Genomic DNA, 60,948 nt, shown 5'->3' with positions numbered 1-60,948 from the left:
AACCCGTCAGGAAGTTAGGGTTTTTTGACCATCAGTTGCCCACACTCCTTGTTTGGTGCCTACAATAAACCCTGCACATTCCTTCACACCTGCACACCACAACCTGGTGTCAGTAGATTGGCTTTACTGCACACAAGGCCAGAGGACCCAATATTGGTAACAACAGGGCAAAAACTACTTCAATCTTGACACCCCCTCCAGCTGCCTGCCCTAGGGAGAAACAAATTTCCTACTTGAAATAATAGCTAACAATTTTGAGGTGTTTGCCAAGCCAGACCTGCTCTAAGAGCTTTGCATAAACCACTCCCTTAGGGGCTTCCCTGGTGGCGCAGTGGTTGAGAATTTGCCTGCCAATGCAGGGGACACGGGTTCGAGCCCTGGTCTGGGAAGATCCCACATGCCGCGGAGCAACTAGGCCCGTTGAGCCACAACTACTGAGCCTGCACGTCTGGAGCCTGTGCTCTGCAACAAGAGAGGCCACGATAGTGAGAGGCCCGCGCACCGCGATGAAGAGTGGCCCCCGCTTGCCGCAACTAGAGAAAGCCCTCGCACAGAAACGAAGACCCAACACAGCCAAAAACAAATAAATAAATTAAAAAAAAAAAAAACCACTCCCTTAAACCACACAACAGCCCTAAAACCGGGTTCTATTACTAACCGTCCCCACCAGTGAGGACTTAGAATGGGAGATGAGGGAATTCCCTGGCAGTCCAGTGGTTAAGATTCAGCACTTTCAAAAAAAAAAAAAAAAAGATTCAAAGATTCAGCACTTTCACTGCCGAGGGCCCGGGTTCGATCCCTGGTCAGGGAACTAAGATCCCACAAGCCTCGGGGTATGGCAAAAAAAAAAAAAAAAAGCATGGGAGATGATAGGAAAGGTAACGGTGTATCCAGCATTTGAACCCAACCCCGTTTATGTCCACACCACACCAGAAAAACTCCTGATTTCCTACCCTCAAATTCCTAGTGCTCCTTTATTTCACTATGAATTACTTTTAGAAGCTTATCCTTTTAATAATGACCATGAAAATGTACAAATCAGAAATTTGAAAACTCCAGCTGACAGATCTTTTGTTACAGTGACATCAGTGAACTTCAAGATAATTAATAGGAATACAAAACATTCCAAATGAGTCTTAAAAGAAAGCTCAATGAATCTCCGACTTTGAAAACTCAATTCAGAAATAAGTTGTCTAATCGAATGAAGATGCAAGAGGCTAATTATTTCAGATCTCTAATCCTTGATGTTAAAGTCAAATAAAAATACTTTTAGATCTGACCTAATTTTTAACAGAATTTACTCTTTTTTTTTTAAACTTTATTGAGGTACAGTTCACAAATAAATTGTAAGATATTTAAAGTGTACATTGTGATGATTTGATATGTGTATACATTGTGAAAGGATGATTTGACATAATTTTAGTGATAAAAGTATGAGGTATTGGCTCCAAACTTTGCAGAGATCCTCACGGGATCTTATAATAAATGATACCAGATGCTATGTTTTGTTTATTTATATAATTTTATAGGTAAAATAAAATGAGAAATAAAGGCTGATTTTTATTCTTTTTTAATTTTTATTACTTATTTATATTTTTTATTTTCCTTATTTATATTATTTATTTATTTTTTTATTATTATAACAGTGGTGACCACCATAGTAGCAGTAGTGGGTAGAATATTGTCCCCCAAAAATTCATGTTCCCCCCTAAACCTCAGAATGTGATCTTATCTGGAAACAGGGTCTTTGCAGATGAAATTGGTTAAGGATCTTGAGATGAAATCATCCTGGATTTCAGGTGGGCCCTAAATCCAATAACTGATATCTTTATAAGAAGAGGAGAAAACACACAGAGAGACACAGAGAAAAACACTATGTGAAGACAGAGGCAGAGATTGGAGTGACGTGGCCACAAGCCAAGGAACACCAGGAGCCACCAGGAGATGGAAGAGACAGGAAGCATCCTCCCCAGGAGACTTCAGAGGGAACACGGCCATGCTGACACCTTGATTTTGGACTTCGGTCTCCAGACCCATGAGAGAATAAATTTCTGCTGTCTTAAGCCATCAGTTCTGTGGTAATTTGTTACAGCAGCCTTAGGAAACTCATACAGAGCAATAAAGGCCTATGTTAATATGTAGAGTGATGGAGGTGACCACCATAATTACTAAAAGGCAGTTCTTCAGCTTCGTACAGTAAGGGCCTCTCCCTCTTCCATAACACACAGACAGGAAAGAAGCACCTCTTTCCAAGGCAGAAACAAAGGCTATAGACTGGAAAGAGCTAGCAAAAAAGAGAGGGAGAGACAGTTCAGATGGGAAAGGACGTTCTGAGGAGCCTCCATCTTTCAGCTTCCTCCAGTCCTGAGGACCAGGGTTGGGATGTTCCCTTAATAATTAACAGCCACTTTTGGACTTCCCTGGTGGCGCAGTGGTTAAGAATCCGCCTGCCGATTCAGGGGACACAGGTTCAAGCCCTGGTCCGGGAAGATCCCACATGCTGCGGAGCAACTAAGCCCACGTGCCACACTACTGAGCCCACACACTACAACTACTGAAGCCCGCGCGCCTAGAGCCCGTGCTCCGCAACAAGAGAAGCCACCGCTATGAGAAGCCCACACACTGCAACGAAGAGTAGCCCCCGCTTGCTGCAACTAGAGAAAGTCCACGTGAAACGAAGACCCAACGCAGCCAAAAATAAATAATAAATACATAAACTTATTAAAAATAATCATAATAATAAACAGCCACTTTTGTTACTGTCTTGGGAGCACCAGCAGCAATGAACCAGCCATCTTTCCATGAATGACAAGTCTAGGGCAACACTTGTCTAATGTATGTCCACTTGGAGATGGTGCCCAGCTCACCCACAACAAAAACCACCACCCACCTTATATGAATAACTCACCACCCAAGGTTGTAGAAACACATAACGCACCAAAATTAAGAGTGGGCACTCTAACAGGATAGGGAGGAGCAGGTGGTGATGGGACAGGAAAGCCTTGTCCCGCACCAACCCCTAAAAAGCTAGAATTAAATGGGGTCAGCTTGAATCCTACTCCTGGGCATACACCCAGACAAAACTATAATTGGAAAAGATATATGCACCTCTATGTTCATAGCAGCACTGTTTACAATAGCCAAGACATGGAAGCAACCTAAGTGTCCATCGACAGATGAATGGATAAAGAAGATGTGGTACACATACAAAATGGAATATTACTCAGCCATAAAAAAGAATGAAATAATGCCATTTGCAGCAACATGGATGGACCTAGAGATTACCATACTAAGTGAAGTAAGTCAGAAAGAGAAAGACCAATACCATATGCTATCACTTATATGTGGAATCTAAAATAAGATACAAATCAACATACCTAGGAAACAAAAACAGACTCACAGATCTAGAGAACAGACTTGTGGTTGCCAAGTGGGAGGGGGGTAGGGGAAGGAAGGAATGGGAGTTTGGGATTAGCAGATGCAAACTATTATATATAGAATGGATAAACAACAAGGTCTTACTGTATAGCACAGGGAACTATGTTCAATATCCTTTGATAAGCCATAATGGAAAAGAATATGAAGAGGAATATATATATGTGTGTGTGTGTGTGTGTGTGTGTATATATATATATATATATATATATATATATATATATAACTGAGTCATTTTGCTGTACAGAAGAAATTAACACAACATTGTAAATCAACTATACTTCAATAAAATTAAAAAAAGAAAAAAACAGGGTCTGCTCGGAGATGCCCACTGCCCCCTATTACATAAAAACAAAATGAAAAAACCATAAAGGGAAACGTGATAAATTTGAGCTACACAAATACAAGATACACTATAAACAAAATTTAAAGGTAATTGACAAACTGCAGGAAATATCTGCAACATATACCATAGTCTGGGTTTTATAGAATGTCAAAAGTTCTAACAAATCAATTTTTACAAAGATGAACACCAACTGAAAAAGTAGGCAAAAGGCAAATCACAAAATAAGTACAAATGGTCACTGAAAGTACAACAAAAATGCCTATCCTTCCTAGTAATCAAAGTTGTGAAAAAATCAAAGTAAGGTGTCACTTTTTGACAATAACATGGGCATACTTTTTTTTAATTTTTAAAATTTATTTATTTTATTTATTTATTTTTGGCTGCATTGGGTCTTCATTGTTGCACACGGGCTTTCTCTAGTTGTGGCGAGCAGGGGTTACTCTTTGTTGCAGTGCGTGGACTTCTCATGGCGGTGGCTTCTCTTGTTGTGGAGCATGGGCTCTAGGTGTGTGGGCTTCAGTAGCTGTGGCACATGGGCTCAGTAGTTGTGGCGCATGGGCTTAGTTGCTCCGCGGCATGTGGGATCTTCCCCGACCAGGGCTTAAACCCGTGTCCCCTGAATTGGCAGGCAGATTCTTAACCACTGCTCCACCAGGGAAGCCGCTACATGGACATACATTTTTAAAAGATATAAGATTATCCGCAAATGTGGATTAAGGATTGGAGACATTTGCCTGGGAGGCAAACTTTCGTATACCTTCAGAAAGCCTCAAAGTGGGCCTATCCTTTGATCCTTCAACTTCACATGTAGGAATTTATCCTAAGAAAACAGTCGGGGTGACCCCTAGGATTCATCTACAAGGACATTCAACAGGGCGTTGATACAATGGGAGGGTGAGGAGGAGGAGGGAAGAGGAAGAAAAGAAATAATGTGAATGTTCGTTAAGTATGCCTACGCATCACTGAAAACTCCTATGCAATCAGTAAAAATCACCTATAATTTTTATAGGTGATTTTTACTTTTTCTTGGTACTTTCCTGTACATGGAAACTTCTCTACACCAAACATACATTGCTTTGTGATCAGATTTTCTTCCACCAAGAAATCCATCTTTATAAAGGTTAACAGAAGCGCTCTGCTCTTAGTCCACGGCCCTCCCAGGCTGGGAACCGGACATGTGCATCGGACTCAGATTCAAAACACCCGGTGCGCGGGCGACAGCGACCGGGCGCGGGGTCAGCTCGCTCGGCCCGGGTGCGGCCAGGGCACAGGCGGGATCACGGGCGCCGAGGAGGGGCGGCTGGAGGCTTGTTTGCGAAAGTCTATGCAGCCAGCTGAGTTCACCCTCACGGAAGAGTCAGGTGAGACAGGCCTCACAACCCGAACCTGCACACCTAGCCCGGGCCAGAGACGCGGTCCCGGGTGCGCGTGCGCGCAGGCCTCGCGGCCCGGCCTCTGGTTCCTCCCCTCCTGGCCGGCCAGTCCCATAAAGCCCCGCGCGCCGGTTTCCAGGGCGACGCGTCAGAGCCAGGAGGCCGCGGGGTTGGCGCTGCGGCGGCAGCCGCGCGGAGCAGGTAACAGACCCGCTGCCGCCGCGCCCCGCAGCCGGAGGTCTCTGCCCTGCCCCAGCCGAACCTCCTGCTAAACTTTCCGAGCCTTCCGGTGTCGCCCGGTCCCTCAGTCCTGGCCCCTGCCCAGCTCGGGCCTCGCTGCCTGGCTGTGGAGTTGGTAACGTACGTAGGCGGGCCGTCAGGCCGCTTCCTCCTGCAAAGCGCGGCCTGGTGAAGAGCGGCCCTCGGCGTCCTTCTTCCCAGTTCAGACACTGTGACTGAGCCCACGCAGCACACTCACAAGCCCACGCTGGCCCGGGGACCCGCGGACCTGCCCGCACGCGGACTGGCCGCTGGAGGCATTCGGGCAGGGGGAGGCCCCGAGCTGGCCCGGGTATGGCCCGGGGCGGGGCCCGGCCCCAGTCACATCACCCCGCCTTCCAGCCCCGCCTTCCGGCCCCGCCGCCTTCCAGCCCCGTCACGCTGGGGCCGATTTCACCCCTTCACCAACTTGCAGGCTTTCGCCGACATTTTTCTTTTATCTCTGAATCTGATACCTTAAATTTTGCATCTGCCTGCTTGCTTTGTTTTTTCCTTCTAACCTTAGCGCAGACATTTCCCTAATCCCCATCCCTGGGAAATCTGAATCCTTGGCAGTGTCTTCTGTGTTTTTGTCCCTCACTCGCTCAACTCAGCCTTGGAGCCCTCTGTCCACAATTTCCCGGTGGTGCTTTAACATTTCCTTGCCACACGTGTGCCAGCGGGTAAGTTTTCAGGCCAGTTTTTCACTGCCACACATGACCTTGACCTTTTTTTTTTTTTTAATCTACCCTCACTTCCTAGGTGAATTCATCCAGTCTCATAGGCTCAAAACCCATCTAAACGCGAGTGAACCCCACATGTGTATCTCCAGTCCTGACCCTCCTCTGAACTTCAGACGCATGTCTGCCTGCCCATATCTCTGCTTAGATGTCTAAGGCATCTCCAGCACAGCAAGTCCAGAACATTCCCGCAAACCTGCTCCTGCCGTGCTTTTACCCACCCCAGTTACTGGAAGCCATTCTCCCAAGTTGTCTGGGCATTAGTGTCCTCCTTGACTCCTGTTTTTCTCCCTCCCCACATTCAGTCTGTCAACACATCCTTCAGAACGTATCCAACGCCCACTGTCAGCACCCTGGTCCAGGCCTGGATTATTTCAGTAGCCTCCTAATTGGTCTCCCTGCCTTGAGTATAGACAGCCTTATGCTGTTTTCTTTTTCTGTGTTATTTCATGTAAGTTTTTTTTGAAGGATATGAATTTTATAGTTTCCATAGGTAAAAATACAACATTTTTAGTATGCATTTATGCGACTTTTAAACAAAGTAGACGAAGCTACGTAAGCACCTTACCATTAAGCTAAAAATTGAAAGATGCCCTTTAGCTTTCTGAGGTATATGACAGTGTCTCTGGATAGAACTATGGCAAGAACTTTAAAACTGACTTTACGGAAGAATGAAAGAATTCTGCCAAGTGAGAAAAGAAGTCACATAGGAATTTACGCTCTGTCTGTTCTGTATTCTTTCTTTTTTGGTTTTTTAGAGAAGCACCAAAAGAGGCAAATTGAAATGAAGACAAGTGAGCATTCCTACGCTGATCACTTTGATAGTAAGTACCTGGGCGCTGATACTCCAGTCAGGCACAGAGTGAGGCAGTGATTGATATGACAGGTCTCTGCCCTCAGGGAGCTAATGGCCCTAGACACCTGTCCCCTTGCCAGTCGCAAACCCTGGCCTCCATTGTCTCTTTTTCCATCTAGTGAAACCCTGACGGACCAAAGTATAACAGTAGGGCAGCTGCAACTTGCAGAGGGTCTATAGGATGTTCCGCTCTCCAGCCTCCCCTTGTGCTGTCACTTCGTAGAGGCTCTTAAAGCCACCTGAGGGGAATCTCCTCCGTCTTCAGCTGCCACAACTGCAACCCCCCTGTGCTTTGGATCTCACCCCCTCCCACTTGCTGTCACTCTCGGCTGTCCATTCTCTTACCTGTGTCATCACCTCTTCCATCTTGACTGGCGCTTTCCCTCGGCTTTTAAACATGTTCAAGACCTCCCATCACAAAAGAAACAGAAACGAACTCCCTTGACCTCAGTTCCCTTTCATTTTCCAGTTATTGCTCAATTTCTCATCCCCCTTGACAGGCAAACTTTGGTAAAGAATTGCCGTATTCAGTGTATCCATTCCCTGCCTCTCATTCCTCGACCCGCTCCAGTCTGCCCTCCACTCTCATCTCTGCACCAAAACCACTAATCGGACTTTCCCGGCCACGTCTTGTTCAGTCTCTCAGCAGCACATAGGTCTGACTCTGCTGCTCCCCTCCCACTCGCGAAGCACTGTCTTCCCTGGGCTTCTGCACCCTCAGCCACGCCCAGCCCTCTGCTCCTCCGGCTCCCATAGGCCCAGGTACTGGGCGGCAGTGCCTCTTGATACCTCTCGGACCCCTGCAACTCAACACGCACGAGACCTGGCAGTCTCCCACCACCCACCCACTGGGACCCCTTCCACCGGAAACCAGGATTCCTCCTTGACCTTTTCCCTCACCCCAGCATCCAGTGGGTCACCAAGCCCTGGTGACATTGTCCCCTGTGCATCTTTCACATCGTCACGGGCACTTTGGTCCAAGCTCCCGCCTTCCTTCGTCCCGCCTCCTGCATCCGCTGCTCTCTGACTCTGCCCTCTTCTGTTCTCCCCCGCCTGCAGCCAGTCACCTCTTCGGAAGGCAGCGCAGATCATCCCTTCCCCAGCCTCTCTCTCTTTTGCTTACTGCTAGCTGGCTGTTCCTCTTGGATGAAAGATCCAGACCATAAACATGCCTTCCAGTGACCCTGCAGCTGTTCACCCCACTGACCTCTGGAGCCCCATCTGGAACCGCTGGCCCTTGTCACGGGGCCCAGCCGCAGGGGCCTCCTCTACTCGCCAGCCCTGGCACTGCCTCCTCTCTCTGCGCTGTTCTTCCTTCCCACCCTCCATTCCTCTTTGCCCAGCCAATTCCCGCTGACCCTGCATATCTCAACTTAGAATGCACCGCTCTAGGGAAACTCCCAGGTCACTGTCTAGATCAGGCTTCTTTGCCATATATCCTCACAGAGTTGTAGCTCTTTCCTTTAAAACACTTAGAACAGTCACTGTTGTGATTATTTTATTACCGACGTATTAGCTTCACGAAAACAGACACGTTTCTGTGTTCATTATACCCTCCACACCTCACACGGTTGTAGCTCTTTCCTTTAAAACACTTAGAACAGTCACTGTTGTGATTATTTTATTACCGACGTATTAGCTTCACGAAAACAGACACGTTTCTGTGTTCATTATACCCTCCACACCTCACACAGCTCCTGGCACGTGGTAAGCACTCAAATGTGTGTTGAAAGAATGAATGAAATGGACATTCGAATGTGTAACATCAAATGTGGGATATTTTCGTAGAATTTTATTAAAATAGACAGAGTGAAAATTCTAGTAAAAAAGAATCAGGTCAACACTGTAAATTTTAAAAAAATGTGGCAGTGGCCGGGAGGGGGAGCTAAAAGTTTACGTGTCTGTGAATGTAGCCCTAGAGCGTGGACTCTTCCTGGAACCCATGCAGTAGCTGCATTTGCCGCCACCTGGTGGGAGTAGAGAGGCATAGCTTCTAACCCTGAAGGCTCTGCCTTGGGAAGCTGAGTCTGGTGATGAACTTGAGTTCTTTGTCAAAAATCAATTAAATATATAAAATTGTTAAATAACCAAAACCTACATAACTTGTCTATAACCATCCAAACCTTGAATGGCACAATTCCATGTTATCCAATAAAGCCTGAGATTTCTGATGTATATAGGTATATTTAATTGATGGACTTTCGTGCCGGACTAAACCTTAAACGTCATTGAAAACAGCAAATTTCGTACATTAAACCATTGAGGCCAGGCAGCTAGCTAGTACTGGCAGAGCTGGAATTATAACTCAGACGTCTTGCCACACAAGCCTTTTTCCTTCTGTAGCATACTTCCTCTCTTCTTAATTCCAGTGTTCATTCTTTTTTTTTTTTTTTTCGGCTGCATTGGGTCTTCGTTGCTGCGCGTGGGCTTTCCCTAGTTGCGGCGAGCGGGGACTACTCTTCGTTGCGGTGCGTGGGCTTCTCATTGCAGTGGCTTCTCTTGTTGCGGAGCACGGGCTCTAGGCACTCAGGCTTCAGTACTTATGGCACATGGGCTTCAGTAGTTGTGGCTCATGGGCTCTAGAGCACGGGCTCAGTAGTTATGGCGCACGGGCTTAGCTGCTCCACGGTACGTGGGATCTTCCCAGACCAGGGATCGAACCCGTGTCCCCTGCATTGGCAGGCAGATTCTTAACCACTGCGCCACCAGGGAAGTCCCCTAGTGTTCATTCTTAAGCTTCCTTTCTTCAATATTAGAGCAACCACATTTCTGAAGCCAAAAATTGGGACACATCATCTTAAAAGTGGACACAATGTTAGAAATCGTGTTCTTGAAAGCCTTGAGGTATGTGATCATCTTGCCTATTTTTATAACTATTCCTATAAGCTAAGGGAAGAGCTTTTCTGGTCATTTAACATTCTGCTGAACTTTAAGTCAAAGAGTTCAGGCCTTTTGTTCTGCAGGAAGACCCTCAACCTGGGTCTGGTCGGTGTCTCCCCCTGACCTGACTCAGGCCTGATCCTGGCAGGGAGACCACATGAATGACCCTGTGCTCTTCTCAGTTTCCGGGAGGCACATGAGGTCCACCTGTCCCACTGGTGGTGCAGGCCTTGCTGACCTGGTGACGGTCAAGACGTCTGCCAGGTTTCTCCACAAAGCCACCCTCTTTCCCTTTGTATTTGATTAGTATCATGCCAGATCCTGTTCCTTATCAGACTTACGTTCACTGGCCTTTAGCATCCACTGACAAGTCCTGCCTGTTTCCACTACCTCTCTGATAGCCATCAAACTGTCATCGTCCCCTTCAGCCATTCCTTGTACATTTATTAGCTGTCATTCTACCATAAGGAAGAGCTTTCTCTTCCTTTCTCTATTTATTTATTCATTTGTATTAGTATGGACTCATGGATTCCTATCTTATTTAATAGGTTGTCATCTTATTTCATCCTTATTTATTTTGATGCTCAAATTGTCCTAGATTTGATCAGTGAAAACTTCAAGTTGGCTTCTGTGTCCTTTTTCACATACCAGCCTTACCTTGTACTTTGCCTGCCCCAAGCCTGGAATCATCCATTTCTCTGAGGAACCCTGATTCCCTTTAGCAGAGGATGGTATTTAGTGGAGAATGATACTCAGTGTGCTCATGGTTACTGGGGTGTCATTGCTTCTAGGCCTTCAGCAGAGTTAGGAAACTTACCCACACACACACACACACACACACACACACACGCATGCACGCGCATACATGCACATAGATTGGTAACTAGCTATCCTCGTGTATATATATATAAAATATATATAAAATATGTGTGTGTGTATATATATATATATATATATATTAGCCCAATATTCCCTATTCTAATCGAACACCTCAGAGTTATTTCTAGACGTCCCCCTTTCTATGTAAGTAAAACCTTTCAGGCAGAAATAAACTTGTCTTCTATGATTCTAAATACATTTATTTATTTCCTCAATTATCTTGTTTGCTCAGTGTAATTAATTTCCTGATCGTGCTGCTACCTGTCACCTTTTGTCACCCATCCCCCCACATTTCTCCTCCCCACCCAGCCCTCTCAGCCTCCGGGCATGCCTCCACCGATGCCCCTGCGCAAGGGCCAGCCTTCTTGCTTTCTAAAATCCCCATCCTGAGTGCTTGATGAGAGAGTTTGCTCGTTTCTCCAGCTAGTTTTTACAAAACAATCCCACCAGCTCCCCGCAGTTGGTGATCTTTTTCCTAGCTGTAGTCCAGACAAGGTATAGCAAGACGGTGTTGAGAGCGTTAAGTTATTTCCCCAAAGCACGTGAAGTCATCCTCTTCATTGACTTCTTGAAGTTTAAAATAGTATGTTTCATTTACATTTTAATAGCCTGCTTTTAGTCTCATTTTGATTTATGATGTTTTTCAAGATAACTTCTATTAGTCTCCTGTTGCTGCTCTAACAAACACCACAAACTCTGGCTTAAAACAACACAGATTTATTCTCTTATAGTTCTGGAGGTCAGAAGTCTGAAGTGAGTCTCATAAGGCTAAAAATTAAGATATCAGCAGGGTTGGTCCCTTCCAGGGACTCCAGGGGAGAATCCATTCCCTTGCCTCTTAACAGCTTCTAGAAAAGCCAGTATTTGGCCTGTGACCCCCTTCCTCCATCCTCAAAGCCAGCAGGAAAACATCTGTCTCTGACTCTTCCTCCCTCATCACATTTCTATCTTCTGACTGACTCCCCCTGTGTACCTCTTATAAAGGTTTTTGTAATTGTATCAGGCCCACATGGATAAACCAGGATAATTCAGGATAATCTCCCCACCTCAATCAATAATCTTCAAGTGGTCATCTGCAAAGTTCCTTTTGCTCTATGCAGTTATCACATTCTGTTCACAGGTCCTGGGGATTAACAGTTTCTAGGGATTAAGATGTGGACATCCTTCGGGGCAGGGGGCAGTATTCAGCCTAACACAGTACCAAATATAAGTCTTAAATCTTAAAACTACGATTTTAGGGCTTCCCTGGTGGCACAGTGGTTGAGAATCTGCCTGCCAATGCAGGGGACGCGGGTTCGAGCCCTGGTCTGGGAATATCCCACATGCCGCAGAGCAACTAAGCCCGCGTGCCACAACTACTGAGCCTGCGCGTCTGGAGCCTGTGCTCCGCAACAAGAAAGGCCGCGACAGTGAGAGGCCCGTGCACCGCGATGAAGAGTGGCCCCCACCTGCCGCAACTAGAGAAAGCCCTCACACAGAAACAAAGACCCAACACAGCCAAAAATAAATAAATAAATAAATAAATAAATAAATAAATAAAACCTAGGATTTTAACCCCTTTCTTTATGGCAGGTGATGAGCAACATGTAGACAATGATTAGGAACATGACTTGGAGATCTTTGCATATCCACACATACAGAGATATATTTCAGTCTTTTATTTTTTAAACAACTATGCAGTATCAGCATTACTATTAATCATAGGTACAATAACAATGTTTCAACAGAAAGACAGACAAGATGAAAAGGCAGAGGGCTACACACCAGATGAAGGAACAAGATAAAACCCCAGGAAAACAACTAAATGAAGTGGAGACAGGCAACCTTCCAGAAAAAGAATTCAGAATAATGATAGTGAAGATGATCCAGGACCTCGGAATAAGAATGGAGGCAAAGGTCGAGAAGATGCAAGAAATGTTTAACAAAGACCTAGAAGAATTAAAGAACAAACAGAGATGAACAATACAATAACTGAAATGAAAACTACACTAGAAGGAATCAATAGCAGAATAACTGAGGCAGAAGAACGGATAAGTGACCTGGAAGACAGAATGGTGGAATTCACTGCTGCGGAACAGACTAAAGAAAAAAGAATGAAAAGAAATGAGGACAGCCTAAGAGACCTCTGGGACAACATTAAACGCAACAACATTCGCATTATAGGGGTCCCAGAAGGAGAAGAGAGAGAGAAAGGACCAGAGAAAATATTTGAAGAGATTATAATTGAAAACTTCCCTAACATGGGAAAGGAAATAGCCACCTAAGTCCAGGAAGCACAGCAGGTCCCATACAGGATAAACCCAAGGAGAAACACGCCGAGACACATAGTAATCAAATTGGCAAAAATTAAAGACAAAGAAAATTATTGAAAGCAACAAGGGAAAAATGACAAATAACATACAAGGGAACTCCCATAAGGTTAACAGCTGATTTCTCAGCAGAAACTCTACAAGCCAGAAGGAAGTGGCATGATATACTTAAAGTGATGAAAGAGAAGAACCTACAACCAAGATTACTCTAGCCGGCAAGGATCTCATTCAGATTTGATGGAGAAATCAAAAGCTTTACAGACAAGCAAAAGCTAAGAGAATTCAGCACCACCAAACCAGCTCTACAACAAATGCTAAAGGAACTTCTCTAAGTGGGAAACACAAGAGAAGAAAAGGACCTACAAAAACAAACCCAAAACAATTAAGGAAATGGTCATAGGAACATATATATCAATAATTGCCTTAAACATGAATGGATTAAACACTCCAACCAAAAGACACAGGCTTGCTGAATGGATACAAAGACAAGACCCATATATATGCTGTCTACAAGAGACCCACTTCAGACCTAGGGACACATACACACTGAAAGTGAGGGGATGGAAAAAGATATTCCATGCAAATGGAAATCAAAAGAAAGCTGGAGTAGCTATACTCATATCAGATAAAATAGACTTTAAAATAAAGAATGTTACAAGAGACAAGGAAGGACACTACATAATGATCAAGGGATCAATCCAAGAAGAAGATATAACAATTATAAATATATATGCACCCAACATAGGAGCACCTCAATACATAAGGCAACTGCCAACAGCTATAAAAGAGGAAATCGACAGTAACACAATAATAGTGGGAGACTTTAACACCTCACTTACACCAATGGACAGATCACCCAAAATGAAAATAAATAAGGAAACAGAAGCTTTAAATGACACAATAGACCAGATAGATTTAATTGATATTTATAGGACATTCCATCCAAAAACAGCAGATTACACTTTCTTCTCAAGTGCACACGGAACATTCTCCAGGATAGATCACATCTTGGGTCACAAATCAAGCCTCAGTAAATTTAAGAAAATCAAAATCATATCAAGCATCTTTTCTGACCACAACGCTATGAGATTAGAAATCAATTACAGGGAAAAAAAGTAAAAAACACAAACACATGGAGGCTAAACAATATGTTACTAAATAACCAAGAGATCACTGAAGAAATCAAAGAGGAAATCAAAAAATACCTAGAGACATATGACAATGAACACACGACGATCCAAAACCTATGGGATGCAGCAAAAGCAGTTCTAAGAGGGAAGTTTATAGCTATACAAGCCTACCTAAAGAAACAAGAAAAATCTCAAGTAAACAATCTAACCTTACACCTAAAAGAACTAGAGAAAGAAGAACAAACAAAACCCAAAGTTAGCAGAAGGAAAGAAATCATAAAGATCAGAGCGGAAATAAATGAAATAGAAACAAAGAAAACAATAGCAAAGATCAATAAAACTAAAAGCTGGTTCTTTGAGAAGATAAACAAAATTGATAAGCCATTAGCCAGACTCATCAAGAAAAAGTGGGAGAGGACTCAAATCAATAAAATTAGAGATGAAAAAGGTGAAGTTACAATAGACACCGCAGAAATACAAAACATCCTAAGAGACTACTACAAGCAACTCTATGCCAATAAAATGGACAACCTGGGAGAAATGGACAAATTCTTAGAAAAGCACAACCTTCTGAGACTGAACCAGGAAGAAATAGAAAATGTAAACAGACCAATCACAAGCACTGAAATTGAAACTGTGATTAAAAATCTTCCAAAAAACAAAAGTCCAGAACCAGATGGCTTCACAGGTGAATTCTATCAAACATTTAGAGGAGAGCTAACACCCATCCTTCCCAAACTCTTCCAAAAAATTGCAGAGGAAGGAACACTCCCAAACTCATTCTATGAGGCCATCATCACCCTGGTACCAAAACCAGACAAAGATACTACAAAAAAAGAAAATTACAGACCAATATCACTGATGAATATAGATGCAAAAATCCTCAACAAAATACTGGCAAACAGAATCCAACAACACATTAAAAGGATCATACACCACGATCAAGTGGGATTTATCCCAGGGATGCAAGGATTCTTCAGTATACGCAAATCAATCAATGTGATACACCATATTAACAAATTGAAGAATAAAAACCATATGATCATCTCAATAGATGCAGAAAAAGCTTTTGACAAAATTCAACACCCATTTATGATAAAAACTCTCCAGAAAGTGGGCATAGAGGGAACTTTCCTCAACATAACAAAGGCCATATACGACAAACCCACAGCAAACATCATTCTCAATAGTGAAAAACTGGAAGCATTTCCTCTAAGATCAGGATCGAGACAAGGATGTCCACTCTCACCACTATTATTCAACATAGTGTTGGAAGTCCTAACCACAGCAATCGGACAAGAAAAAGAAATAAAAGGAATTCAAATTGGAAAGGAAGCAGTAAAACTGTCACTGTTTGCAGATGACATGATACTATACATAGAAAATCCTAAAGACACCACCAAAAAACTCCTGGAACTCATCGATCAATAAAGTTGAAGGATACAAAATTAATATACAGAAATCTGTTGCATTTCTATACACTAACAACAAGCTATCAGAAAGAGAAATTAAGGAAACAGTCCCATTTACCATCACATTAAAAAGAATAAAATACCTAGGAATAAACCTACCTAAGGAGGTAGAAGACCTGTACTTGGAAAACTATAAGACACCAATTAAATATACTGAAGACGACACAAACAGATGGAAAGATATACTGTGTTCATGGATTGGAAGAATTAATATTGTCAAAATGACCATCCTACCAAAGACAATCTACAGATTCAATGCAATCCCTAGCAAAATACCAAGGACACTTTTCAGAGAACTAGAACAAATAATTTTAAAATTTGTATGGAGGCACAAAAGACCCCAAATACCCAAAACAATCTTGAGAAAGAAAAGAGCTGGTGGTATCACACTCCCTGACTTCAGACTATACTGCAAAGCTACATTAATCAAAACAGTATAGTACTGGCACAAAAACAGCCACATAGATCACTGGAACAGAATAGAGAGCCCAGAAATAAAACCATGCACTTACGGTCAACTAATCTAAGACAAAGGAGGCAAGAATATACCATGGAGAAAAGACAGCCTCTTCAATAAGTAGTGCTGGGAAAATTGGACTGCTACATGTAAAAGAATGAAATTAGAATGTTATTCTAATGTTATTCTAATGTTATTCTAGATGTTATTCTAACATCATATACAAGAATAAACTCAAGGGTACACTAATATGTGTAAAACAGATAAGTAATAAGAAACTGCTATATAAAAAAATAAATTAAATTTTTAAAATAAATAAATGAATAAACTCAAGGGACTTCCCTGGTGGTCCAGTGGTAAAGAATCTGCCTTCCAATGCAGAGGACGTGGGTTCAATCCCTGGTTAGGGAACTAAGATCCCACATGCTGTGGGACAACTAAGCCCAGGCACCACAACTACTGAGCCCACGCAACTCAACTAGAGAAACTGCGTGCCACAAACTACAGAGCCCACGTGCTCTGGAGCCTGCGCACCACAACTAAAGAAGAGAAAACCCGCATGCCACACCTAGAGAGAAGCCTGTATGCTGCAACAAAAGATCCTGCATGCCTCGATGAAGATCTCGTGTGCCGCAAATAAGACCCAACACAGCCAAATAAATAAATAAATAACAAATAAATCTTTAAAAAAATAATAAAAATAAACTCAAAATGGATTAAAGACCTAAATGCAAGACTGGAAACCATAAAACTCCTAGAAGAAAACATAGGTGGGATGTTTTTCTTTTTTTGGCCGCACCATACAGCATGTGGGATCTTAGTTCCCCGACCAGGGATCGAATCTATGCCCCGCCTGTAGGAAGTGTGGAGTCTTAACTACTGGACCACCAAGGAAGTCCAGGTGGGACACTCTGACATAAATTGTAGCAATTTTTTTTTGATCTGTCTCCTAAGGCAAAGGAAACCAAAACAAGAATAAACAAGTGGGACCTAATTAAACTTAAAAGCTTATGCACAGCCAGGGAAGCCACTGACAAAACAAAAAGACAACCTACGGACTGGGAGAAAATATATGCAAATGACATAACCTATAAGGGGTTAATATCTAAAATATATAAACAGCTCATACAACTCAATGTCAGAAAAACAAACAACCCCATTAAAAAATGGGCAAAAGATCTGAATAGACATTTCTTCAAAGGAGATATACAAATGGCCAAAAGGCACATGAAAAGATGCTCAGCATCATTAATCATCTGAGAAATGCAAATCGAAACCACAATGAGATATCACCTCATGCCTGTTAGAATGGCTATGATCAAAAAGACCATAAACAACAAATGTTGGGGAGGATGTGGAGAAAAGGGAGCCCTTGTGCACTGCTGATAAAAATGCAGGTTGGTGCAGCCACTGTGGAAAACAGTATGGAATTTCCTCAAAAAACAAAAAATAGAACTACCATATGACCCAGCAATTCTACTCCTGGCTATATATCTGAAGAGAATGAAAACATCAATTCAAAAACATCTATGCACCCCAATGTTCATAGCAGCATTATGTACAATAGCCAAGATTTGGATGCAACTTAAGTGTCCATTACCAAATGAATGGATAAAGAAGATGTGGTATATATGTGTGTGTATACACACACACACACATACATATACATATACATGGAATACTACTCAGTCCTAAAAAAGAATGAAATATTGCCATTTGCAACAACATGGATGGACTTGGAGGTTATTATGCTAAGTAAAATTAGACAGAGAAAGACGAATATTGTATGGTATCACTTATACGTGGAATCTAAAAAATAAAATAAACTAGTAAATATAACAAAAAAGAAACAGACTCACAGATATAGAGAACAAACTAGTGGTTATCAGTGAGGAGAGGGAGTGGAGAAGGGACAAGAGAGGGGTAGGTGATAAGTACAAATTATCATGTATAAAATAAATAAGCTACAACGCTATATTGTACAGCACAGGGAATATAGCCAAAAATTTATAATAACTATAAATGGAGTATAACCTTTAAAAATTGTGAGAATCACTATGTTGTACACATGAAACATATAATATTGTAAATCAACTATACCTGAATAAAAAAACTTTTTAAAAATTTTATGCAGCCATTTTTACTAATTGTTTCCTTTGTGGTTTGTGAGATTTCTTACCACACTCCATGTTTTCTTTTAAGATTTGTTTTTAATATTTACATTTTAATTCATCTAATATTTAAGTGTAAGAAATGTAGTAAGAATTCACTTTTGTTCTGATTTCCAGACAGATGTCTAGCCTGTTGCCCCACACCATCATTTCTTGAATGTCTGCTTTTCTCCACCTTTATCTTATACTAGGTTTCCATATGTATTTGTTTCTGTTTCTGAACTCTTTATTTCATTATATTGTTCCGTCTATTCAAGCACTATTATCAGGCTCTTTTAATGACTATAGCTTTATATCACAATATCTGATAGAGGTAGTCCCTTCTCATCATTTTTTTAAAATCCTTTTGTTCTCATGTATTTTTCATATTCATAATTATATGAATTTAGTATGATCTTGTCAAATTTCCAAAAAACATTACTCTTGACATTTTTACTAGGAATACTGTGATTATGTACATTAAATTAGGGAGAATTTACATCTCTATCACCTTGGTCCTTCTTATATAAGAATACTATATGTCTGTCCACTTACATAAATCTTTTATTTCTTTCAGTAGTTTTAAAGATTTTTTCATATTATTTGTATTAAACCTGTATCAGATGTTTTAAATTTTTAGCTGATATATAGTTAGTGGGATCTTTTCATCTATTTTCCAAGTCATTTCAGTTAACATATAGAAAAGATTGATTTTTATATCCATTTAATAGCCAATAGTTTTATTGAATTCCCTTTATTTTATACTGTTGTATGGGGTTTTATAAGTTTAAAATCATGTTACCTGCACATAATAAATGATTTGCCCTTTCTTTTCTGATATGTATACGTGTTATTTCTTTCTCATGTCTAATTTCATTGGCTAGTACCTCCAGAGCAATATTAATTAGCAGAAGTGATCGTTGGCATCTTTATCTAAATCCTTACAGCAATGTAAATTAATGTTCCACTGTTAAGCATGAGATTAGCTTTTAGTTTGAGATATGTATTAATATTTCTTTATCATATTGGGAAAGCATTCATTTAGGGCATTTTGAGTTGGGTCAGCACTAGTGAGAAGTTTCTCAGGAGTAATGGATATGGAGAAAGGACTTAAGAAGCATAGAGGCACCCTGAACATTCATTTATTTAGTCAGTCTTTATTGAACACATTATTTCCCAGGAACTCCTCTAGGCACAGGAGATACAGCAGTAGACAAAACAGTCAAAAATACTGCCATTATGAAGCATACAATTTAATTGAGAAGTCGGGCAACAAATCAGATGAATAAGTAAAACATGTATGAAATTAGACTAGTGATATGTTCTAAGAGGAAATATAAAGTGGGAAAGAGAATAGGAAGTGTTGAAAATGGGTGAGAAAAGAGGGGAAACTTGTAAGTCAAACTACCATTTCCCACGAAGCAGGACTGAGAATACAGTTAAGAATACAGTTACCTACCCACACAGTAATTTGGGTTGGGAAACATAGCCGTAACCATGTGAAAACTAAATGGTCCCTATGAATTAATTATAACTTCACTACAGAATATTTACCTTTAAGAATTAGGATTTTCTGGTTGTAATAAAAGCCAAGAATCTGACAATTTGTGAGACAGACTGTTGAGTCAGAAGGATACATTTCAGTACATAATACTAAAGTCTATCAATATCAGTGCTTCTAAGATAAGATCCAGTGCCCACCGGTAGTACCTGTTGCTTTCAGGCAAGTAACACATAATCCAAAAAGTTTCATTATTCATGTTCAAGTTTTCATTAGAAAGAAAGAACAGGCAGGTGGGCCACACGATCTTTTGTTTTGTGCCCCAAATTTTGAGATGCACTGCTCTGCTGTGGCCCCTTCACATCTTATTTCAGCAGGACTGTTTGATAACTACAACCAAGAATTTCCCAATCAACTGCCAATAACTGATTCACTTTGATAGAGAGAAAGCCTTATAGTGTGTGAAGTATAAAGCAATCCATATGCAAATGAATATATATAAATTAATACTGGTTCAAAACTTTTAACTTCCTATTATATAAATGTTTACTGATGAGCTCTTAACATTTGCCTTTTGTAATATCATTCTAGGTTTTTTGAAATGTATTGTTTTCTTTTTTTTAATATAAATTTATTTATTTATCTGTTTATTTATTTAATTTTGGCTGCATTGGGTCTTCGTTGCTGCACGCGGGCTTTCTCTAGTTGCGGCGAGCGGGGGCTACTCTTCGTTGCGGTGCGCAGGCTTCTCATTGCGGTGGCTTCTCTTGTTGCAGAGCACGGGCTCTAGGCATGTGGGCTTCGGTAGCTGTGGCTCGCAGGCTCAGTAGTTGCGGCTCGCAGGCTCTAGAGCGCAGGCTCAGTAGTTGTGGCACACTGGGCTTAGTTGCTCCATGGCATGTGGGATCTTCCCAGACGAGGGCTTGAACCCGTGTCCCCTGCACTGGCAGGCGGATTCTTAACCCACTGAGCCACCAGGGAAGTCCCTGAAATATATTATTTTCCTAAAAAGAGACCAAAGAATGTCAGAAAACACTACCCTGGAAACTTCATAAATACTACAGTGTGAAGAACCCTCCGCTCAGGACATAAAGTTGATTTTTCATACATCTTAGAAACATTTGGTAAAGAACGGCAGGTACACATTAATTCATTTTAAAACATTTTTGCATGTGTTTAGTTTTTGGTCCGCCTTGTAAAAGCAGAATTGAAGGCAACTACACAACATTGTAGTATTCAGAATTATTCAGATGTATATCTCGATCTTGAACATTCTCATTTCTCATTCTATAATTAAATGAATGTGATACACAAACTTATTGTATTTATAAGCAGCCACCCCTTTTCACCATGGTGGATTCCAGAAAAAACATATCATCAACAGGGTCACATTTTTCCATTAGGTTTTTAATTGTGGGTTGTATTCCTGAGTCATACACAACAGCAAAGAAACTATTATAAACCCTATAATGATAGCAATATAGTGAAATCATGCTTCAAGTGCAATAAAATGGGCACCGTTGTACTGTAAACACTAATTGTTTAAAATATAAGTGGTGTCAAAAATCTGAACTATACACTATCATAAATTTGATATCAAAAACTGGTATGCTAACTATATAGTGAGCATTAATTACATAATTACTAACTTTATTTTCAAATCCTTGAAGGCAGAGTTTGCCTTTTTCCTAACCCCAGTGCCTAGCAGACACTAAATGAATGACTTTTGACTGAACATTTTATTTTATTTTATTTTATTTTTAAAGAAATTCACGTTCTTTTATTTATTTATTTATGACTGTGTTGAGTCTTCGTTTCTGTGTGAGGGCTTTCTCTAGTTGCGGCAAGTGGGGACCACTCTTCATCACGGTGCGTGGGCCTCTCACCATCGCGGCCTCTCTTGTTGCAGAGCACAGGCTCCAGACGCGCAGGCTCAGTAATTGTGGCTCACGGGCCCAGTTGCTCCGTGGCATGTGGGATCTTCCCAGACCAGGGCTCGAACCCGTGTCCCCTGCATTGGCAGGCAGGTTCTCAACCACTGTGCCACCAGGGAAGCCCTGAACATTTTAAATTAATTAATTAATCAATTAATTAAAAAGAACATTAGATGGTTGGCTTAAAGCCTAGACTTTTAAATAATATACCACATAATCAGAAATCCATGTATGTGGAGCCTGCTTACATTTTTTTATTGATAACAATGTGGTGTAGCCTACTTATATTAATACAAATATACTCTAAAACAATTTAATCAACTTAAAGGTAGTTACAGGCCTGATACTAGTCCTCTTACCAGTTTTCAACAGATCAATGAGAAAACTACCATTTAACAGATTGAATATTTCAGAGAGCTGCTTGATATATGCTTTCAAGGTACATGCTGACTAGGAATAGCCAAAAATCAAACTTGGTTTTACCTTGCTGATGACTGTCAGATTCAGTTTCATGAATTAGAATGGAATTCTCACAGGTGAACCCAAACAAACCCATATTCTGGTTACATAGGTAGAAATTTTAGAACAGTTCTGGGTCCTGGGACTTTCAGAATTCTAAAAATGTTCTCTCTTGGGGGACTTCCCTGGTGGTCCAGTGGTTAAGAATCTGCCTTTCAATGCATGGGACGCAGGTTCGATCCCTGGCCTGGGAACTAAGATCCCACATGCCTCTGGGCAACTAAGCCTGTGAGCCGCAACTAAGACCTGACACAGCCAAATAAATTAAAAAAAAAAAAAAATTAAAATGTTCTCTCCCTCTGGTGGGTATAATTTGTGTTTAGCCCAAGTAACTCTTTTGGAAACTGAACCACCCTGGGAAGATACATCTGAGTGTATGAGTGACCTACACCTGTGTAACAAATCACCCCAAAACTTAACAGCTTAAAACAACAGTGTGGTCGGCCACCGCTCCAAAAAACTACTTTGATAAGATCATGATCTGATTAAAATTAATGGATTAGAGATAGAGAAAATATGGCATTATATAGATTTTTTTCAAAATTAAGTAAATACACATTCTAGAAAGCATCTATTAATCTAAATAAACTAAGTTGTTTAGCATAAAATCCCGTTCTTCCATTTTTCTGCAAGATCACTGTTGGTTTCATAACCTCCTGGGGTCGATTCACACGGAAGTTTGCAGTTTTATAAGTCTGTCTCCCGTTCTCAAATGAACACCTACTGGCTGGAAAAACAACAACGAATGTTTTTTATCCAGTGGGTCAGGAATCCGGGCACAGCTGGGTCCTTTGGCTCAGGATGTCTCGCAAGGCTGCTTCAGCATGTCGGCTGGGGCTGCAGTTACCTCCAGACTCGGGGGGAAGTTCCAAGCTCACCCGAATGGTTGGTGGTAGGATTCCTCTCCCGCAGCCCGCTCGACAGAGGGCCTCAGGTCCTCCCTGGCTGTGGGCCTGAGGCCTCAGTTTCCTGCCGTGTGTGCTTCCCCGTGGGTCAGCTTACAACAGGGCAATTGGCTTCCATCAATGTGAGCAAATGAGAGAAAAAGCGAAGGTGATTAAGAAGGAAGTCAGAATCCTTTAGTTACCTTACCTTGGAAGCGACACCTGAGTCACACTCGAGAGGACAGGATTATACCAGGAAGTGGGGGTCAGCGGAGGCCCTTAGAAGCTGCTCCCCACACTGTGTGCGTTCCAAAGACAGCCTCAGAAAGGTGCATGATATCTCCCTTCTTTATCACTCTTCAGGGAAGGAAAAGTGACTGACTACACATGGAGGAATCACCTGGTTGTTTTCCCAGCTGAATGAACGCCTGCACTTAGGTGACCCTCGGCATCCGGTAGACAACAGTGAGGTGCTACTTCTGCCTCTTGATAAACAGTGGAGAGGCCTTGGTATCTTCCAGACAATGCCTGATCACCCTTTCCCAAAGCCAAACACACTTCAGACTGAGTCTAAGGAAGCTCAAAGTGGTTCCTACAGAAAGATTAGGGAATAGAACTGGTTTGGGAACTTAACGCATTCTTTTTTTGTTCTAGCATGTATATATATATATATATGTATGTATGACTGAATCACTTTGCTGTACACCTGAAACTAACACAACATTGTAAGTCAACTATACTTCAATTAAAAAAAAACAGTCAGTCTTAGAGAATGAGACTGTAATTCACTAACTTTTAAATTGTTGTCATTGTTGTTACCTGATGTGAACTTTATATTTCCTGTGAATATAATCTCCCCAAAGTCCAGTCTCAGGAGTCTTACATTTTAGGTAGAAAAAAATATAAAAACCAAACTGAAAATTTTTCCAGAAAATACTTCAAAATAATGTGTGGTTTGGTATTCCTAATTATGCATTTATAGTTAAATATATTAAAGCACAGGTTCATTTCAATGTCAGTAGCTATAAATCTACAAATACTTTTCTTCTATTAGGTTGTTTACTATGTCATTGGCTGATCTAACAGAAACAAATCTAGATGGACACTTCCCCAGTGTGGCCTTAGAAAACGGCAGGAGGTCTGCAAAATGCCAGAGCAGCAGCCCAGGTTTTCCCAGGAACAGCAACGATTCCGACAAGAGTGTTGATTACAGCAGATCTCAGTGTTCCTGCAGAAGTTCAAGTTCTCACTACGATTATTCAGAAGACTTTCTCTCTGAATGTTCAGAAACCACGGCTAAAAAGAATTATTTAGAGAAGCCTGTAGTAAAAGAAAAAAAGGAGAAGAAAAAGTATAATGTTTATAAAATCTCCCAACCTAAAGGTAAGACGCAAAATTTCCCAACCAAGACCAAATTTCTGGTTATAATGACATTATTATTTAATGCACTACTATCTGAAGTGGTCCATATTCAGTTTTATTGTTTTTCCAGATTGTAAATTATAAACATTATAAGTGAATTTTTATAGAAGGAATGGGAAATAGAGAAATTAAGGATAATTACAAAATAACAGAAAGCTAGGCTTAAAACATAAAGCCTAGCCCTCTTGCACGGCTTACCCTCCTGGAACCCCCTAGTGAGGTTAGTTCCGTTTTTAGTTAACAGGTGGACTTGTTACAGAATACCACAGTACTTGGAACTCACTGGCCTCTTACCTTTCATCTCAGCTGAAGAATCAAGGTTTCAGTCACCAGTGAAATGTAAATATCTGTCTCAGCACCCCAGGAAGATGGTCTTCGCGTCCGGTGAGGCATATTGGCAAAGATACTCTTTAGAAACAAGGATGGTTCAAAAGGCTGTTAATAATGTCATTTCCTTGTGGATTTTAAAAGTACTCCATCAGCTCCTAACTAGCCAAATTGGGATTAGCTTTGCAACACCCTAGACCTCCTAACTCCCTGCCCCCTGCCCAGGCAGTGATTATTCCCAGGCAGGCAATCCTAGGCTTATAAATATTCCCTATGTAGAAATAGCTGGAACTCTTTTCCCGCTGTGACCGTCAGAACTGCCCAGTCAGTAGCTGGAAAATAGTTAAGAGCCTACTCTCACTGGAGCACATGTAGTGTCACATTTACCCAGTACCTGCCTCCCATCCCCAGCCTGCCATGACCAGCTGTGCCCGGGACCCCCAGTGAAGATCTAGAATCTTCGATTGCCCTTCTTCCCAGCTATAGAGCAGGGATTCTTCATCTAAGACCCACATCTGCAAACCCCAGGGAATCCCTTGCATTTTTGTGTGTATTTATTTGCGTTTGTGAACTTTCTAGGGAGAAGGACCCATAGTTTTCATCCAGATTCTCGAAAGGTTAACAGCCCTTTCTCTGGAGAGGTGGGAGGTCCGCACATCCTGGCAAGGCCCAGGGCAGAAGACTCTGTCATGGGAAGTCTGTTTGGGCATTTGTAGAGATAATCACGACAGCACATACATCATGGACAGGCTCTACAGTCATACTCCCTCGGCCACACTTGAAATTTACGAAACTCTGAAAACCAAACGATTTTTCTATCTTTGGCACCAACACTGATTTGGCAACAAAAACCTGATTTGAACTGACATGAGACTGATCTTTATTTATTTCACTTTGCGAGAAATATAATCATATAAATTTCACTACAAAAATATTCACTACAAAAACAAAGCGTGATGTCCCCAGCCCTACTGGGCGTACTTTGGAAAATACTATATATGCATCACAAAGAATAAACCCCCCAAAATTCAGAAACAGTTTGGCCCCAGGGGTTTATGACAAGGAATCCTCAAACGATATACTACAGCTTACATGGAGTCTGGGCTTTTGTGGGACTGCGTGAGAATGCAGTTAGCATTTATAAAACCATTTCTACAAGAAACGAACTGTATTTTGAGTTCTAAGCACCTTATAATTTGACTTTTAAAAACTGATTCCTCATTTATTTATGCCACAAATATTTATTGTGTCCTTTATGCAAGATACCTGTTCATAAATTGGGAGCAGCCTAAATGAAGTCACTTCACAGTGGACTAGAGCCTAAATTCCATGATCCGAGTGAGGGCTTGCTCTCCCTTGGGTACGCTTTCGTGTATGAATACTCTGAAATTATTTTAAGTAAATCTTGGCTGCATCATTGACCCAAATTATATGTCCCTGAGGATCCTCGTACCGGTGTCTGATGACCTTAAAACACTCATTGTAACATCAAGCTTTGTCACAGAATGATGAAAGTGTCTCTTGGTTTATTCTTTTATTCTTTTGTTCTCTCCCAGCTCATGTTTTACAAGTGGTTGCCAAAAAAATTTAATCGGCAAGTAATTGATGAATTAATGCTGGGGTAATGTAATTCTAACCCAAAGCAAAAAGGCGTTACGTTTTAGCCGGTGCAGTCCGTTCTCCAGTGAAGGTTCAATTTCTGTTCAGCTTTCTTATATATAAAAGTAGACCTCTGACCCTCAGGGGCTGGTAACACTGGATCAGGAACCACCACTACAGACCCAGAATTCACTCAAGAATAATAACATCAGAGATTATTTTCAATTCCCATCTTAGAAAAGCAAGTTTTATAGCAGAAAAACATTTCATAGAGAAAAATTATAGGGATAAAAAGAGGACTTCAATATGATAGGATATTTGCTCTGGTCAGATATTGGAGATTTACTTAAATCAATGTAAATAGCGAGCAATATATTTCTATAATTTGATTTTCAAAACATGGTTCTTTCTTTCTTTTGTAGAAAAATGTACTTTCAGAATTCCTTCAATTATATATCCTTCTGTGATGTGTTTTGTGTTTAACACAATGCTAAAATATGTGATAGTCATTCAAAAACTGGTATACAAAAAAGAAGTTATTTTACTGCATTCAATTGTTCTGGACAGCTTTTGCCCTGTTGTCTTTAGTCGGGGGAAGGTGGAAGCCCTACGGTGGGGTTGAGGAGATGCCCTCTCCACTAATGCCAGGGCTCTGGAGAACAGGAAGGGGAAAGGCCTGCCTTTGAACCTCTTCTTACCCTGGTCCTTGAAGGAAGTGAGCTACGTCTTTTAAGGTGACCTGGAAGAGAGCGAGAACCCGGCAGAGGGCAGAGCCAGCGCCAGCAGGGACATGGCTCAGGCTAAGTTCCAGAACCAGATTGAGGGTGTGGATGACTTCAGGAACGGAACGGGACCGAGGGACCAAAGAGGAAAGTGGCCAGGAGACGGGCCTACGACGGGGCCAGGGAAAATGGGGGAAGAGACAGCATGGGTACAGCAGTGAGACAGGAGGACAATCGTGCTTTTAAGAGGAGGGGCTGAGGGTGAGGACACACCTGGGGAAACGGACGGGCTGGAGCCAGTGAAGAGGCGAGTGCGGGGCTGTCCTTAGGTCTGTTCAAAAGAGCACAGTTCACTCGTAGTGGGAAGCACACCTGCTCTTAAGCAATGAGAAGAGTCCCTTTTTGGCTAACATGGACTTAAATGTATACGTTTTTGGTGAATTAAGTGTTTTAGCTTAGTGGTTTAACAATTAGTTATCTTAAGAGTAGCTTAATCATTCAGCTAAATCTGCCTTATTTTGTGAAATGGGACAGAAATTGTAAGCTTTACCATTCTTATGTATAGGTTAGGATAATGAGATATAAATCTTTAAGGATTAAACCCTATTTCAAGTTTCCTAACCTTTATTATTATACAAGTATGCATGACATATATGGTATGAATTTATTCTACATCACTCAAATGCAAGTGGGATGTTTACCTTTCTGAAGCAAAACAATCTGGTTCTTGCTCTCACACGCACCCTCTAGGGTAGATAAGACATTGGATCTCAGTCATGTTTGGGGAATGAAGGGAGTATGGGGGGACTTACACAGACAAGGACATTTGGGGAAGGGTCTCTGGCCCTTCCATCTTCACCACGTCTGTGTTTCTTGTCCAGGCCCATGTGATTTTTTTTTTTTTAATAAATTTATTTATTTATTTATTTATTTATTTATTTTTGGCTGTGTTGGGTCTTTGTTGCTGCACGCGGGCTTTCTCTAGTTGCAGTGAGCGGGGGCTACTGTTCGTTGCGGTGCACAGGCTTCTCACTGTCATGGCTTCTCTTGTTGCACGGGCTCTAGGTGCGCAGGCTTCAGTAGTTGTGGCATGTGGGCTCAGTAGTTGTGGCTCGCGGGCTCTAGAGCACAGGCTCAGTAGTTGTGGCGCACGGTCTTAGTTGCTCTGCGGCATGTGGGATCTTCCCGGGCCAGGGCTTGAACCCATGTCCCTTGCATTGGCAGGCGAATTCTTAACCACTGCGCCACCAGGGAAGCCCAGCCCATGTGATCTTTAAAAGGCCGACACCTCCTGTTTTCGAAGCGCCCAGGCCCTCGGTGCACATCTCGACCTGGGGCCTTGGCCAGTGCCCCGTGCCCGTGGGGTTTAGTCCCCACTCATGCTGACTCTGCCCTCCCATCACTCGAGTCCAGTGTGAGGTGGGGACACAAGCCTCCAGTGCCCATGGAACCCACCACCCCTCATCCCTCCAGGCTCAGGAAAATCTCTTTCTCCTCCACGGTCACACCACCCAAGAGCTGGAAGGCATTACAAGTTGGGGTCAAGTTCAATCATGCTGGACATGGTGTGGAGCCTGAGAGCCCTCACCCACCCCTGTTTTCATCCAGCCTGATCCACACTGCCTGGGTCTAGAACTCCCCCAGCCAGTGCCCAAGGTACTAGAGTGTCCAGCCTGATACAACCACAGACACCTCTTCTCTGGCCTTCTAGTAGGTGTCTTAGAGTCTGACCTCTGCTTCCCAGTTTTCAGTGTGCTCAAAAGTCTATTCCAAGATACTCAAATATTCAACCAGAGCCCCTACTACATTGTTCCCAGTGGGAAAATAAAAACCTCTGGAGGCATAGTTGTAAAGACAGTCCATTGGTTATTGATTTGATACCGATCCTATGATCATTGTGAAATCTGTGTGGTCTGTCATGCTCAAGATTCACATGCTTTATCCTCAGAAAGCATCTTCTGTTTCTCTTGACTCATTGTTTCCACCACAGTTAGAACTGCCTTTCCCACCACCTAGACCAAACACGCTAAGCCATGTCTCAGATGATGTGTGCACACTTGGCCAATAGCTTAGGGTTAGGACTCCAGTGACATTGGCCACTAAGAGCCTTTCTCTCTCCAGGAAGAGGACCATTTTTTTTTAGATTCTAGAATCCAGTTTCAATCTCTCTTTCTCAGAGTATAGATATACTAATATGTGCACATGCACACACACATATATTTACATACACAGATGCACATATGAATATCATACAGATACACATACAATACATATGGGGCAGTGACAAAGGCACATAGACGTGGGTCTGTCTCACCACTTACCAGCTGTGTGCCCACTGATAAGTGACATCACTCAGCACAGTTTTTTCATCTTTAAAATGGGATAATAATACAATGAGGTTACACATACATTTGACATACTCAAATTCAGTTACATAAGCTTCATGTAATATCATTTAGACTCCCAAATACAAACCATCTAACTAGTTAATTTAGTGCTCACCCAAAAGTAACAGAGGAAAAATTGGTTGTGTTGGGTTTATTGAGAGATGGAATCCTTATATGAATATTCTAAGCAGTTTAATGGCTTTTTAAGGTTCTTTTTAAATATATGAGATCATCATATATATAACATTAGGCTCTAATATTACACTCTAATTGCCTTGTAACATTTTGTTGGAAGAATTACATCAGATAATCTACATAAAGCCTTTAATTCAATGCTTCACATATGGTAAACCCTTAGTAAATGTTATCGATTATTATGGTTTTTAGTATACCTTTTATGATAGAAATAAGTACAGGTTTTAGAGTCAGAGAAGACCTGGTTTTCAGTTCATTTTATGTCACTTTGTGGTTATGTAACCTTGGACAAATGACTTAAAATCTCCAGCTATAAAATAGACTACTACTGACCTTAAAGGATTGTATTAAATGAGATACCTAAACATAAAGTACCTAGCCTAAAGCATGGGTATTCATTCAGTGTTAGTTCCTTCCCCTTCTAGTTTGTGTGTGTGTGTATGTATATGTGTGAGGGCAGGGGGCAGGGGGTATTACACACGCCTGCATATTTACATATCTACATATCTATATACACATTACTAGTAACAAACTGGATTATCTGCTTACACAGGCCAGAAGGAAATCTCGGGGGAGAAAAAGCACAACTGGAATGCACCATTTTTAAATTCTCAGATCAGCGTGGCGGCCCAGAGACGAGATGCCATGGCTCACCGCATACTCTCAGCGAGGCTTCATAAGATTAAAGAACTGAAAAATGAAGTAGCTGATCTACACCGCAAACTGGAGGCCACAGTCATAGAAAACCAATTTCTGAAACAACTCCAGCTTAAGCACCTGAAAGCTATAGGAAAATATGAGAATTCACAAAATAATCTACCTCAAATTATGGTTAAACATCAGAACGAAGTAAAAAATTTAAGGCAGCTACTCAGGAAATCCCAGGAAAAGGAAAGAGCCGTGTCTGGGAAACTTAGAGAAACAGATAGCGAGCTGTTGAAGACTAAAGACGCCTTGCAGGCACTGCAGAAACTTTCTGAAGACAAAAATCTTGCAGAGAGGGATGAGCTTACTCAAAGATTGTCTGTTCTTACAACAAAAATGGAGGGAAATGACAAACAAATACAGGTCTGTATTTCAGAGGTCTAGAAACATTAAGTTTCCAAAGTTAATAGAGAGAGGGTACGCATTCATCATATATGCCTGTGGAATGAAGCACTACCAGCTGCTGTGCTGAGCAAGAACTCACAGATGGTGGTGTCTGATGGGGAGGGGGCGGGGAAGGGGAGGGCCACAGGAGAGAGAGAAACAGCGCCTTCTGTCGTGCACTGAGCGAGAGGTTCTGTGGCTGTGTTACCCAACCTAACTCGGGTCCGCTTGCCCGCGCACAGTAAAGCCAATCTACTGACACCGGGTTGTAGTGAAGGAAGGTGTTTATTGCAGAGCACCAAGCAAGGAGTCCAGGCAGCTAGTGCTCAAAAGGCCCAAACTCCCTGATGGCTTTCAGGGAAAGGTTTTTAAAGACAGGGTGAGGGAGGGGAGACGTGGGCTGTGTGATCACCTCGTGGACATTCTTCTGATTGGTTGGTGGTGAGGTAATCGGGAGTCAGCATCATCAACCTTCTGGTTCCAACCCGACTGCAGTCTCCATGCTGATGGGCAGCATGCAGTTAACTTCTTCCACCTGATGGGGTTTCAGTATCTACAGAACAGCTCACAGGACATGGCTCAGAATATTAACTGTAGCCCCTGAGGAGGGACTAAAGGTCCTTGACTTTGTTTAATGACTAAACTGTTATTATTTTGTCTTTCTTGACTATTTGCCTTTCTTTCTGCATTTTCTCATTTCTCTGATTAAATTTACTCTTTGGAACTCAGGAAAGGCCTAAGAGGATAAAATTTTTCTACAGACCAGAGGCAGGCGGAGGACATTGCAGGGGGTGGGGTGAGGGGTTCTGTCCCGGGAAGGCCCCGTGCGGTTCTGCTCAGCTACAGCTGGGCTCATTTATGTGGAAATGACCATTCTCTCAGGCAGTCCAGCTACTGAGGTCAGGGGAGTTTGTTCACATGCTGAAGGGGGTTGTGCTGTGCTGTGTTGTGGGAAACCTCTCCTAGAAAGCAAGCCTCTACTCCAAACTGCCTTCTTAAAAGGCTACTTCCCTAAACCCTGAGTGCATCTCCTCGCCACCCCCCTCCTTGTTCTCTCCCTCATCAGTCTGTCGAGACATTTCTAATGTCCTAGAAATAGAAAATTTCCCCAGGTAATATTCCTGGGGACAGATAGGGAAAAGGAATTTAAATAATTTTAGAAATGAATAGATAGATATTCCTCAAGGGTGCATGGTGGTCAAAAGCCTGGGGATTACATTGCAAGGGATGATTTGGGAGAACACTCTGATCATATTGAGAATTCTGCCTATTTTACATTAGGTAGTTTTGGTCTCTATGGACATAAACACACATGGAAGTAATTTACTGTTTAATTCCCTAATGGTGAGAGACAAGTATTTTCAATGATCTTGAAATAATAATAAGATGTGAAGTTCATTTCAGCCACTTTTTTTTCTGTTATTTCTTTTTTGGTAAAACCCTCCTCTATTTTCAAAGAGAATTTTCTCACATAAAATGGATATGGGAGCTACAGGAAATAATGAGCCACCTCATTTTTCATTCATGTAAATAGTGTACCAAACTTCTAACGTTTGGCCTTTCAGGTAGGATTGGATCCATCTTAGCATCTGTCTGTCATGTGAAAGTAAATGTATTTGTATCTCATCTACATATTTTTTACACAAACATGTTTAAGTAGCTCATGTTTTTATACTACAACCAAAACCAAAAAGAATTTGAGAACTAATCAGCTATTCTCTTATCGGAGGCACTTGGTTGTATGGGAAATTTCATTTGGTTGTAGGGCATTTGGTGGGAGAAAAAGTTTGTGGGCCAAAACATGTCGGTATTTTTTTTAATGTTAATATGTTAGGAAATGGGATTTTTAGCGATTATTTAGTCCTATTAGCTTACCATATTTTCCACTTTAATGAGAAAGTATTAATGTTGTAATGAGGGAAACCACACTTTATGGAAAAGAAGGAAAGAAAAGGCCTTTTGGCCAAGCTCCTGTCAAAGTCTCGCTCAAACGGTTCTCCAGTAAAACAGTTCTTGTTCCACAGAGAAGGCGAATATGCAACAGTGAGTCCTTCGTATTTATAGATGGTTACTGTGCTAAGTCAGTCGTTTCATTGGCTTATAATCCATCCACGTGGTGTGGCTCTGTGAGACCCCATCATAACTTCCCGTCTCAGTTATCTGAGAATCATAGTCCGAGCGTGATGGTCTGCACTGACGCTGGTCAACTCTTTGGCAAGAGAGACTTGAAAGGTTTTCATGGAGTGCACCATGCCAAGTTAGCGGTATACTTCATTTCAACAGAACTGCTTAGGTTTAGTTGTAAAGTATAACGTTGATTTTATTTATTGATTTTTCAGGATCTGTTCCAAAATTTTTTTTTACCAAATTCCAGAGTGTAAAAAACATTAGGCTGGAAACATGATATTTATTCCCTAGAGTTGGGATCTGGAATTTTTTGGCTTTTTGTGTGTGTGGTAATATTTAGTTCTAATATGTGTCCTCTAGATAAGCCATCCACTAAAATTGTATTAAAATTTTGCACTTTTCATAACTGTAATTAGTTCCATTACAGTCGAAGTTTTTTATGATACTACACTGGTTCCAGAGAGTTGAAATATATACTATTTTCAGAGCTTGGAGAAACAACTGAGGCTGAACAATAAAACCTTTACTCAGCAGTTGGCCTTTGAGAACCGGAAGACCTCAGCAGCTCAAGCAGCTACAAAGACTCTGCAAATGGAAGTAAAACACCTTCAACAAAAACTTAAGGTACTTCTTTTAAAGCAAAATGTAACAAAATTTGTGAAATGCTGCTTCCCAAAATATCAGAGCTATTTATGCCTAATATATCTTTAAATTACTTAACTTCAAGTATAGCTTTCTCAAATTAACTTTTTTCCCTACAACCATATGAACAGAGGATCTGAAATTATGAGAATCAGTTAACAGCCTGGTGAATATGTAATTAGAAAAATTAAAACTCTTGTCTATTCATTCACAAGACTTCTTATTATCATTTTTATCTCATCACATGAAGTAATATTGTACTTTGTTAACATTTTAGTGGAACCCAAAATAAGTTTTTCTATTTAAAAAATTCACTTATAACATTAAAATATTTAGAGTAATTTTTGTGGCCCATAAATTCATTTTTTCATTTTTTTTATTGAAGTATAGTTGATTTACAATATTGTGTTAGTTTCGGATATACAGCAAAGTGATGCAGTTATATTTTTTTCAGGTTATTTTCCATTATCGTTTATTACAAGATATTGAATATTGTTCTCTGTGTTGTACAGTAAATCCTTGTTGCTTATCTACTTTATATATACATAAATTCATTTTAAAGCCTCACTTGCAAATATGCTTACAAAACTGTCTTTTAAAATGTGCCCGGGCTTCCCTGGTAGCGCAGCGGTTGAGAATCTGCCTGCCAGTGCAGGGGACACGGGTTCGAGCCTTGGTCTGGGAAGATCCCACATGCCGCGGAGCAACTAAGCCCGTGCGCCACAACTACTGAGCCTGCGCGTCTGGAGCCTGTGCTCCGCAACAAGAGAGGCCACGATAGTGAGAGGCCACGATAGTGAGAGGCCCGCGCACCGCAATGAAGAGTGGCTCCCGCTTGCCGCAACTAGAGAAAGCCCTCGCACAGAAACGAAGACCCAACACAGCCATAAATTAATTAATTAATTAATTAATTAATTAATTTTAAAAAAAGTGCCCTCACTTGGAGAGTATTATGCTAAGTGAAACAAGTCAGACAGAGAAAGACAAATACTCTATGATATCACTTATTTGTGGAATCTAAAAAATACAACAAACTAGTGAATATAACAAAAAAGAAGCAGACTCACAGAACAAACTAGTGGTTACCAGTGTGGAGAGGGAAGGGGTAGGGGCATTATAGGGGTAGGGGAGTAAGAGGTTCAAATTATTAGGTATAAAATAAGCTACAAGGATGTATTGTACAACACAGGGAATATACCCAATATTTTATAATAACTATAAATGGAGTTTAACCCTTAAAAATTGTGAATCACTATACTGTACACCTGTAACATATAATATTGTACAGCAACTACACTTCAATTTTTTAAAAATCTGCCCTAAAAATGAGAATTAAAAATATTTTCTTTGGGGAGTTCCCTGGCGGTCCAGTGGTTCCATCCCTGGTTGGGGAACTAAGATCCCATAAGCTGTGCAGCTCGGCCAAAAGAAAAAAAAAACATTAAAAAAAATTTACTTTTCAGACTTTTGTTCTTTCTGCCTTCAAGATTTCTAAAATGCGCAACAAGTTGGAAAAGCTAGATAAAATACTTAGGAAATATAGGTCGTTCAAGCCTCAGTTAGTAAATCTTAAGCATGATTCTTTAAGACAAGAATCTTTAACTTTTATGATAAACAGGAAATACAGGTTTCCCGGGAGCCTTCAGAGCACTCAGAGACAGGGAAGAAAGTTGGATGTAAACTCTCCCTTTGTAAAGCAGGGAAAAGAGTTCTGTTTCATTCTTCTCTGGAGCCTCAGGAAACTTCAGAGAAAAGAATATGCCAGAAAATGGGCGTGGCTATAGGAACTACCTTAGAAGTCTAACAGAAGAGGCTTCAAGATCCACTGGTCAAAGCAAACACACACACACATATGTAGACACAATCAGGGAATTTTAAAATAAAGTTTGTGCTTTCATATGCAGCCATGTGCACATATATACTATACAGTCATTAAAAAACAATTTTGACAGGAGAAAAGCTTAATAATTAATGAAATGCTTAATGAAAAGAAGGATACAAAATTCTATATACAGTAAGATCCAAATTTATTTTTAAAAAGAAAAGTAAATATACACAATGGATTTCTGTGCATCTGTAAAATGGAATGAGGGTTCTTTATATTGTAATATGGAGCAATCGCCAGGATATATTGATAAGTGAAAATAGGAAGGCAGAGGGAAGTGTGTAGTATGCCATCATGTAAGAAAAGGAGACAATACAAATATATCTACAAATTTGCTTATATTTTGAAAAAAGCATAGTAGGATAATAGTGGAAATGGGGAGAAAATAGAGTAGAAGGGACAGCTATAGAACCTAGATTCCCTTGAATATCTTTTTGGTAGATTTGACTTTGGAAATATGTAAATATTTTGTGTAATTATGAAGCAGAATGAAATGTAAAAAAAAAAAAAAAAAAATCAAAAAACATTCCCTAAAAATCCAGAGTAAAATGAAAAAAAAAAAATGAGCCCACTGTGTATTCCGGTGTAGGCATAATGTCACAGAGAGACACCATTCCAAGAGACTTAAAACACATCAATTTCACTGCATATGCCTAGTGAAATACACTCTTGATGACAGAGTTGGTACGGTTGAGACTGTTGTATATATCTTATGGGATAAAGCACATAATGAACTATGTTGGTGTCATTGAGAACTGGGATTTGGGGGATGGAAGAAAGAAAATACAGAAGTAAGATAAGGTCAAATAAAAATCCTGTAGTCCTGACTGTGAAGTGAAGTGAAAGTATGATTTTATGACACATTTTATCTTTAAAAATAAATACATATTTCCTAATGTGACCCACTCACTAACAATGAATACCCCTAATGACATACTATGGTCTTCAAAATCCATAACCCACTAAAAAGAACTAAGGCACCATAAAAAAATTCTAGGTCTGGAGCATGAACTATACTATGTGAGCCTGGGACATATAGAGAAGCAAGGAAAGCAAAGTTTACAAAGCAAGGTTTACAAAGAACCATTAGGGTACTGTCAAAGAGATTCAGGAGCCAAAGATGGTTCTTACTGGCCAAAGATGGGGCAATTTAGGATCAGTAAAGATAACTGTGTGGACTGAAACTTAGCAAATATACAGAAATCAGAAAGTTCATAAGGATATTTACAAAACGAAACACCTCGGTGATTACTCAGTCACCTTTAGAGGATACTAGGGAACCAGCACTCTATTTCAAAAACTGGTAAATAAAGGAAAAGAAACAATTACTTTTACCTTTCCTATACTCAGAGTAACCAAATAATTTGTGAGAAGGGAAGACCTTCCATGTAAAGGCATTCCCATCGATAATGAAGAAGGAATGAAAGGATGAGAATATCACTATTTTGGAACTTCTAATGAAATAGTGGATCTGAGCAATGATCGTCACAAAGGGAAACCATCTGATGCTATGCACTTGCTGACAGACATACACACCTCCACCTAGGGAGTACTATTGCCAGAAAAAACATACGTAGATCTGATTAAACATTTAGCTCTAACAACCAATTTAAGAGAAATATGGTAGCAGGGGAACATGATAAGCAACACCTCAGGGATGCAATCAGCAACATCAGACTGTGGCAAACTCTACAGCACAAACTACCCAGTTTCCACAACAAATAAATATCAAAGTGAAACAAATAAAAGAGATGAGGGTGGGAACTTATAGATTAACAGAGACTGTGAGGAAAAACTCAACAACCAAAAAACAAATAACCCAACTCAAAAATGGGGCTTCCCTGGTGGCTCAGTGGTTAAGAATCTGCCTGCCAATGCAGGGGACATGGGTTAGAACTCTGGTCCGGGAAGATCCCACATGCCGCAGAGCAACTAAGCCCGTGCGCCACAACTACTGAGCCTGCACTCTAGAGCCCGCGAGCCACAACTACTGAGCCCACGTGCCACAACTACTGAAGCCCTTGCGCCTAGAGCCTGTGCTCCACAACAAGAGAAGCCACCGCAATGAGAAGCCTGCACACCACAACGAAGAGTAGACTCCGCTCGCCGCAACTAGAGAAAGCCCATGGGCAGCAATGAAGACCCAACGCAGCCAAAAATTAATTAATTAATTAATTAATTAATTAATTTTAAAATATATAGTCCACGTCACAATGGTTTGTTACTCTGTTAAAAAGCTAGTGCTTTTTTTTTTTTTTTTTTTTCCTGAAGCTAGTGCTTTTGGATGTCGGGAATGATATATAATGATCTGGCCCATTTCTGTTTCTGCTGGAACCTATAGATTTTATTCAAAGAACACTGAGCTCACTTTAAATTGTTTTTTTACAAGAAATCAAGGTTGATAAAAGCAAACAATTATAGAAATATTGGTATTGTGGTTCTCTTTAGGAGAAGGGTCGAGAGCTGGAAATTAGAAACATCTATACTAACCAGATACTTAGAAATTTACGTGACAAAGAAGATTATCCAAAAGGTAAAGTATGTTTTAATTATTTTTGCTCGAAATCTATTTTGAAGTATCTGGTCAGATTTTCTAACTTATATCACCAAGATAACAGACATTTAAAAAAATTGTTTTGTTAGGCATTGAGACACATTTTGTGATTCTAGAATAACAAAACTGTGACATAGTTGAAACAGCTAGAAGAGAATAGAGAGGCTTTCCCGTGTTCCCATCCTCCACTCGGGCTTTTATGTCCTTACTCGGGTGAATGAGAGGGTAACTTTCAACTTGATGCAAAATGTCTGCCAAATACTGGACTTTCTAGGTATATCTGTTGGCCACTGTGTATATTTTTAAGGTTAACTTTATTTAGGTACAGTTTACCCCAATACGATGCACCCGTTTTAAGCGTGCAATTCCATGGGTTTTGACAAGTGCTTATACCCATGTAACCGCCACCTCCCTCAAGATTTAGAACACCCGCCCATCTCCTCAGGAGGTGCCCCTCATGCCCCTGGCAGTCAGGGGTCCCCCAGCCCCAGCCCAAGACAACCTCGGATTTCCTCAGTCACAATAGCTCAGTTTGCCTGTTCTAGAATTTCATGAGTGGGATCATACAGCAGGTCCTCTTTGGTGTCTGGCTTCTCTTGGCCAGCATGTTTTTGAGACTCATCTATGCTGTGCTACTATCATTAGTTTGTACCTTTTTATTGCTGAGTAGTATCTTTTCCTTCAAGACAGGATGTACTTATTCCCTCCCCCCCAAGATCTCCCAGCATAAGATTCTGCTCAGAAGAGGCACAATAGGAACACTTGCCTCTCATTTTGCTACAAGTAACTATGTGTTTACTTTTCAAGGCAACAACCTCAGATTTCCTTGCCTGCCTTTGTTTGCCTTTGGTTTATAATCCAGAACAACAGCCAGCAGAGAAGATGATAAAATCAAACATGGGGTCATTTAAATGGGATAACACTTCAAGGAAAGTGGCTGCTGGGCTTAGCGTTCATGCCCTTTAGCGTGGGCAATCCAACCATCGATAACCAAGAGCTCTGACACAGGAGACACGACGGCGCACCCTCTCACAACTGCGCGGCTAGGTTTTGAATCCCTTCTGCCAGCAGGGACAGCCGTGTCCTCCAATGGCAATGCCGACCCTCCTAACGCCTGCTTCTTTGGTACTTTACCACTGTGATAGCCATAACCTCTGGGGCCCCAAATAAGGCAAAACAGGCGAGATGCTAGGGGAAAAAGTGCAACTGGCAAATGTTATATATTTACTGAAAATCTTTAGAAAACATCTACTATACTTTGTTTTATGATTACATTACAAACTTCAGTTGTCATTTTTATATTTAAAGTCAATATTGCTTCCAAATGTAAACTATGTTTCTTACATATAATATACCTGTTCTGTAGTTTCTTCAACAAAGTCAGTACAAGCAGACAGGAAAAGTGTTTCATTTACAAGTATGCGACACCAGGAAACCCAAAAATCGGAAGATGTTCCATCTTGGACAACTAAGGTACAGCAAATTTGAATTCTTGCAGTGTCTAATTAAACATATCTTTACAAAAATAAGCTTTACTCACTTGTTCTATACAAAAAGTATTTGTATTCATTAAATAAAACACAATTTAAAATTACTTCTACTGCCAAAAATATGTTTTTGCCACTTTTCTAAATTATAGGGTAAAAAGACAAGAGGAAACATTGGTCATAAAGAAAAATCGATTGAAATAATCCGTGCAATTCCTCACTGTATCAGTAAACTACCAAACCAAGAGGACTCCAAGAGAAAATATGAAGGTAATTTTAACAACTTTCAAAAGTCTCCTTTACTTTTTTTTTTTTTTTTTTTTTTTTTGGCTGCATTGGGTCTTCGTTGCTGTGCGCGGGCTTTTCTCTAGTTGCGGCAAGCAGGGGCTACTCTTCGTTGCGGTGCGCGGGCTTCTCATTGCAGTGGCGTCTCTTGTTGCAGAGCACAGGCTCTAGGCGCGAGGGCTTCAGTGGTTGTGGCACGTGGACTCTAGGCGTGCGGGCTCTAGAGCGCAGGCTCAGTAGTTGTGGCGCACAGGCTTAGTTGCTCCGCGGCATGTGGGATCTTCCAGGACCAGGGCTCAAACCCGTGCCCCCTGCATTGGCAGGCAGATTCTTAACCACTGCGCCACCAGGGAAGCCCCATTTTGGTAATTCTTACTGTCCTAGAAAGTTTCCTCATTCACTTGACAAATATTTTCTGCGCATATACTGTGTCAGGCACTGCTCCGGGCCCTGGGGACAAAATGCCCCGCCCTCGGGAGCCTGTGCCCTTGGGGAAGACCTGTGGGGCTGCCAGAGGGCGGTGGGTGCTGGAAAGAAGGTCCCCTCCGAGGAGGGGGCAGTGAAGGGGCTGAGGGTGAGCTGACAGCAGCTCAGGAGACTAGAAGGAAGTGATCCACGCGGAACCCTGAGAAGAGAAGGTCCCACGGACGCTGGGCCCAGAGGAGGGGTCGCACAGGGGGCGACAAAGTAGGAGGTGGCGTATCGGAGGGGGCGGTGGGCAGGGCGCTTCGGCCACGGTGAGGACCGTAGAGCCGGGAAGGAGCTGGAGCGGAGGAGGGACCAGACCCGCTCCTGGGCGGCAGCGGGGAGGCCAGGCGGGGCTGGGGAGGTCGTGGAAGGTAAGTACTTTCCCCCATGTTCTCAAATGCTAACATTCTCATCAGGTATTACAGGGCAGAACATTAACAGCTATTTAGAGTTAATTGTACGTTTGACTGGCTTCCAGGCTCAGCATTAATTCTTTTTTTTATCTACTTTTTTTTTAACTTTTTATTTTATATTGGAGTACACCATTCTTGAAACATACTTCTTTCTCCTGCTAGTATTATTTTCATTTTCCTAGAGTATAAGTGAATAATTTTATTCCAGAATGTAGTCACATGAGGAAATGTTCCAACTCTTTGCACACCGGATATTGTCGCCATCCTCCCTCGCAAATGATGGCCTCACTGAGCAGTTCGCTGTTAGCGAAGCTGTTTGCTCAGAACCCGCGAGGGTCTGGTCCTCTGAGGAGGGGAGAGCTGCACACAGGGCTTCCTCGGTGCCTGCGGAAGGATCTGCAGGGGAAGGGACATCTTTCCATACAACAGTATTCTGCGATCATCTCCTCCTGGCAGTGCATGCTCACCTCCTCATTCAGTAACTCAAGTTTCCACAGTCCCACGCGCTCTAATCCATTTAACCAGGAATCCTTGAACAGATGTTCAGGATGTTTCACTCTTACTAAACCAGGCTACAGGACTTCACTGGTGGTGCAGTGGTTAAGAATCTGCCTGCCAACGCCAGGGGACATGGCTTTGAGCCCTGGTCCAGGAAGATCCCACATGCCGTGGAGCAACTAAGCTGGTGTGCCACCACTACTGAGCCTGCGAGCCACAACTACTGAGCCTTTGTGCTGCAACTACTGAAGCCTGCGTGCCTAGAACCCATGCTCCACAACGAGAAGCCACTGCACTGAGAAGCCCGCGCACAACAACAAAGAGTAGCCCCCGCTCGCCACAACTAGAGAAAGCCCACGCGCAGCAACGAAGACCCAATGCGTCAAAAATTAAATAAATAAATAAATTTATTGGGGGAGAAAAAAACAACAGGCTGCAGTGAACATCTTTAGACGCATCTTTGTGTATTTCTGTAGGGTTTGGTTCTACAAGTGAAGTTGCTGGGTCTAAGACCATGTTCACTTAAAATTTTTATAGATACTACCAAATTGCCATCCAAACTACATACCAGCTTACAAAGCCACCAATGCGGAACAAAAGTTCCAACTTCCCCATATTCTCTCCAACTCTGGAAATTATTTGCCAATTGGATGAGTAAAACATATTCTCTTGTTTTAACGGGCACTACATCTAGCTGGTGGTGTTGAACATCTATTAATAACATATTGGCAAAGTTTATGAATATCATTGTCTTTTGGTTTCATAATTCTCATTTATCTGGTATGTTCTAGGAAAGTATAACATTTCAAGCTTGTTAATAGCACCTTTCCCTGTATTTTCTTTCCTTTTTGTCAGTAGGTGTAAATAACTGTGCTCAACATGCCATCTTGAAATAGAAATCCATTAATTTTAAACATCAGTAAATTAACTATTTTTCTACTACAGATTTATCAAAGGAAGAGGAACATTTGGAAGCACAGCCATCTCTGGAGAATATTGGACGACAGAGAGAGAGAACAGAAGATCAAGAAAAGAAAACCACTTTAGTGAAAGAAGAACAGGAACTACCACCAAAAAGAATTCAAGTAATCCATCCCGAAGGGGAAAGTGGTCAGGAAGACGATACAGTAAATGAAAAGTCTAAAAGAAGTCCAGAAATAAGTGAAATGGGCGAAATGCCAGCTAAAAATGCTGCTCCAAATATCAAAATACCCTTCAGACAAAGAAAGCATTATTCATTCACAGAAGCGGTCGAAAACTTGCATCATGGGCTTCCTGCCTCAGGCGGGCTGGCCAATGCAGGCAGCACGAGGTGCACTCATAGCACAGGCAAGCACCACAGCCACGGGGAAGAACTGAGGCTGGAGCATCCTACTGTCACCTATGAACCCTCTTTTGGTAAATCTTCCAGAACAAAAGCAAAAGACACAACTTTCAGAGAGAAGAAAAGCAGTCTAATGGAAGAACTCTTTGGATCAGGCTATGTCTTAAAAAATAACCAAACAAGCACTGCTGTTATGAAGGGGCCTGAGGAGACTTTGCAGAGTAAGATGATGCATCATTTACCCCCTAGTCAGGCCTCCACCAGCAATGCTTTTGGAGATTCTAAAGTAACTGTGGTAAATTCTATTAAGTCATCTTCACCTACAGAAGGAAAGAGAAAAATAATTATTTAAATACATTCCAATATCCTAATCCACTCTGGTTTGATATTCTGGTTTTATGTGCCTTTAATCTCGTAGTTTTAATGTGTGTGTGTGTGTGTGTGTGTGTGTGTGTGTGTGTTTTCAGTAAAGTGACTTTGAATAATTAAGGTTTTGTTTTATTGCTCATCTAATTTTTAAAAGTTCATTGTATATTAGCCAATGACAACATTTCAAATACAAAATTACATCTTTTTTCTTCTACAACTGAAACATGTCCATTATCTTTTGGAAGACTGATTTATTACATGGCTTCAATATACTAAGGGATTCCATAGCTAGTAAGTGTAAGTTAGTCAACCTAAGACATACACATATCATGCATGTAAGAACCTTATCAGGAATCAAATTACACTGTAACTTAAAAACATGGAAGCAGCTCTGAAAGGAAACAATATAAGAAGCCTCTCTTTATTTAAAAAAAAAAAGCACAGCAATTACCAAACTTGGTTTTATGAAAATTACTTTTGAGCATTCTCTTATTCAGCTAAACTGGGCATCTAATATCCTGCCCTTGTGGGTGACACCTTCCTCATATACACCCAAGACTCAGTATTTTTTATCTGTTGCACACCCTGTATGCTGACCCTTTTTCTGTTAATCTTGCTCTTTAAAAAGAGCACATTGGTATAATCAGCGTCCACGCAAGTTAGCTGCTCAGTACTAATGAATATATTCATTATACTTAGAATATTTTATATTAGGACTATACAGAGGAGGCTGTACTCCCAATGTTAGTCAATTAACTTACTTTCATTTATTTATAAGGGCAACTTATTTGCAATGTAGACCATACTATTTCCAAATATGTTTATGGGTTGGTGTGTAATACTGTCAATGAAAAAAATTAATCAATAGTTGATCTAAGAAAGATATGGAAAATTTTATTCAAGCCAACCTAAGGATTATAACCTGGCAGTCCTTCAGAAAGTTCTGAGAACTGTTGCGCCCATTAGAGGTCGAAGTGCAGTTATATGTAAGTTTTTGAGGCAGAGGGCTATATATCAAATGATGTATTATTGACAGTTTACACAATCCAGATCTACAAGTACAAAGCGAGTAGTGTGAATCATCATGGCCCCTTATAAGATTAAGAAGGAAGGTTATCTCCTAAATTGTGACCCTTCCTGAGATTAAGAAGGAATGTTATCTCCTAAGGAGGTCTGGTTAATGCAGATGCACAACGCACACTAAAGGGGAGAGAGAAGGCCCAAATGGGCAGAGAAAATTTTTATGTTTAAAGTTTTGCCATAAAATGTGAATTTTATTTCATTAATATCAACACACTTTTGAAAATTGAGAATAGTAAACTTTCAAAAGGGAATGAAAGTCATGGTGGGAAAAAATTGTATTTAAAACCAAAGATGAGATAAATACTACAATTGGCATAAGCTTTGATCTTTATGAAAATCACAGTGGAAAAAAAAAAAAAAAAAGTAAAGGGGAGAGAGGGAGGGAGGAGAGTTAGAATTCGCAGAGGCTTACATGGGGAGATACACAAATACACATGAAATGACACAACTGCCAAGCTCAAAATTCTAGAGAAATGTACTAAAAGGATTCTTAGAAATGGTGTACAGAGTAATATTATAATATTGCAATGCCTACTCCTGCTTTATAGCAGATGGAGGATTCTTCAAGGGATCTTTTCTTATGCCTACTCACAACAGAAGCACAAATGATAACATGAAATCAGAGCAGTCCAGAAGTGCTTCTGGGGAATTCCCTGGCAGTCTAGTGGTTATGACTCCACACTTATCACTGACGAAGGCCCGGGTTCAATCCCTGGTCAGGGAACTAAGATCCCACAAGCCATGAGGGGCACGGCCAAAAAAAATAAAAAATTAAAATAATAAAAGTGCTTCTGTACAGAATAACTTAATTAAAATATAATCTAAGCCTGTTACCTTCTGGTCATCTTGTTTAAAAAATTATATGCAGGGCTTCCCTGGTGGCGCAGTGGTTGAGATCTGCCTGCCAATGCAGGAGACACGGGTTCGAGCCCTGGTCTGGGAGGATCCCACATGCCGTGGAGCAACTGGGCCCGTGAGCCACAATTACTGAGCCTGCGCGTCTGGAGCCTGTGCTCCCCAACAAGAGAGGCCGCGACAGTGAAAGGCCTGCGCATCGCGATGAAGAGTGGTCCCCACTTGGCGCAACTAGAGAAAGCCCTCGCACAGAAACGAAGACCTAACACAGCCATAAATTAAATAAATAAATAATTAATTAATTTTAAAAAAAATTATATGCATAGGAAGTTGCAGGGTAATAAATTAAAATGCTAACTTTTTATCTCTGAGGAATGAGACTGTGGCCAATTTTTAAATTTATTCTTGGTTTTTTTTTTTACTATGATTTTCTATAATGAACATAACCTTGTAATCAGGAGGAAAAAAGGTTTCAAAATAAAAACAAGAGATCCATTTCCTGTAGTTTGGTAGACAAGGTACTCTGGCACTACTGCTGTAAAAAAGCTAAAAATGCCATATTAACTATACAAACATGTTTTTTAATCAGTTGTTCAGCTGGTAAACACTCAGGAAAGTGGGCATCAGGGAGGCAGGTAAACAGAGCTCTGAAGTCAGCTCACCTAATGGGCTGTCAACTGAAAAAGAAAAAAAAAAATGAACAAACTAAAAATTGAGCGTTATGTTTTATTCGGCGGACAAAATTGAAGACCTAAGCCCAGGACACAGCATCTCACATGGCTCTGAGGGACTGCTCTGAAGAGGCAAAGGGGGGGCCAGGATATACACGAGTTTTTGCAGCAAAGACCAGGTAGTAGGAACATCAAAAGATTACTGTTAATTAAAGAAAACCAGACATCTCAAGTTAAGGAATTTAGTACTTTTCTGTATACGGGAAGATGCAAGTCTCGGCTCACTGAAATCATTCCCTTGATGTGCACCTGTTCTGTCTGGAGCCAATAGCCTGTGTTTTCCCATCCTGAGTCTCCTCAGGAAATGTACTGAGGGTGTAATGCACCCTGTGGGGGGCCGGGGGGGGGCTGCAGTGGCTGACAGCTTGATGGTGGGCATCCTGTTTCCATCCTGAGTTCCCTCAGGGCTCACCTTCAGGGAGGCTGTATTGTGATGGCGTGATGGCTGCAACATTCTTTGTTTACTGATATGGCAGGCGACATTTTTAGTTCACAGGGCATTTGCTGAGCATCCAAAAAGCCTCCAGGACAAAACCCAGGGAACAAAATCAGCCTAAGTAGCAGCCTAAGAGGAGGTCCCTCCCACAAACTGGGACATCCAACCTGAGTGAGCTACCAAACTTAAACTCTGTAACCATAATTAGCCCTCATCCTATTGGAGAGCCTGAAATTGGGTTACCCGGTCTCTGTAACTTAAAGTTTAAAGCGATTTAGGCTGGTAGTACCCCCAGGGCAGTGGAGATGCAAACCGTCTCCGGAAGAAACTACCTTTAATCCAGGCCTCAAGAAATTCCCCTAGAGAGGTCAGAGAAAGACACAAGAAAACAAGGTGCTATGAGAACCAACAGAAACAACAGATATCTGGGTCAGATCTACAAAGACTTCACATATTAGCGTTATTACACTGTGGACAAAGAATGCGCCTGACGTTTCAGTAAACGAAGGATGCTGTGGCCAGAAGACCAGCTGCCCCTGACTGCTGAGGGGATTCAGGATGGAGGAAAACAGGACACAGGCCCTAGATAGTAAAGATGCATATCAAAGGAATAATTTCAATAAGCCCAGACACCTCAGGATATGGCTGCATTACAATAAAATAAACACACTTCAGCCTATAGGCCAAGTCCAGCTGCTGCCTGCAAATAGTGGTTTGTTAACCCTGTTCTAACAGATAAACTTCAAGCAGGAGGAAAGTGATTTGAGATAAAAGGTCTCGTACGCAAGAGACTGGTAATTCTAAGAGAACATTACCGTTTTATACAATTGATCCCTCGTGGGGTTACAAAAAAGTAAGATATAGCTAAAGTATCATGTATCTATCACATAGGTTTATGACAAGAGTAGCATATACATCGGGAGGGAAAGACCAGAGTTAAACTGTTTTGAGTCTTACACTGCTGATGAGGAGAGTAAAATATTAACTTTAAGCACTGATAAATTTTCTAGTATAAGCAGTAAAGCAAAAAGCAAATAACTTCAAAACGTATGGGCGAGAGGGATGTGAAAAACAAAAAGGTAACTGTGAGAGAACAGAGTGTATGCATTGGTCTCTGCCCCAGTTCCTGGCACAGGGCTCCTGAAACCTGGTAACTCCTGAGTGATGAGACCACCAGGAGCATCTTTTGTTCTAGTATTTCATCCTTGACCCCAGGTCCTGACACAGAGCTCCTAAAACCCTTGTCATTTCCTGGGTGATAGTAGTGTCTTTTGTCCTAAGAACACGACTCTGGGTGGGCTCCTGAATGGCTCCTGGATGGGGGCTGATCATGGCAAAGAACAAGCCATGGTTAGAAGCTTAGACTGTAGCTCTGCACCCCGTTGTCTTGAGAGGGAGAGAGGCTGAAAATGGAGTTAATGATCAAACATGCCTACGTGATGGAGCCTCCATAAAATCCCAAAAGTACAGGGTTGGGGAGCTTCCGGGTTGGTGACCCCATGAAGATCTGGGGAGACCAGCGCACCCAGAGAGGGCACGGAAGCTCCTGCCCTGCCCCACATACCTTGCCCTACGCTTCTCTTCCTCCGGATGTGCATCTGTGTCCTTTATCCTATCCTTCATAATGAACTGGTAAACAGTAAGTAAATGGTTTCCCTGAGTTCTGTGAGCTGCTCTAGCAAATTAACTGAACCTGAGGAGGGGGTCGTGGGAACCTCTGAGTTCTAGCTGGTCGGTCAGAAGCACAGGTGACAACCTGGACTTGGGGTTGGTATCTGAAGTGGGGGGGGAGGTCAGTCTTGTGGGACTGAGCCCTCAACCTGTGGGATCTGATGCCATCTCCAGGTAAAGAGTATCAGAACTGAGTTAAACTGTTGGACACCCAGCTGGTGTCCCAGAGAACTGCTTGTTACGGGGTAAAACCCACACGCATTTGGTTATCAGAAGTGTCAGGAGTGAAGTATTCTGTGTGCGTCGTAAAGGGGACAGAGAAGAAATGCAGGAGGAGGAAAGAACTATAGGTTCTCCTAAAACAACAAATAAGGAGGAAAAAGAAAAGTGGAACGAATACAAACAAAAATAAAAGTACAAAATAATATGACATAAATCCAAATATATCAGTAATTTCAATAAGTGTAAATGGGCTATATGTTCCAATTAAATGACAATATAGATTGGATTTTTAAAATACAGCCATGTGCTCTTTATACACATATCTAAGCCACTGAGATACAAGAAGTCAAAGGGTGAGAAAAGGTCTGCCAGGCAAATACCATCCAAATGAAAGTTGGTGTAAAAAAAAAAAGACCTGAAGGCAAAAATTATTGCTAGAGATAACACAGGTTACTATAACACAACAAAGAGTTCAATCCACCAGGAAGCTGTATGAGTTCTAAACATGCATACATTTAATAATAACTTAAAAGCATAAAGCAAAATTGACATAACTACAAGTCTGCATCATAATGGCAGACTTTTATATACCTTTCTCAGTAATGGACAGCTCAGGAAATAAAAGAACAGCAGTAAAGATAAAGATTTGAATAAGACAACTGGTAAGTCTGACCTAATGGACATATACAGAAGCCATACCCCAAAGCTTTAAAACTTGCATTTTCCACCACCTACAGAGTATTTACAAAAATTCTATCCCAATATATTTGAAAGTTGAAAAGAAATGGATAAATCCCTACCCTATATGACTCAAGAAGAAAAATAAAACTGAATAACCCCAGAATCACTATTAAGACATTGAAATCAGTAGTTTAAAATCTTCCAATAAATATAAGAGAAAACCCAAGCAAGTTTTTACGAGCAAGTTCATCATATATTCAAAGAATAAATAATTCAGATCTTAAGCAATCTAGTCCCGAATATAGAAAAAGGAGGAACACTCTCCAACCCATTCTTATGAGGCTTGCAGAACCTTGATACCAAACCAGATGAGGAAAAAGGCAGTAAGTCCACACTCACCATTTCTACTCAGCATCATACCAAACACCCCAGCCAGAGCAATTAGGCAAAAAAGAAACAAAAGGCATTAATTGGAAAGGAAGAAGTAAAACTACCTATATTCACAGATTACATGATTTTTACATGGAAAATCCTAAGGAATCCACTAAAAAACTGTTGAATTGCTAAATGAGTTCTGAAGGTTACATAAAACAAGATCAATGTACAAAAATCAATTTCTGTACGCTTGTAACCATCTGAAATGAAATTTTTTTTTTTGAAATGAAATTTTAAAACAATCCCATTTGTAATAGCTTCAAAAGAAGAGACGTGGGACTTCCCTGGTGGCGCAGTGGTTAAGAATCCACCTGCCAATGCAGGGGACACAGGTTCGATCCCTGGTCCGGGAAGATCCCACATGCCGTGGAGCAACTAAGCCCATGGGCCACAACTACCGAGCCTGTGCTCCAGAGCCCACAAGCCACAACTACTGAGCCCGGTGCTGCAACTACTGAAGCCCGTGCTCCACAACGAGAAGCCACCGCAATAAGAATCCCACGCACTGCAACCAAGAGTAGCCCCTGCTCGCCACAGCAACAAAGACCCAACACAGTAATGAAAACCCAACGCAGCCAAAAATAAATAAATTTATTAAAAAAATTTTAAAATAGTGACACGTTTAAAAATTAAAAAAAAAAAAAAGATTGAACTCAGCAGCAAGAGTCAGTATTCTGAGTGTTGAAAGAGGGATGCATACACTTTACATTCCAAACATGCAGGCAGAAAAGCTGACCTACACAAACAATAGTGAACCCAGAGAGAAAATGAACCGTCTGCCCTGCGATCCACATGGTGTGCAAACCAACTACACACAGAGCTTTGAATCTTGTGACACCACCAAAAGGCTCTGTCATGAAGGACTTGTAAGAAAACAGCACCCTAGAAAATTTCCCTGTTAACTGGTAACACCCCAACTATGAAAATGTACTCCCTGTAAAAGGTATACGTGGCCCTAGTGGAAAACCATTATGTGATTTTTTTTTTCAAGTTAAATATCCCTGGGTACTGACTTAACACGCTGGGAGGGGTATAAAACAGTCTAAGGAACAGTCTCTGGCCCTAAAGGCACTTGCAGCATCGACAGAAAACCCTTTATCACAAAAGTATCTAAAACATTAGAAATAAAAACACACAACAGTAGATACCACAAGTCAATACAAAATTAGTTGACAGAACAGTCATATTGATATTATTTAACATGTCCTGACGAGGAAGGGAAGAAAAAAGAAATCACTATTATCTAAAGCAGTCAGAGAAGGCTTAAAGGTCCAATAAAATATAAATAGATTGGACAGGAGGGGCCAGTGTACACACCACACGCATGTACACGTGCACACACACACACACACACACACACACTGCCCCCCCAGAGAGCTATGTATGTGTAAGAAAAACCACGGGAGGCCACAAAGTCTGGCCAGGTCAGGGAAGAGGAAACTAGTTGAGTTAGCATTCCACCCACTTGCACTGGTAAGAGAACTGTATTAACCCCATACAAAAATGACTGTGGGTTTGAACATAAAGATTTCCCTGCTTGATTCACCATAAATATAAAGCAAATAAAATTGGCATGATGAGAGATTTAGATGTATATTTTTAATATAAATTTCTTTATTTTATTTTATTTTTGGCTGCATTGGGTCTTCGTTGCTGCGCGCGGGCTTTCTCTAATTGCGGCGAGCGGGGTCTACTCTTTGTTGCGGCGCGCGGGCTTCTCATTGTGGTGGCTTCTCTTGTTGCGGAGCACAGGCTCTAGGCGCATGGGCTTTCGTTGTGGCTAGCGGGCTCTAGAGCGCAGGCTCAGTAGGTGTGGCGCACGGGCTTAGCTGCTCCGCGGCATGTGGGATCTTCCCGGAGCAGGGCTCGAACCCGTGTCCCCTGCATTGGCAGGCGGATTCTTAACCACAGCACCACCAGGGAAGCCCACTTTAGATGTATTTTAAATCAAACAGATGTCTATTCTCACATGAAACTATAAACTATACCCAGTAATTTTAAATAGAAACACAAAACCTACAGCTATCCATAAAATTTTAGAAGAGCGAAAAGCACAAATGTTAACAACAGTCGTCCCACTTCTGTGGAATCACAAGAGACTTCGCTTCCTTGCTCCTTTTCTGTACTTTCCAGGTAGGATTTAAAAAAAAAAAAAAAAAAGCGAACAGTTTTTGTGGAGTTTTTTTTTAGGTATTACTTTTTAAAAGCTATTTTAAAAGCACAGGGGGGAGGAGAGAAGATGGCGGAAGAGTAAGACGCGGAGATCACCTTCCTTCCCACAGATACAGTAGAAATACATCTACACGTGGAACTGCTCCTACAGAACACCCACTGAACGCTGGCAGAAAACATCCGACCTCCAAAAAGGCAAGAAACTCCCCCCGTACTTGGGTAGGGCAAAAGAAAAAAGAAATAACAGAGACAAAAGAATAGGGACAGGACCTGCACCAGTGGGAGGGAGCCGTGAAGGAGGAAAGATTTCCACGCACTAGGAAGCCCCTTCGCAGGCGGAGACTGCGGGTGGCGGAGGGGGGAAGCTTCGGGGCCGCGGAGGAGAGCGCAGCCACAGGCGTGCGGAGGGCAAAGCGGAGAGATTCCCGCACGGAGGCTCGGCGCCGAACAGCACTCACCAGCCCGAGAGGCTTGTCTGCTCAGCCGCCGGGGCGGGCGGGGCTGGGAGCTGAGGCTCGGGCTTGGTCGGATCGCAGGGAGTGGACTGGGGTTGGCGGCGTGAACACAGCCTGAAGGGGCTAGTGCACCACAGCTGGCCGGGAGGGAGTCTGGGAAAAAGACTGGAGCTGCCGAAGAGGCAAGAGACTTTTTCTTGCCTCTTTGTTTCGCAGCGCGCAAGGAGAGGGGATTCAGAGCGCCGCCTAAACGAGCTCCAGAGACGGGCGCGAGCCGCAGCTATCAGCGCGGATCCCAGAGACGGGCGCGAGATGCTAAGGCTGCTGCTGCCGCCACCAAGAAGCCTGTGTGTGAGCACAGGTCACTCTCCACACCGCCCCTCCCGGGAGCCTGTGCAGCCCGCCACTGCCAGGGTCCCGTGATCTGGGGACAACTTCCCCGGGAGAACACACGGCGCGCCTCAGGCTGCTGCAATGTCACGCCGGCCTCTGCCACCGCAGGCTCGCCCCGCCTCCTCTGTACCCCTCCCTCCCCGCGGCCTGAGTGAGCCAGAGCCCCCGAAGCAGCTGCTCCTTTAACCCCGTCCTGTCTGGGCGGGAACAGACGCCCTCAGGCGACCTACACGCAGAGGCGGGTCCAAATCCAAAGCTGATCCCCAGGAGCTGTTCGAACAGAGAAGAGAAGGGGAAATCTCTCCCAGCAGCCTCAGAAGCAGCGGATTAAAACTCCACAAACAACTTGATGTGCCTGCATCTGTTGAATACCTGAATAGACAACGAATCATCCCAAATTCAGGAGGTGGACTTTGGGAGCAGGATATATTAATTTTTCCCCTTTTCCTTTTTTTTTGTGAGTGTATATGTATATGCTTCTGGGTGAGATTTTGTCTGTATAGCTTTGCTTTATAATAGCTTTATTTTACTTCACTATATTATAGCCTCTTTCTTTCTTTCTTTCTATTTTTTCTCCCTTTTACTCTGAGCCGTGTGGACGAAAGGCTCTTGGTGCTCCAGCCAGGCATCAGGGCCGTGCCTCTGAGGTGGGAGAGCCAACTTCAGGACACTGGTCCACAAGAGACCTCCCAGCTCCACGTAATACCAAACGGCAAAAATCTCTCAGAGATCTCCATCTCAACATCAAGACCCAGCTTCACTCAACGACCAGCAAGCTACAGGGCTGGACACCCTATGCCAAACAACTAGCAAGACAGGAACACAGCCCCATCCATTAGCAGAGAGGCTGCCTAAAATCATAATAAGGCCACAGACACCCCAAAATACACCACCAGACGTGGACGTGCCCACCAGAAAGACAAGATCCAGCCTCATCCACCAGAACTCAGGCACTAGTTCCCTCCACCAGGAAGCCTACACAACCCACTGAACCAACCTTACCCACTGGGGACAGATACCAAAAACAACGGGAACTACGAACCTGCAGCCTGTGAAAAGGAGACCCCAAACACAGTAAGATAAGCAAAATGAGATGACAGAAAGACACACAGCAGATGAAGGAGCAGGGTCAAAACACACCAGACTTAACAAATGAAGAGGAAATAGGTAGTCTACCTGAAAAAGAATTCAGAATAATGATAGTAAGGATGATCCAAAATCTTGGAAATAGAATAGACAAAATGCAAGAAACATTTAACAAGGACGTAGAAGAACTAAAGAGGAACCAAGCAATGATGAAAAACACAATAAATGAAATTAAAAATACTCTAGATGGGATCAATAACAGAATAACTGAGGCAGAAGAAAGGATAAGTGACCTGGAAGATAAAATGGTGGAAATAACTACTGCAGAGCAGGATAAAGAAAAAAGAATGAAAAGAACTGAGGACAGTCTCAGAGACCTCTGGGACAACATTCAACGCACCAACATTCGAATTATAGGGGTCCCACAAGAAGAAGAGAAAAAGAAAGGGACTGAGAAAATATTTGAAGAGATTATAGTTGAAAACTTCCCTAATATGGGAAAGGAAATAGTTAATCAAGTCCTGGAAGCACAGAGAGTCCCATACAGGATAAACCCAAGGAGAAACACGCCAAGACACATATTAATCAAACTGTCAAAAATTAAATATAAGGAAAACATATTAAAGGCAGCAAGGGAAAAACAACAAATAACACACAAGGGAATCCCCATAAGGTTAACATCTGATCTTTCAGCAGAAACTCTGCAAGCCAGAAGGGAGTGGCAGGATATACTTAAAGTGATGAAGGAGAAAAACCTACAACCAAGATTACTCTACCCAGCAAGGATCTCATTCAGATGTGATGGAGAAATTAAAACCTTTACAGACAAGCAAAAGCTGAGAGAGTTCAGCACCACCAAACCAGCTTTACAACAAATGCTAAAGGAACTTCTCTAGGCAAGAAACACAAGAGAAGGAAAACACCTACAATAACAAACCCAAAACATTTAAGAAAATGGGAATAGGAACATACATATCGATAATTACCTTGAATGTAAATGGACTAAATGCTCCCACCAAAAGACACAGGCTGGCTGAACGGATACAAAAACAAGACCCATATATATGCTGTCTACAAGAGACCCACTTCAGACCTAGAGACACATACAGACTGAAAGTGAGGGGATGGAAAAAGATATTCCATGCAAATGGAAATCAAAAGAAAGCTGGAGTAGCAATTCTCATATCAGACAAAATAGACTTTAAAATAAAGACTATTACAAGAGACAAAGAAGGACACTATATAATGATCAAGGGATCGATCCAAGAGGAAGGTATAACAATTGTAAACATTTATGCACCCAACATAGGAGCACCTCAATACATAAGGCAAATACTAACAGCCATAAAAGGGGAAATCGACAGCAACACAATCATAGTAGGGGACTTTAACACCCCACTTTCACCAATGGACAGATCATCCAAAATGAAAATAAATAAGGAAACACAAGCTTTAAATGATACATTAAACAAGATGGACTTAATTGATATTTATAGGACATTCCACCCAAAAACAACAGAATACACATTTTTCTCAAGTGCTCATGGAACATTCTCCAGGATAGATCATATCTTGGGTCACAAATCAAGCCTTGGTAAATTTAAGAAAATTGAAATCGTATCAAGTATCTTTTCCGACCACAACGCTATGAGACTAGATACCAATTACAGGAAAAGATCTGTAAAAAATACAAACACATGGAGGCTACACAATACACTACTTAATAACGAAGTGATCACTGAAGAAATCAAAGGGGAAATCAAAAAATACCTAGAAACAAGTGACAATGGAGATACGACGACCCAAAACCTATGGGACGCAGCAAAAGCAGTGCTAAGAGGGAAGTTTATAGCAATACAAGCCTACCTCAAGAAACAGGAAACATCTCGAATAAACAACCTAACCTTGCACCTAAAGCAATTAGAGAAAGAAGAACAAAAAAACCCCAAAGCCAGCAGAAGGAAAGAAATTATAAAGATCAGGGCAGAAATAAATGAAAAAGAAATGAAGGAAACAATAGCAAAAATCAATAAAACTAAAAGCTGGTTCTTTGAGAAGATAAACAAAATTGATAAACCATTAGCCAGACTCATCAAGAGAAAAAGGGAGAAGACTCAAATCAATAAAATTAGAAATGAAAAAGGAGAAGTAACCACTGACACTGCAGAAATACAAAAGATCATGAGAGATTACTACAAGCAACTCTATGCCAATAAAATGGACAACCTGGAAGAAATGGACAGATTCTTAGAAACGCACAAACTGCCGAGACTGAACCAGGAAGAAATAGAAAATATGAACAGACCAATCACAAGCACTGAAATTGAAACTGTGATTAAAAACCTTCCAACAAACAAAAGCCCAGGACCAGATGGCTTCACAGGTGAATTCTGTCAAACATTTAGAGAAGAGCTAACGCCTATCCTTCTTAAACTCTTCCAAAATATTGCAGAGGGAGGAACACTCCCAAACTCATTCTACGAGGCCACCATCACCCTGATACCAAAACCAGACAAAGATGTCACAAAGAAAGAAAACTACAGGCCAATATCACTGATGAACATAGATGCAAAAATCCTCAACAAAATACTAGCAAACAGAATCCAACAGCACATTAAAAGGATCATACACCATGATCAAGTGGGGTTTATCCCAGGAATGCAAGGATTCTTCAATATATGCAAATCAATCAATGTGATACACCATATTAACAAATTGAAGGAGAAAAACCATATGATCATCTCAATAGATGCAGAGAAAGCTTTCGACAAAATTCAACACCCATTTATGATAAAAGCCCTGCAGAAAGTAGGCATAGAGGGAACGTTCCTCAACATAATAAAGGCCATATATGACAAACCCACAGCCAACATTGTCCTCAATGGTGAAAAACTGAAACCATTTCCACTAAGATCAGGAACAAGATAAGGTTGCCCACTCTCACCACTATTATTGAACATAGTTTTGGAAGTGTTACCCACAGCAATCAGAGAAGACAAAGAAATAAAAGGAATCCAAATCAGAAAAGAAGAAGTAAAGTTGTCACTGTTTGCAGATGACATGATACTATACATAGAGAATCCTAAAGATGCTATCAGAAAACTCCTAGAGCTAATAAATGAATTTGGTAAAGTAGCAGGATACAAAATTAATGCACAGAAATCTCTTGCATTTCTATACACTAATGACGAAAAATCTGAAAGTGAAATTAAGAAAACACTCCCGTTTACCATTGCAACAAAAAGAATAAAATATCTAGGAATAAACCTACCTAAGGAGACAAAAGACCTGTATGCAGAAAATTATAAGACACTGATGAAAGAAATTAAAGATGATACAAATAGATGGAGAGGTATACCATGTTCCTGGATTGGAAGAATCAACATTGTGAAAATGACTCTACTACCCAAAGCAATCTACAGATTCAATGCAATCCTTATCAAACTACCACTGGCATTTTTCACAGAACTAGAACAAAAAATTTCACAATTTGTATGGAAACACAAAAGACCCCGAATAGCCAAAGCAATCTTGAGAACGAAAAATGGAGCTGGGGGAATCAGGCTCCCTGACTTCAGACTATATTACAAAGCTACAGTAATCAAGACAGTTTGGTACTGGCACAAAAACAGAAATATAGATCAATGGAACAGGATAGAAAGCCCAGAGATAAACCCACACACATATGGTCACCTTATGTTTGATAAAGGAGGCAAGCATATACAGTGGAGAAAAGACAGCCTCTTCAATAAATAGTGCTGGGAAAACTGGACAGGTACATGTAAAAGTATGAAATTAGAACACTCCCTGACACCATGCACAAAAATAAACTCAAAATGGATTAAAGACCTAAGTGTAAGGCCAGACACTATCAAACTCTTAGAGGAAAACATAGGCAGAACACTCTATGACGTACATCACAGCAAGATTCTTTTTGACCCAGCTCCCAGAGAAATGGAAATAAGAACACAAATAAACAAATGGGACCTAATGAAACTTACAAGCTTTTGCACAGCAAAGGAAACCATAAACAAGACCAAAAGACAACCCTCAGAATGGGAGAAAATATTTGCAAATGAAGCAACTGACAAAGGATTAATCTCCAAGATTTACAAGCAGCTCATGCAGCTCAATAACAAAAAAACGAACAACCCAATCCAAAAATGGGCAGAAGACCTAAATAGACATTTCTCCAAAGAAGATATACAGATGGCCAACAAACACATGAAAGAATGCTCAGCATCATTAATCATTAGAGAAATGCAAATCAAAACTACAATGAGGTATCATCTCACACCAGTCAGAATGGCTATCATCAAAAAATCTAGAAACAATAAATGCTGGAGAGGGTGTGGAGGAAAGGGAACTCTCTTGCACTGTTGGTGGGAATGTAAATTGATACAGCCACTATGGAGAACAGTATGGAGGTTCCTTAAAAAACTACAAATAGACCTACCATATGACCCAGCAATCCCACTACTGGGCATATACCCTGAGAAAACCATAGTTCAAAAAGAGTCATGTACCAAAATGTTCATTGCAGCTCTATTTACAATAGCCAGGACATGGAAGCAACCTAAATGTCCATCGACAGATGAATGGATAAAGAAGATGTGGCACATATATACAATGGAATATTACTCAGCCATAAAAAGAAATGAAATGGAGGTATTTGTAATGAGGTGGATGGAGTTAGAGTCTGTCATACAGAGTGAAGTAAGTCAGAAAGAGAAAAACAAATACAGTATGCTAACACATATATACGGAATCTAAGGAAAAAAAAAAAAAAGGCCATGAAGAACCTAGTGGCAAGACGGGAATAAAGACACAGACCTACTAGAGAATGGACTTGAGGATATGGGGAGGGGGTGGGGTGAGATGTGACAGGGTAACAGAGTGTCATGGACATATATACACTACCAAATGTAAAATAGATAGCTAGTGGGAAGCAGCCGCATAACACAGGGAGATCAGCTCTGTGCTTTGTGACCACCTAGAGGGGTGGGATGGGGAGGGTGGGAGGGAGGGAGATGCAAGAGGGAAGAGATATGGGAACATATTGTATATGTATAACTGATTCACTTTGTTATAAAGCAGAAGCTAACACACCATTGTAAAGCAATTATACTTCAATAAAGATGTTTAAAACAAAAAAAAAGTAAATAAACAGCAAAAATAAATAAATAAAAGCACATACATCGATATTCATAAATGTATGGAATATCATGGGGAGAATCGTAAAGAAACTAGTAATAGTGGAAAACTCTGGAAAACTAGGTGACACGACAGTAGAAGGTCAGAAGATGTACTTTCATTACATCCCTTTCTGTATCTTTTGAATTCAGTGCCACGTTTACTACCTATTTAAAAACAAACACCAGGGAATTCCCACCGCAGGGGGCACAGGTTTGATCCCTGGTCGGGGACCTAAGATCCCCCGCAAGCTGCAGCACAGCCAAAAATAAATAAATAAATAAATAAATAATAAAAACTTAAAAAACAAAAACAAACACCATTTTTCAAAAACCACAAGAATGTGAAATGTGACGGACATTTAAATTTCCCTTATTTAATCCTCACAAACTATTAACGTATGTGGAAAGAGTGAACAGCTGTGAATTATAAATCTTTTCCTCTAGCCTCAGTGAAATCTGTCAAAAGTCTTGCAGTATTAATTGCAAGAATATATCCTTAGGAGATAAATAAGGGTCTTGTCAGGGAGACTTTCACCAATCAGTGATCCCAGGACGGTCCAGAGTGCGCGTACCTGGCCACCCGACTGTTGACTGTGTGACCTGCCATTCACGCCACAGCTCACGAATCACGGAGGGCCTGTGGCCTCTAAGGGGCCCGAGACCCCGAAGCTTCCTTCTGCTGCCGTCATGTCCTCAGCAGGTCGGTTGCTCATCCTCTGTGGCTAAAACGTACCTGTGAGGTGACTGGACGCTGGACACTGGTGTTTGCTGTAAATACAGCTGTATTCCCAGTTCTGCATCCTCTCTCAGAGCTGCAACAGCCTGGGGCCGGGTGAGTCTGGGTGATGAGGGGAACCCAAAACCCACTCTGGTGACCATCAACTAAAGCAGCACAATGCTCCGTCTCTACATAGCTCGATTACCAGAAATAATAACGAACGTACTATCATACCGTCAGGGAACACAAGGATACAAAAATGATCTTTTAAAAACTCGTGCTAGAAGTTCGCTTTACAGGGCTGTGGCCCACTTAGTGAACGTTTCAGGCCCTCTGCCACCGATCGGTCATAGCAAGTAAGTGGCCGTAAGGAAGGAAGTCACACAAGCACTTGCAAAATTGTAATTAGAAAAGTGTTTTTAAAAATACTGAGCAGAATTATACTTGACGGGGCAAACATGTAGCCGTTGAAATTAATTTAATCAGGCTTCCCAGTTTGTTTTTTAAGTTTGTTCCATTCTACAGAGCATAAATATTAAATGCTTTAAAAATACCCTTCATTTGAAATACATTAAATATAAAACACACAGTTCAAACACAAAACAATGCATTATGGGCTCATGAATACATTTATAAAACACAGTAATGAAAAGTTAACAGCTTCAAATAAGTGGATAATACTATCCAAAGGCTTGCCCAACAAATGACATTTTAAATAGAGGAAGGAAAAAGCACAAGCAATGTCAATTAGTGTTATTCTCCCGGGAGTACTGCATGAGATTAAAAAACAAATTTTCAAATTCTAGTAGTGGTATTAAAATTAAGTTACTTTCTAATCTGGATTAAAAATAGCACAAAGTCTTTAAAGTACTTAAGTTATTAGAAAAGTTTGACTTTCCAGTTGGCAATGTGACCTTTAAAATACGCCGAGAGTGCAAATCACAAGTAACAACATGTAGCCCATAATGTCACACACTTCTTATCACAAATCTGGTGCCATGCTGGCTGGTACACACGAGACTGACTTCCATGGCTCACAACAAATGGACAGAACGGTGATTCTTCTAAGAATCTCAACATGAAGTCCAAGAACAAACACGTTCAACAACAACAACTAACCTGTGGCTTGTGTTTCCTTTTTTAAAAAAACAAACAAACAAAAATAAACAAAACAAAAAATAAAACAGTATAAATCAGATTTGTAATCTCCTAAGTGAAAATTCGTTTTTGAAAGTGCTGTAGCCAAATTCATCTTCTTTTTCAGCTGAAAGGGTGAAGCACAATGGCCACAACTTTGTTACAGACTAAAATCCAACAGGTAATTCCAACACCACCTAAAAATAAAGAAATTCAACATGAGAGCATGCCAGAAGTTCCTCCCACATTTCCTGCCTCTGCTACCTTTGACGTCTAGGAAATAGAGCACTTCAGTCCTTTTTGAGTAGTGTTGGGCTAACACCAGGTTTGTGTTTCCTGGGTTCAAATTGATCAGACTTTTTTTTTTTGGCTGCGTTGGGTCTTCGTTGCTACACACAGGCTTTCTCTAGTTGCGGCGAGCGGGGGCTACTCTTTTGTTGCGGCGCGCGGGCTTCTCACTGCGGTGGTTTCTCTTGTTGTGGAGCACGGGCTCTAGGCGCGCAGGCTTCAGTAGTTGTGGCACGTGGGCTCAGTAGTTGTGGCTCGCGGGCTCAGTAGTTGTGGCGCACGGGCTTAGTTGCTCCGCGGCACGTGGGATCTTCCCAGACCAGGGCTCGAACCCGTGTCCCCTGCATTGGCAGGCGGATTCTTAACCACTGTGCCACCAGGGAAGCCCCCAGACTTTCTACTGATTCACAGAGCTGCCTTCTTTACTAAGGAGGAATTATTTAAAACAACAAACAATGATTTGAATTTGTCTTT

At 41.4% G+C, this 60,948-nt stretch overlaps 2 protein-coding genes across 2 annotated transcripts in view; one reads left to right on the top strand and one right to left on the bottom strand.

Moving 5' to 3' along the window:
- The first annotated feature begins 5,292 nt into the window (after positions 1-5,292).
- On the top strand, positions 5,293-42,918 carry LCA5L (lebercilin LCA5 like). The gene is made up of 9 exons (XM_059922295.1): positions 5,293-5,355; positions 6,911-6,976; positions 24,178-24,506; positions 30,329-30,843; positions 33,478-33,615; positions 37,967-38,051; positions 39,439-39,545; positions 39,712-39,829; positions 42,169-42,918. Exons 3-9 carry the CDS (start codon positions 24,188-24,190, stop codon positions 42,897-42,899), a joined length of 2,013 nt encoding a protein of 670 aa, XP_059778278.1. The 5' UTR covers positions 5,293-5,355; positions 6,911-6,976; positions 24,178-24,187; the 3' UTR covers positions 42,900-42,918.
- Positions 42,919-59,437: 16,519 nt separating this feature from the next.
- Positions 59,438-60,948, bottom strand: part of GET1 (guided entry of tail-anchored proteins factor 1) — a 14,810-nt gene continuing 13,299 nt past the window's right edge. The window contains exon 5 of the mRNA XM_059921580.1: positions 59,438-60,383. Within this exon, the coding sequence (XP_059777563.1) occupies positions 60,310-60,383 (74 nt within the window). The 3' untranslated portion in view covers positions 59,438-60,309. The remainder of the gene's footprint in view (positions 60,384-60,948) is intronic.

The sequence above is a fragment of the Balaenoptera ricei genome, chromosome 4 (assembly GCF_028023285.1).
Source record: "Balaenoptera ricei isolate mBalRic1 chromosome 4, mBalRic1.hap2, whole genome shotgun sequence".
Classification (NCBI taxonomy): domain Eukaryota; kingdom Metazoa; phylum Chordata; class Mammalia; order Artiodactyla; family Balaenopteridae; genus Balaenoptera; species Balaenoptera ricei.
This window is presented reverse-complemented; position numbering and strand designations above follow the sequence as displayed.

What these genes read in the sequence shown, in the direction of transcription:
- LCA5L (XM_059922295.1), top strand. Translation starts at nt 24,188, where the DNA reads ATGTCATTGGCTGATCTAACAGAAACAAATCTAGATGGACACTTCCCC. An exon ending in CAAAGAAGATTATCCAAAAG is followed by an intron (nt 38,052 to 39,438) that starts GTAAAGTATGTT and finishes CCTGTTCTGTAG; the next exon opens with TTTCTTCAACAAAGTCAGTA. An exon ending in CTCCAAGAGAAAATATGAAG is followed by an intron (nt 39,830 to 42,168) that starts GTAATTTTAACA and finishes TTTCTACTACAG; the next exon opens with ATTTATCAAAGGAAGAGGAA.